Source organism: Malania oleifera, chromosome 4 (genome assembly GCF_029873635.1).
Source record: "Malania oleifera isolate guangnan ecotype guangnan chromosome 4, ASM2987363v1, whole genome shotgun sequence".
NCBI classification, from domain to species: domain Eukaryota; kingdom Viridiplantae; phylum Streptophyta; class Magnoliopsida; order Santalales; family Ximeniaceae; genus Malania; species Malania oleifera.
This window is the reverse complement of record NC_080420.1, coordinates 94912110-94984198: the sequence shown is the minus strand read 5'-3', so window position 1 is coordinate 94984198 and position 72089 is coordinate 94912110. Positions and strand designations below refer to the sequence as shown.

Here is a 72089-nt window from a genome sequence, read left to right as displayed (position 1 = left end):
TTCAATTTTAGCTTCAATACTTGAGAAGTATTTTTTTTTTATGAGGAATTTTATAATTTGCCAAATGAGTCAATTGAGGGAGCAATGTAATTAAATGAGAATGAAATTATCTATACCATGGTTGAGAGTTTGAATTTTGAATTTTGAATTTGAATTTGAGAAGATTTTGTCAAGATCTTTTTCAAACATAGAGTTAAAAGTTCATTCTAATGAAATATGTAGAAATATTTTCAGAATGAATAAAATATTAATTTTAATACCTCTATATTATGTTATTCTCCGCTCATCCTACCCATGCAAGTGCTATATATGGTTGAAAATCACAAATTACTTAGGCATTTTGATAAATCTCACTTTTTTTATCCAACTGTAGATTATTTATTTCATGCGAAGGATACTTACATGTAGCAATTTCAATGCAATTTTTGATTTTTTTAAGGTAGAGAACTAAAAACTCGTAACTAGCCTTGATTTAGGCTAGTTCAAGTCGATATTTACCAAGTCAGTCAAGTAAATGTCGATTCATGTCATTTTCTAGTTTTAAGGATTTGATCAAATTGGCCAATGAAGTCTAAGTTTTGGTTTAGCCTTCCATCCTTAGATCCTGAGAACCATTGGTGCGTGGAGCATGTCGAGACGGTGGAAACTGAGAACCACATGTTAAAACAACAAATGGTTGATATGCAAGTCTAAAGAGCAGAGATGGAGCAACTGATGTGTAGTAACTCGGATAACTATGGGAATTAAATAATAAAGAAATGAGAGGAAAAGAGAATTTTTAAAGGGGATGCAGCAAGGCCTCGTCGACGAACATACTTCTTGGACTCGTTGACTTGGACGCGTGTCTCGTCGATGAGAGTTTACCAAGGGCTGTTTTCGGGGCCTGAAACTCATCGATGAGGTGACGTGGCTCGTTGACGAGGCCACGTGGCAAGAGGTCTATAAATAGCAGGAAATGATGGTTCAGTGAGGAATTTATTTTTCCCTTAGTATTTTCTCTCTCCTCCTCGGTTTCTTTCTCCCTCTCTCTAGATTTTCAGCTCCGATTCTCCCCGATTCAATGATCAGAAGCTACCACGGTGATTCTGGGGAGATTCTCTACAACATAGCTAGAGCGAAAATTAGATTTGGGAAGTTTGGGAACCATCCAAAAATTAGGGTAAGTGGATTTTTAGGTATTTTTAGTGTTACCAGTTTTATCTAAGCTCGGATTTTGTGTTGTGAGGGTATATACTGGTATTTTGTGGAATAAAATTTGAGTGTTATATTTTCAGGGTTAGGGTGTTTTTAAGACCCTGCAGGCATGAATTGAGGAACCCAACAGATATTTTTTTTCCAGGAGCCAGGTATATTAAAGTTTAAGAATTTGTGAATAGGCAAGTTCAAGAAATATGAGTGAGATGATCTTCTAGGGAATTAAGTGATTTACTGAGAAATTTGTATGGATGTGTTATTTCAGGATTTTTAGGATAGTGCGTCGTGAGTGTGAAAATAGGGTTGGAGGCAAGCCTCCCAACTAGTTAGGTAAGAGAAATATGCTATGCTAGGAAATTCAAGAATTTTATCAATAAAATATGGTATTTGTTTAACAAGGTATAAAATATTGATTATATAGATTCATGGATTTCAGAGCATATGTTTTATTAGTTGTGTGGCTTGAGTAGATATTTGTTCAGTATAGAGTTTATACAGTTTTTTAGAATACCATGACTTATCAGAATTTATGCATAGAAATAAGTATTATTAGATTTTACAGAATTATAAATTATAGTGTATATATAGACATATATTTTACAGATATTTTACAGACAGATATTTTATAGCATTTACAGAATTCCATGATTTCCAAAACCATAACACTCACACATTACAGATTATTCAGCTAGATATTACAGATTATTCAGTTAGATATTTCAATCAGATATTACAGTTATTTCAATCAGATATTTCAGTAATTCAGGTCAGATTTATAGTGTTATGTTTATTTTGAAATCATGATGAAACAATAAGATAATACATATATATAGTATTAGACCCCGATGAATTAGATTAGTTACCAGTAGAGTACGATACTATTGCTATTTTAGATCAATTTACCAGCTACCGTGCCACAAAGTTTGTGTCAGGTTCGGGCTTAGGATTGGTGGAGTGTAGTTTACCAGCTACTATGCCACGGAGTTTGTGTCAGGGCCGGCTTGAGATGTGGTAAAGGTTAAATCATGATGTACAGTTTTCCAGGGTAATATCACAATTACTTTTATGTATATAGATTTAAAAAATAGCAGCAGATATTCTGTAGTACTAGAATTATGAATAAATCGTACTCAGAGATGTGAGTTGTATTTTAAACTATATGAGATGTTTTGCTAGCTAAATATAGTTTCAGTTATTTGTAAGTATAATATGCTTGTAAGCTCAGTTGCCACACACTAGTAATAACATATTTCCTCTTACCGAGCGTTGTCTCATCCTAGTGATTTAATATTTTTCAGGTGATCTAGTTAGGTGAGCGGCTCAGGCTCGCAGATAGAGAGGGTGAGTACACTACCCTATTTGTAGGGTAAGTTTTAATAGATGGTTGTATTTTTGAATAGTAACCAGGAGTTTTGGGTGTATGATACTCGGATGATGTGTATTTATGTAATTATTTGTTGGGGAAAACTGGATTCTGGTATTGTAAATATGGATGTATGTTTTTATGTTTTCCACTACTTAGGTATGTAATATGAGTAAGGTTTCCTCAGTGCTCACTTGGAGTCTGGGAGGTTATAGCAGATAATTCAGGGGTATCAGAGTAAATAGGTAAGAAGGTAAAAAAAAAGTGGTATAATTTTTGGGTCGTTACATGATGTGTGGAGCACGTCGAGATGATGCAGGTGGCTCCTCCTCTCATTATAATGCATGTAAAAGGTAATGACACAGTACAAAAGTTTGACATGGTCCAAAAGTTTGGACTTTGACAACTACTAGTTTTGCAAACATTTGCACACTCCAATCTTCTACACAAACTCATCAAACATTAAACTATTTCTAAATACAATGGAGAAGATTAAACCATCATACATACTTTTGGTTCATATTCGAAACACCACATTGTTTTGAATATGAACCACAAGTATGTAGGGTGGTTTTAATCTTCTCCATTAAATTTAGGAAAGAATTTAATATTGGACGAGTTTGCGCAGAAGATTGGAGAGTGCAAATGTTTCCAACACTAGTAGTTGTCAGTCCCAACTTTTGGATCATGTCAAAGTCATCCTATTTTCCTAGGACCTAATCGTTGCTTTGTACTGCGTCATTAGCAATTTACATGCATTCTTCTTCTTCTTGTCGATCACCAGAGTAAATGCCAAACACTACAGTCGGATGCGGCTTTGGACTTTTCTTGTATTTTTTGTTATCTGAACAGAATTAATTTTTGTATTTTAATTTGAAACCGTACTTGAATTTTGAACAATTTAATTTATGAATGTTTTAGAAATTCTTGTTTAATTTTATGTATGCTAAAATGTAATTATAGGTTTTTACAGGAGTTAATGAATGAAATAAAAAAAATTATTTATTTTAAAGTATTAGTGACAGTTTGTAAACCGTCAGTAATAACACCACGACAAAGCATTAGTGGCGATTTAAAAATCATAATTGATTGCATAACTATTAGTGACGATTTGGTAATCGTCATTAATAGTCCATTATTAGTGACGGTTCTTAAACTGTCACTAAATATTTGGACTCGAGAGCATTAGTGACGATTTTGATAAGCATCACTAATAATGGACTATTAGTGATGATTTTAAAATCGTTACTAATAATCGGGCTTTAGTGATGATTTTGAGCCGTTAAAATGTAGAAATTATAGTGAAGGTCTTAGGATTTTAGTGACGGAATGAAACCGCCACTAATACTAATTATTAGTGATGGTTTACGAAATTCCTCACTAATAAGTATTAGTAACCACAAATTTGGAGACTAACATAGAACCGTCACTAATGCTCATGCAACCGTCACTAATCCTTATTAGTGACGGTTTTGTATTATTAGTGATGGTTTTAAACCGTCACTAATAACCTTATTTTTTTTGTGGTGAATGGAACATGAGAAACATAATTAGATGTGCAAAAAGGCAAAGCATGACTTTTTGGCTAATTGGCAATTGGGGCATATAGTGTGCCTTTTTATTTTATCAATTGGAAGCTTATTGAAGGACAGAACATGTTGAACAACTTGAGGAGCAGCATGGCCAAGTCAACAACGCCATTGATAAAAAGAAACACAAATACTTGAAAGGGCTTGAGGATGAAAGTTGGTGTTGGAAAAATGGTATAAACCATTACCAACTTGACCTCAATGAAGGACGTTCGTTGAGTAATACTTCACAAGAAAATATTTGTCATGAAATTCGAAATAAACATTATGATCAATACAGAATTTTTGAACAGAAAGTAAATTTTTTTGAATTTGAGGGACCAAGAGGACTTGATTTAACACAAAAGAATGAGATTGCGTGTTAAGAGTAGAATTGTTAGTTTTAGCGATACGCAAACCTTGACCATTGCAAACCTGAAGTTGGTCTGTACTATAATAGTCGTCACTTTTTAGGTTCAAAAGGGCCATATCATGTGTGATATAGTGAGTAGCACCTGTGTCCGCATGCCAGTCATTCTCCCAGCCGCTATTATTACCTGCAACCAAGGCTTTTTTCTTTTGAGAACGAGGGGGATCCTAATAAGGGAGATCGAAGGGGTGGTAGTGTAACGACCCAAAAATTATACCATTTTTTTTTTACCTATTTACTTTGATACCCTGAATTATCTGCTATAACCTCTCAGACCCCAAGTCAGAACTGAGGAAACCGTGATCATATTACAAACCTAAGCAGTGGAAAACATAAAAACCTACATCCATATTTACAATACTAGAATCCAGTTTTTCCCAAAACATAATAACATAATTACACATCATCCCAGTATCATATACCCAAAACTCCTGGTTACTACTCAAAAATACAATCTCCTATAAAAAATTAGCCTACAGATAAGGTAGTGTACCCGCCCTCTTTATCTGCGAGCCTGATCTGCTTGTATGACTGGATCACCTAAAAAATATTAAATCACTGAGATGAGACGACGCTCAGTAAGAGGAAATATGCAATTATTAGTGTGTGGCAACTAAGCTTACAAACATATTATACTGACAAATTAATGAAACTAAATTTAGCTGGTAAAACATCTTATAGTACATCATACACTCATATAGTTTAAAATACAACTGACATCTCTGAGTACTATTTATTCATAATTATAGTATTGTAGAATATCTGCTGTTGTTTTGTAAATCTGTATACATAAAAGTAACTGTGATAATACCTTGAAAAATTTTACATCATGATGTAACCTCTACCACTCCTTAGCCCAGCTCTGACACAAATTTCGTGGCACGATAGCTGGTAAACTACACTCCACCAATCCTTAGCTTGGCCCTAACACAAGCTCCGTGGCATGGTAGTTGGTAAACTGATCTGAAATAGCAACGGTACCGTGCTCTACTAATAACCGATCTAATTCATCAGGGTCTAATACTGTATATATGTATTTTTCATCATGATTTCAAAATAACCATAACACTGTAAACTGATATTAAAATACTGTAATAACTGAACTAAAATATTTAAAATAATTGGCCTGTAGTATCTAAACTGTATGAACTGTAATATCATAGTGTTATGAATTTAAAGTTCTACAAATCATGGTAAACTGCTAATATTGTAAATCATAATAGTCTGAAAACTGTATAATGATATTTCTGCTAATATATTGTAAAACATGATATCAGAGAGCTCATGCCAAACAACTAATTAAATAAATTCCCATGCTATAAAATCTATATTTTATGATATACTAATAATTTGTTTACTAAATAATAATATGATAAAACATATAATTACTAGCAACCATACTAAAATTCCTAGCATAACATACTTCCTTACCTAACTGGCTGGGAGGTTGGCCTCCAACTCTATTTCACGCTTACGACACACTATCCTCAAAATCCTGAAATAATACATTTATATAAATTTCTGAGTAAATCACTGAATTCCTTAGAAGGTCATCTCACTCATATTTCCTGAACCTGCCTATTCACAATTTTCTTAAACTTTAATATACTTGACTCCTGGAAAAATATCTACTAGGGTCCTCAACCCATGTCTACAAGGTCCCAAAAACACCCTAACCATAAAATATAATACCCTAATTTTATTCCACAAAATACCAGTATATACCCTCACAACACAAAATACGAGCTTAGATAAAACTGGTAATACTAGAAATACCTAAAAATCCTCTTGCCCTGATTTTTGGGATGGTTCCCAAACTTCCCAAATCGAATTTCTACTGTGATTAGGTTGTAGAAAATCTCCCCAAGATCACCTTGGTGGCTACTGATCGTCGAACCGGGGAGAGACGGGGCCGGATTTGTAGAGAGAAGCGAGAGAAATCAAGTTAGAGAGAGAAAGAAAAACGATAAAATGAAAATTTTTCACTGAAAATCGGTTTTGGGGCTATATATAGAGTGTTGTACATGTGGCATTGTCGATGAGCCACATCACCTCGTCGACGAGTCCATGAAGGGAGTTCATCGATGAACATCCAACCCTCATCAACGAGTTTCAGGCCCCGAAATAGCACCTCGGTACACTCTCGTTAACGAGATACGGGTCCCCGTTGATGTTACCAAAAAGCCACTCATCGACAAGCTCTCTGCATTCGTCGATGAGACCCTGCTGAACATCCTTGAAAATTTTCTCTTCTCTCTCTTTTCATATTTATTTAATTCTTATAATTATCGGGTTACTACATTCTCCCCTCCTTATAAAATTTCCTTCTCGAAATTTGCTATCTATATTAAAAACCATACATTGAAGAAAATGAGCTACTTATTTTATTAATTACCATCACTTATGGCAGAGGAATACCGTGGTTACATAAGCAGTTCTGGGAGATTACAAATATACCCATAAAAGAAAACTTTCCCAAAACCAAAACACTATCTATCCTATGATCTAAAATACAACTATACATTCATCACTCTGCACTGAATAAATAAAAATTAACTTTATTTGAATAATATTGACTAATACTCTACTCCATTAAATAGGTGTGGGTATTTCTGTCTGATTTCTTCCTTATGCTCCCATGAAGCTTCCTTTATGTCATGATTCCTCCACAGGACTTTTACTAACTGAATTTTCTTGGTGCACAATTCATGTTCCTTCCTATCTAAGATCTGCATTGGTGCTTCCTCATATGCTAGTGAATTTCTAAGCTTTATTTGTGCATAACTGATTACGTGGGATGGATCTCGGCCGTATTTTCTCAGCATAGAAAAAAGAAATACGTCGTGTATTCTAGATAGGGTTGGTGGCAGAGCTAGCCTATAGGCAACTGACCCCACCCTCTCAAGTATTTTGAATGGGTCAATATACCTAGGGCTCAACTTACTCTTCTTCCCAAATCTCATAACTCCTCTCAATGAAGCTACCCTCAAGAATACCCGATCTCCCACATTAAACTCTAACTCTCGGTGGCGAGTATCAGCGTAACTTTTCTATTGACTTTGAGCTATATTGATTCTTTCTTTAATTAGTCGGACTTTATCGTACGCCTGCTGTACCAATTCTGGTCCCAAAACTCGTTTTTCACCCACTTCGTCCCAATACAATGGACAACGACACCTCCTACTATATAATGCCTCATATGGTGTCATATTGATGCTAGCCTGATAGCTATTATTATATGCAAACTCAACCAGTGGCAGATACTGGGTCTAGCTACCCCTAAAATCCAGCACACAAGCTCACAACATATCCTCAAGTATCTGGATTGTCCTCTCTGTCTGCCCATCAGTCTAAGGACGAAAAAATGTGCTGAATGCTAACTGTGACCCCATAACCTCCTGAAAACTCTTCCAGAATCATGACGTAAATTGGGGGTCACGGTCCGAGACTACAAATACCGGCACACCATGGGAGCGAACTATCTCCTGAATATACAATTCTGCTAGCCTGTCCATAGAATAGTTGACTTTGATAGGGATGAAGTGTGTGGTATTCGTTAGTCAATCTATGATCACCCAAATAGCATTTTTTCCCTATCGTGCTGGTGGTAGCCCTATTTCAAAATCCATAGAGACGTGATCTCATTTCCACTCAAGGATATAGAGTGGCTGCAACTACCTCGCGGGTCTTTGGTGCTCAACCTTTATCTGTTGGCATGTCAAGCACTGCTTTACGAATTTAGCAATCTCCTTCTTCATGCCGCTCCACCTGAAGGATTTCCATAGATCCCGATACATTTTAGTAATTCCTGGATGCACGGTGTATAGGAATTTTTGAGTCTCCTCCAAGATAACTCTCCTAATCTGAGCATCTATAGGAACGCATAATTTGGTATGAAACCGCAGGGTTCTGTCATTTGATATACTAAACTCTTCTTCCTACCCATCTTGCACTTTCTTTATCAATTCTGCTAGTTCTGGATCAATTCTTTGAGCAGCTTTAATCCTTTCTTACAATATAGGCTGTACTACTAGGTTGGTAATGAATGTTTGGTGATCACCCTCTACTATCTCTACTCCAAGTCTCTCCAGATCCATCTGGATAGGGCACTGAATCTCTAATGTTGACACCATTTCTCCTACTGTTTTCCTACTCAATGCATCAGCTACCACATTTGCTTTCCTTGGGTGGTAGTTGATAGTACAATCATAATCCTTGATAAGTTCCAACCATCTTCTCTGCCGCATATTCAAATATTTCTGGGTGAAGAAATACTTTAAGCTTTTATGATCAGTGAAAATTTTGCATTTCCTATCATAAAGATAGTGCCTCCAGATCTTCAGAGTATACACCACTGCAGCTAATTACAAATCATGCACAAGATAATTTTTCTTATATTCTTTAAGCTGCCTAGAAGCGTATGAAATAATTCTGCCATGCTGCATCAACACGCACCCAAGTCTCTTATGGGATGCATCACTGTGTATAACGAATTCATCCTCTCATGATGGAATAGCTAATACCAAGGCAGTTACGAACCGCTGCTTCAACTCCTGAAAGCTCTACTCGCAATCATCGATCCAATCAAATCTCACATTTTTCCTCGTGAGTCGTGTTAATGGACCCGACAATTTGAAAAAACCATCTACAAAGCGTCGGTAGTAGCCTGCCAAACCTAGAAAACTCCTGACCTCCTGGACATTTCCTGGCCTCACCTAACTCACCACTGCATCTATCTTATTCGGGTCAACTGATATGCCATCCCTAGAAATCACATGCCCGAGGAAAGTAACGCGCCTCAACCAAAATTCACATTTCTTGAATTTGGCATATAATTTCTTTTCCCTTAACACCTGTAACACCAACCTCAAATGATCCTCATTGCCCTCAAAACTCTTCGAGTAGACCAGTATATCATCGATGAATACCATAACAAACTGGTCGAGGTACCGATGAAACACCCGATTCATTAAATGCATAAATACTGCTGGTGCATTAGTCAATCCGAGTGGCATTACTAGAAAATCATAGTGCTCGTGTATGGTTCGGAAGGCTATTTTCGATATGTCCTCTGCCGTGACCTTCACTTGGTGATAACCTGACCGAAAGTCAATTTTGGAGTAGACTTGGGTCCCCTAGAGCTGGTTAAATAAATCATCGATTCTGGGTAGAGGATATTTATTCTTGATTGTCAGTTTTTTTTTTATTTCTCTATAATCTATGCACATTCTCACGGTCCCATCTTTCTTTTTCACGAATAGGACTGGTGCTCCCTAAGGCGACATACTAGGCCTGATAAATCCTTTATCCAGCAATTCCTGCAATTGATCCTTCAAATCCTTCAATTTGGCTGGAGCCATTCGGTATGGTGCTTTGGATATTGGCGCCAACCCTGATAGTAGATCCACGATAAATTCAATCTCTCGGTTTGGTGGTAAGCTAGGTAATTCTTCTAGAAAAATATCTAGAAATTCTCTAACCACTAGAATATCATCTTGTTTTAGTTCTTCCTTTGGCAACTCTTTTATGTAAGCAACATATCCTTGGCAACCACCCTGAAGTAGCCTCCTCACTTGAATAGCTGACACCAATTGTGGCAAGGCGAGCACACGCGAACCCTCAAATCTGTATTCTTGTTCACCCAAGGGTCTGAAAATTACTTCTTTCTAATGGCAATCTATGCTGGCGTGATTAGCTGCCAGCCAACCCATACCCTATATTACATCAAACCCCTACATATCTAATATCACAAGATCAGCTGGTAGCACTTTCCCCTGAATGGCCTTTGGAAAATCTCCAAGTACCTTCCTAAACCTCACAATAGATCTAGTCGGTGTGGCTACAGACAATTCAACATCTAACAACTGTGCTTCCACCCCAGCTACCTTAACATACCTCAACGATACAAAGGAATGGGTGGCATCTGTATCAAATAAACAACAACTCTATATAAAAAATAGTAAAGATACCTGTAACAACGTCTCCAGTAGCTTTAGCGTCTCCTGGTGTCAAAGCATACACCCTCGCCGGTGTTGTGTTCCTCTGTTGGCTCCCATGGGGTGCCTAATAACCACCCCGAAGTGGTCTATAAGCTGGCGTATGGATTGGTGGTTCTCGGCATGATCGTGCCATATGTCCAGGTTTCCCATAATGATAGAAAACATTTTCTCTCTTTTTACATTCACCCGGATGCCTCCGGCCACATTCAGGACAAATAGGAAAAGTCTGCCCACCCTGAAAACTATTGTGCCTTATCATCTATCACTAACCTCCTCCATACTGGTCTCCTCTCCATGGGCCTTGGTTGGAACTCACTTGGAAAACCTGAGGCGTGGACCTCTTCCTCTAACTCTGAACTATGGTGCCTCTCTGCATGCCACTCTCGATTACTACAGCTTTGTCCACTACCTCCGTGAATATTTGGGCCCAAAAACTGATAACCTGCTCAAACAAATTCTACCTCAGACCTTCTTCAAACTTCCTTGCCTTCTTCTCCTGGTCTGGTGCCAAATATGTTGCAAACTGAGACAACTCTATGAAACGGGCTGCATATTGCTTTACTATTAACTGTTTTTGAGTCGATTGTAGAAATTCTACTATCTTCGCTCTTCTAACGATGGCGGGGAAGTACCGGTCAAAAAATAACTATTGGAAATGACTCCACGTGACCGCTACCAGATCAGGATTCTATTCCTCAATCAACCTCGCTGATCTCCACCAGCGTTTTTCCTCCTCAGTCAACTTAAATGTCACAAACAATACCTTTTGCTCGTCAGTACACGGGGGGACAGTCATTATGTCCTTTATATCCTGAATCTAGTTCTCAGTTGCTAGAGGTTCTGCTCCTCTAGAAAATGACGGAGGTCTCATCTACGTAAATTGCTCGATCATGCAGCTACACTCCCCTGAGCTTCTAGCCATCTCAGCCATCACCTGCTGGGTGATGGTGCACATTACCGCATCAGAATTTCTACCCCCATATTGGAGGGTCCTGTTCCATCACCCCCAGCATTCGTACCACTGCTCCCTGAGTCTATCCTAAAAAGACAATGAATATAATTTAAGGTCTCTATCTCCCATACCAATCTAATTTATTTCATCTAACTGAAATCTCATCTTTACAATTAACTATCCTCCTTGATCTTAATTCAAAATTCAATCCTACAACCTAGACACACGACCCAACAATAGTTTACCATGACTTTCCTGAAATTGTCACCCCAGGAAAGACATAGAAACCACCACGAAAATCTTGTACCCAGACCATAGAACAAAACCTCAAATCCTTTTCCTATATTATGGTATTGTTTCCACTGCACTCTGTAGTCTATAGAACCTAACAACCTAGACTCTGATACCAAAATGTAATGACCCAAAAATTTTACCATTTTTTTGCCTATTTACTCTGATACCCCTTAATTATCTATTATAACCTCCTAGGCCCCAAGTGAGCACTGAGGAAACCCTGCTCATATTACATACCTAAGTAGTGGAAAACATAAAAACAAATATACATCCATATTTACAATACCATAATCCAGTTTTTCCCAAAACATAATTACATACTTACATAATTACACATCATCCTAATATCATATACCCAAAACTCCTAGTTACTACTCAAAAATCAATCTCCTATCAAAACTTACCCTATAGATAGGGTAGTGTACTCGCCCTCTCTATCTGCGAACCTGATCTGCTCGCCTGACTAGATCACCTGAAAAATATTAAATCACTTGGATGAGACAACACTCAGTAAGAGAAAATATGTTATTACTAGTATGTGACAACTAAACTTACAAACATATTATACTGACAAATTACTAAAACTAAACTTAGATTGTAAAACATCTCACAGTACATCGTACGCCCATATAGTTTGAAATACAACTAACCTCTCTGAGTACTATTTATTCATAATTCTAGTACTATAGAATATCTATTGTTGTTTTGTAAATCTATGTACATAAAAGTAACTGTGATAATACCTTGAAAAAATTTACATCATGATTTAACCTTTACCACTCCTCAGCCCAGCCCTGACACAAATTCCGTGGCACGATAGCTGGTAAACTACACTCCACCAATCCTTAGCCCGACCCTAACATAAACTCCGTGGCACGGTAGCTGGTAAACTGATCTGAAATAGCAACGGTATCGTACTCAGCTGATAACTGATCTAATTCATTAGGGTCTAATACTGTATATATGTATTATCTTGCTATTTCATCATAATTTCAAAATAACCATAACATCGTAAACTGATATGAAAATACTGTAATAACTGAACTGAAAATTTATAATAATTGGCCTGTAATATCTGAACTGAATGAACTATAATATCATAGTGTTATGGCTTTAAAGTTCTAAAAATCATGGTAATCTATTAATATTGTAAATCATGATAGTATGAAAATTGTATAATGATATTTCTGCTAATATACTGTAAAACATGATATCTAAAAGCTGTATAAATTCTATACAGATCTGTTACGAGCTCATGCCACACAACTAATTAAATAAATTCCCATGCTATAAAATCTATATTTTCAAATATACTAATAATTTGTGTGCTGAATAATAATATGATAAAACATATAATTTATTGACAACTATACTAAAATTCCTAACATAGCATATTTCCCTTACCTAACTGGCTGGGAGGCTCGCCTCCAACTCTATTTCGCCCTTACGGCGCACTATCCTCAAAATCCTGAAATAATACATTTATACAAATTTCTCAGTAAATCACTGAATCCCCTAGAAGATCATCTCACTCATATTTTCTGAACCTACCTATTCACAATTTTCTTAAACTTTAATATACCTGGCTCTTGGAAAAATATCAACTGGGGTCCTCAACCCATGCCTACAAGGTCCCAAAAACACCCTAACCCTGAAAATATAACACCCTAATTTTATTCCACAAAATACCAATATATACCCTCACCACACAAAATCCGAGTTCAGATAAAACTGATAATACTGGAAATACCTAAAAGTCCTCTTACACTGATTTTTGGGATGGTTCCCAAACTTTCCAAATCTAATTTTTGCTTCTGCTACATTGTAGAGAATCTCCCTAGGATCACCGTGGTGGCTTCTGATTGTCGAATTGGGGAGAGACGGAGCTTGATTTGCAAAGAGAAGTGAGAGAAACCGAGTTAGAGAGAAAGAAAAATGATAAAATGAAAATTTTTCGCTAAAAATCGGTTTTTGGGGCTATATATAGAGTGTTGTCCACGTGGCCTCGTCGACAAGTCACGTCACCTCATCGATGAGTTTTAGGCCTTGAAATATCCCCTCTATAAACTCTGGTCAATGAGATACAGGTCCTTGTCCACATTAACAAAAAGCCACTCGTCGACGAGCTATTTGCATTCATTGACAAGACCCTGCTGAATCCCCTTGAAAGTTTTCTCTTCTCTCTCTTTTCTTAATTATTTAATTCCTATAATTATCCAGGTTACTACAGGTAGCACTTACAAGCGGAGTGGCCAAGTTTCCCGCAAACTTAACACATAACTGTAGAAGAGGAATATGTGTCACTGTGATTATAGGAGGAAGCACCCCCCCTCCCTGAGAATTGTTAAGTTGACCTCTACCATGGGAACCACCTTGCCCCCTAGTGTTGGTTTGTTGTTACCATCTCTAGACGACATTCGACTCATCAAGTGGTGCAGAAGCAGAAAGATGATGGTGGTTTAGACGAGATTCAGTAACAATGAGTAGAGAGTAGACCTCCTCAAGTATAATATGGTTAGTGCGAGCATAGATGGAGGACACGAAGCTATCATATTCATGCCCTAATCCAACAAGAACATTAGAAATGATGTCGTCACACTTAAGAGGTTGTCCGACCATAGGAAGGTGATCAGCTAATTTTTTGATTGACAAAAAATAATCATTGGCAGATTGACTGCCTTTCTTTTCATTTGCAAGTTGAGTTCGAACCTGGATGGTTTGAGCTCAAGACTGCGAAGAGAAATTTGTCTTAAGTGCTCGCCAAACCTCATGTGAGGTTACATGAGAGACTACCTAGGCTAGGACAGCCTCAGTCATGGAAGACATAAGAATGCTTAAGATGAGATTGTCCTGTCGCACCCACTAAGTATGCGCAGGATTTGGAATTTGAGTGGTTGCACCCGCTTTAGGATGCGAAGCAGCAATAGTTTGGGGAGGGATTTTGGATGTACCATCAAGGTATCCATATAGATCTTGGCCATGGAAATAGGGCACTAATTGTGCCTTCCAGATTGATAATTATCAACAGTTAATTTGATTGAAACAATATTGGAAAATGGAGTGATTGTAGTGGTAGAAGAGGAGGGAGTAGTAGTGCTAGTGGACGAGGAAGGAGAGGAAGACACGATGAGACGCTAGTCTCTTTGTGGCTTAAAATGATACCATATAAAATAATTGAATTGATAGGAGTAAAGGAGATTAAGAAACAGATGATAGTTGAATTGATATTCTATCGTATGTAAAACATGATACAAGATAACTCTTTATATAGAGTTTTAGTACACTAGAGTAGCTATCTTCAAAATTTAAATAACAACAAAATATCTTTTTAAAATTTAAATAATAGTAGAAGATTGGATCTGTTGTCCTCCTAATTCTCCTCTATCTTCTAGATACAACAGAATATCTTTTCAAAATTTAAATAACAGTAGAAGATCAGATCGATTGTCCTCCTAATTCTCCTCCTTATTTTCCTCCAGTTGACAGCCATGGCTTTGTTGGCTTGGTCTGTTATTTAGTTCCACACTTTCCTCAACAACCCCTTTGATAATTTCTCCACTTTAACTAATTTTATGATACTAATATTCAAGTTAAGTTGATGTTAGAAAAAAAGGATAAAATTTAATGTTATTGAAAGTAGCTTTTTGGTTAGTTACTTAATAGATATTATTTTTTAAATGGTAGTCTTAGGGACCCTTTGAACACTCGACTAATCTATTAGAACAATGAGTCCACTTCTCTATTCTTTTTCATTTGAATATGAAGATATTATCTCAAATGAACGGTCAAAACTCTTAATACTCAAATCTTGACATTAATTTAATAAGAAGAGTTCTAAGTTTAATTAATAGATATTATTAAAATTATTTATTTTAACAGTGATATCATCAACATTCAAAGTCATCACATTTTATGTTCAATATCGCTATTTTGATCTCATCATAAAATATCTTTCTTAGTAATGGTTAGAATAATGCCAACTTTTGCACATCCTTTATCTTAATTAATAATCACATTCTTTTTGTTTGCAAGTGCAACGATATATATATATATATATAAACACATGCATTCAGCATATATTTTAAATTTTGGTTTATGAACAAGGCGTATCTAATTTTATTTATATGAACAAAAATAAACAATTATGACGCTTTTTCTTGTGAAAATAATTTTATTTCCATTTCTAATTTTTTCTAATAATACAAAATATAATTTTTTTTTCAATTTTTTAAATTTATATAAAAATTTTAAAACATCGTTTTAATTATTTTCTAAATTTTTAACTCTTGTTTTGAATATGAGTGCATAAAATTCAAATCTTGAATGCCTGAGAGGATTTCATCTTCATGCTTGTCGGTCTTTTAATAAATTTACCCTTTATTTTTTTTAAAAATTCAAGTCTTGGGTTTTAATTTGTATGAATTATGCTTTGAGTTTATTTTAAATCTAAATAAATCCAAATTCAAGCTTCAAAATTTATAATTTCAAATACTTTTTTTTTGAAAAATTGAAATACATGTTAAAACTTAATATGCATTGTTAGCCCACAACCTAATAGAGCTAGTTACTAGGAGATTCTAGGTTTTAGTCTCGTCGCCCGTATTTATTTTGTGGTATGTAAAAATTTATTATATGTTTATCTTTCTATGTGCAGTACGAGAAGTATTAAAACTTGATATGCATTGTTGGCCCACAAGCTAATAATTTGTTTTGTCATTATTTTGAATCTAAAAATAATAAATAATAATTATTTTATACATTTAAACAAGCTTTTCATTATTTTCCATAAGGTTCTAAAAAGTAAGTTCATTTTTTTTTATAATGTTTTGAAATATTTAAAGATAAAAAAATAAAAAGCATTTTTCGTCCCTTAGTATCCACAATTTGTAAAGCTTCCAGAAACGCCCACCTCTTTCTTTGTGGGCTTTTTTTTTTTTAAATGGTAAAAGAAAGGCGACGTGTCAACCCTTCCAATTAGAAAAATCATAAGGAATGGTCCAACCATCTGTTTGACAGTTGCATAGGAATATGAGGATTGGCTATATCTTCAATTTATCATTGCTTTTTCTTCTCTTTAAGAAAAGTCGACCCAGCATGGAAAAAAAAATTCCCCGCCGGTTGGATTCTGCCGTCTCAGAAAAACAAAAACTTTTTCTTTAGTTAGCTTGATCTGCTCATCTGCACATCAATCACATCTCCTTTTTCTCTACTCCTTTCTATTCGTTTTTATTTTTCTTTTAACATTTGATTCGGCATCTTTTGCTAAGAATGTATGGCATGGTTGAGTGCTTACACATGATTCGTGTTAGGGTGTGCCTCGTATTGGAGTCGGTAGTCGCACCACCCAACCGCAATAGTTGACGCTGAAAATTGATGGCCACCAAACAGCTGTCTACCATGTTGAATTTGCAGCCACCGTGTTTGACTATCCCCCTCTCATATGTGTATATATATGTGAGTAATTGTGTGTGGCAAAATGGTGGTGAGTTGTGTGGCTGTGTGTGTGTGTAGAGAGAGGGAGTTGCAGAGTGCGGTGTGGTGGTGTGTAGAGTGTTGTGTGAGGCAGAATGAATCTTTGTTGAGAGAGAGAGAGAGAGAGAGTGTGTGTGTGTGGAGTTGAGGGCAATAGCCTCCTCCTCCTTGTAATATTCTCCCGGTTATAGTAGATTGTGAGTGCTTCTGTGGATGTAGGTCATAGTGGACCGAACCACATAAATCTGGTCTTAGATTGTGTTTGTGTAATTTTACTTATGTGATTGTTGCTCGCAGTTCATTTCCCAACAAATTGGTATCAGAGCGAGGTTGGAGCAAAATCGCTAGATCGGAGTAAAATTCCTAGATTGGAGCCTCTGTCCAGTAGCTTAAAATTCAGTTTTGAGACAACCACAACGTTCCTCCTGCCGAGACGAAGCCAATGGGGGTAATCGGAGCGTGAACAGAGCTCGGACGAGGTCACACGTGCTCAAATGCGTCAACGACGGAAAGACCGCGTCGCCATGCATCCACACGCGCCACCACGTGCCGGTTGGTGATCGGCAGGTGGGCTCACGCACCTTCACATGCCGGAAAATGATCAGAAGGTGAGTCACGCACTGGCAAACATCTGGTGAGCGTCTGGAGGTTGAAAGCACTAACGTCAACGCTAAGTCAACAGACACGTCAGTAGGTCCACAACCACGTTAGCGTTGAGTCAGTTGCATAGTCAGCAGCCACATCAGCGGGGGGAGCTATGCCACCTCAGCAGTCAGGACGGTGCCACGTCAGCAGCTGGGACCCACGATGGGCCCAATGCCACGTCAACAAGTAGGCCCCATTGGAGGTGGGCCTGAGCCATGTCAGCAGAAGACGTCACTAACCCCGTTAGGAAAATTCCATTAGTGAGAGGAATATTCCGTTAAGTTTGACCAAGTTTGACCGAAAGTTTGATTGGGCTTTTCGGAGCCATTTTAGGTCGGTTTTTTGAATGGTTTAAACCATTTCTAAGGTTTTCTACCGTTCTGAAGCCATTGAAATTGTACGTTTTGTGAGATTTGGAGCAAAATGGTAGGTGTTGGCACTTCAAAATTTGAGGTGGAGAAGTTTGATGGGCGAAACAACTTCAATTTGTGTTAGAGCACAGTGAAGGACATCTTGGTTCAACAAGGCTTGATCAAGTCGTTGGTCGGGAAGAAGCCAAATTATATCAAAGATGATGATTGGACCGAATTAGAGATGAAGACGGTCAGCACAATTCGATCGTGTCTGGAAAATGAAGTCAAATATTCAGTGTTAGATGAAACTTCACCAATGGAATTATGGAAAAAATTGGAGCAAAGGTATATCTCAAAGTACCTTACCAATAAGTTATTTCTGAAGAAGAAACTTTATCAACTCCGAATGAATGAGGGAAGCGGTCTTTTTTATTGCATAAATGATTACAACAAGATTTTGACCCAGTTGTTGAGCCTCGGCGTAAAAAATGATGAAGAGGATAAGGCGCTTCAACTTTTGTCATCTTTACCAGCTTCATTGGATGGTTTGGTATCTGCATTGCTCATGTGGAAGGATACCTTGAAGTTGGATGATGTGATGGCATCACTTCAAGATTCTAAGATGTTAAGAAAGCCGATTGCAACTTATCATGAGCAAGCTTTGGTGGTTAATAGTGAGAGACAAGGAAGAAACAAAGATTGAAAGCTTAGAGGTAAATAATGGAGTTCAAAATCAAGAGGATGAGATACGAGCGAGGTCATATGTTATTGGTGTGTAGAAAGGGACACTTCAAGAGGGACTATGAAGATCGAAAATGATACGACAAAGAAAAGAAGACACAAAATGGTGTCAATGTATCAGAGCATGCCACATGGCATGGTAATGATGAGGTCCTTGTAACAGCGAGCAACTTACTTCAACAAAATCGAAATAATGTGCAGTGTCGATACTGCAAGAAGTACAACCATATGAAGAGGGAGTGCCGAAAATTGATGAGAAAGAACATGAATGCTCATGGAAGTCCAAACGATGATGGATGGGTTTTGGACTCTGGGAGTTCAGTTCATGTTTTTTTTAAGAAAGAATTTTTTGATTATTTTAAAGAAGTTCGCAGTACGGTATCACTTGGTGATGGGTCTTCATGCAATGTCAGCGGGAATGGATCTGTGAAGCTGAGGACGCTTGTTGGAGTGGTTCGTATTTTAGATGACGTAAAATTTGTTCTAAGGATGCGAAGAAATTTGATCTCCCTTAGTCGGTTGGATTCTAAGGGTTGTCAAATCTCTGTCACAGGTAGAGCTATGAAGGTGACCTGACGTGACTCAATGATATTTACTAGGAAGAAGTCTCGTGCGATGTATCAGTTGATGAGAACCACAGTGGTTGGTGGTTTGGCCTTGGATGATGATAGCGACACATCTTTAGAAACGAATAGAAGAGTTCAGTTTGCCGATGAAGAAGGCGGTACTCTTTGCATGGTTCAGATGTTTGAACTAAGCTATGAAGATTTGCTTTGATCGAGTTTGTATCAAGGTGGAGCTATGGACTTGGGAGTTGATACTTGCCAAGGTGGATATTGTTAGGGTGTGGCTTGTATTGGAGTCGGTAGGCGCACCACCTAGCCGCAACAGTTGACGCTGGAAACCGACGACCACCAAACAATTGCCTTCCATGTTAAATTTGCAGCCACCGTGTTTGACTATCCCCCTCCTATATGTGTATATATATGTGTGTAATTATGTGTGGCAAAACGGTGAGTTGCGTGGCTATGTGTGTGTGTAGAGAGAGGGAGTTGTAGAGTGCAGTGTGGTGGTGTGTAGAGTATTGTGTGAGGTAGAGTGAATCTTTGTTGAGAGAGAGAGAGAGAGAGAGAGAGAGAGAGTGGAGTTAAGGGTAGTAGCCTCTTCCTCCTCCTTGTATTATTCTCCCGGTTATAGTAGATTGTGAGTGCTTCTATGGATGTAGGTCATAGTGGACCGAAGCACGTAAATCTTGTCTTGGATTGTGTTTGCGTAATTTTTCTTATGCGATTGTTGCTCGTAGTTCACTTCCCAACAATTCGGCCCAAAATCTAGTAGGCTTAAGCTTTGACCTATCCTCACTTAATACATGACTAACTTGACCTTCTTTATGTTTAGGATGACTCTCCTAGTCATGTGATCATTGTTAGATCAGGGAGTCTTCATGTGTGGACTTGATATATATGGGTGCGAACATGATTGACTCAACCTTCTTTACATTTGGGATGGCTCTCCTGGTTATGTGATTATTGTTAGGATCAAGGGAGTCTTCACGTGTGGCAATGATATATATTTTTAAGTGCCAACATGACCTAAAATTTTAAGTCATTAGATCTTGGATCCAACCATAGATATAAGAGATTATTTGGAACTACTTATGTAGAAGTATTTTTTAAGAAACATTGTTGAATTTAATAACTGTTGATATAGAGTGTTGAGTTGGAAAAGTGTTAAAATTTATTAGTCATGTTCAGTTATATTTAAAATAAGTTGTATTTGGAAACCTCCTTTTATTATAGGGTACTATATGCTTATTTTTAAATATATTTTAAATTTATAATATTAACATTTTTAATTATCAATTTAATTAATAATTTTAATTATTTATAATTAAAATTTAAATATTTACTATTAAAAAAGTGACACAAGAGTATTAGTTGATAATAATCTTGTTATTAATATAATTTATAATATAAACTATCATATTATTGAAGGGACTTGCGAAATAGCCCTAAGATTCGGCTGTAGTGCATACGAATAACCAAAAAAAAAAAAAAACTTTTGATCATACAAACCCTAATTATGCGATTATGATTATACCTGCGAAATATGTCTGGTTTGATCCCGAATTTGCAAGTACGGAAACAAACTCTTGAAGACGACTAGGAATCTTCTATTGTATTCCTTGAACACACCTTGCTCCTGAGAGAGTGGGCTCATAGGCAGCTGCTAGGGTTTTCTTCTCTCATGAAAACGTCCACCTCTGTAAGAGTTCGCTCATCTAACCCTAGTTGCTGAGTGGAGCGCATGTATATAGGCTACAGCAAGGACCTCTAGGCAAATATGACTAGGGCTTCCCACGTAATTAAGAATTCCTAATCCGACTAGGATTCATCCTTAATTATGTTAATTATAATTTATACTACTAAAGAGTTATAACTACACTCCCTATCGTATTCGAAATTAAATTTCAAGCTCCTATTATTAAATGCTTATTTATCTCCCCACGTAAAGATTACAGATACCCATCTATTAAATTAAATTACTGACAATTTAATTAATTGACATATTAATTCTGTGAGACCTTCCACTTAACTTATTTGATGTGCTAGATTCAAAATTCGCCAGCAGGATTTGACAAAATCAAAACTTATAAGCTTCCTCAAGAGGTATCATCAATCCTGATTCAGGATGTGGATTACATCAATAATTAATGTTCATCATACATATAATGTCATCACCCAACTCACTAAATTTATTAACCCATAAAAAATCTCACTCTTCTATGAATCAAAGTAATAAACACTATATGCACGTGTCTAATAATCATATCAGGATTAAGAGCATAAACACTTATTGTACCACCAGGTATTAGTTGTTTTATATAGTCAGTATAAAAACACTTACCTCAAGATGGTCCTGTTCAATACACACAAAGCGTACTAGCACAAGGAGTTGGAATTATACCATTCCCAATAGTTAAGACAGACCTATTAAAACCTTGTGCGACAATCCCGCCAATGGTGTATCCAATTTCATGTAAGACTGTGAACAATAAACTTATATTCTATAAGAACTGATGATCTAATCTTCTGTGTGTAAGTCATACTCTACACACTAGATCACCTACTATATAGAATAAAAGACACATATGCATAATCATCAAATAAATAATGTCAGGCAAACATTACTCACAAAAATTCTCATTAAAATGGAATAATTGAAGTTATTAATAAATACTAAAACCAATTACATAAAGCATGCCTTTTAGTATAAATCCCTAATAATCTCCCACTTAGACTCAAAGTCATGTTGCCATACATCTCACTCCCGTCCCCTCTACATGACTATCAAAAGTACTAACTGGTAAGCTTTTTGTAAACGGGTCTACCAGATTGCTTGTCAATGCAATCTTGATCACCATTACATCACCTCCCTACATGATATCTCGAATCAGGTGATACTAACACTCGATGTGTTTTGCCTTCTTATGGGTCCTGGGTTCCTTTGAGTTAGCAACCGCCCTGCTATTATCACAGTAAAGTGTAATGGGCGATTTTACCAAAGGCACCACTCCTAGATCCAATAGAAAGTTCCTGAGTCAACCGCCCTCCACCTCCTAGGGTAAACACATTTTCTGATGTTGATTTTCTGGAATCTTTATTTGATTGAAAATTTGAGTCTGTGTACCCAATGGGTACTAGACTATCTCTCTGATAAACCAACATATAATCCTTAGTCCATTTCATGCACTTGATTATATGCTTTACTGCAGTCCAGTGTTCCCGTCCTGGGTTATACTGATATCTACTAACCATGCCTACGGCAAAACAGATGTCAAGTCTAGTGCAAAGAATAGCATACATGAGGCGTCTTACTACTGATGCATAAGGAATTGCCTTCATGTTCTCTACCTCAATCGGTGTTTTAGAACACTGATCCTTGGATAGAGAGATTCCATGTCTGAAAGGGAGTAACCCTTTCTTAGAATGCTACATGTTAAAACGGGTGAGAATCATATTGACATAAGTAGCTTGTGATAAGCCCAACATCCTTTGCTTGCGATCTCGTATAAGCTTGATCCCAAGGATGTAACGCCTCGACCCCCTCTACGTGGGCCCAGAGTGCTACTAATCCATTCATTAACCTGATAATCCACATTCTAATATCATTTATGCCACAGAAAATATAACTATAATCTTCCAACAAATATAATACCAGAATTTTCTACATCCATCTACATTCTAATATACATCATACATCATCTTGTCTTCAACATATATAAATATCCCTAGAAACATCCAGTGTTCACAATCATTCCTATCTCAGAAAACTCAAAACATAGAACAAAAAAACATAAATTTATACATCTAAAAATTAACATAAAAATATATACCATTCTCTTTTTCTATTTTCCAAAAATGCTACAAAACTTCGAGCTCTCTAAGCTCGATCTCAAGGAAATCCTGAAAAAGATACATTTATATTCGAGTGAGACACATCTCAGTAAAGGAAGAAACAATATATTAAAACAATGTGTGGCTAACATGAGTTTATAAAACAACATAATATTTAATATTTGAAAATCTTTAACACAATTTATGAAATCATTCTCTGATCCTAACCAAACACATGCAAAAGACTTAACCCATGAGATTACCCGAGGATAGGGGTGATTACCTGCCTATACAAGTAGCACCCCTTTGCTCTAATACTTAGGCAACCCGAAGGTCACAATTGAAGCATACCAGGGCACTCACCCTACTCAGTAAGCTCTCAAGTATTAGATTGATCTTGTATTCACATAATTCAACAATAGCTTACCAGCAAAGGCCCTAAGGATAGGAAAATCTAATTGCCCATACAAGTAGGTTCCCTCTGCCCTAATACGTTATGCAGTTACTGCCACATTTGAAGTTACTAGTGCACTCGCCTTTCTCAGTAAGCACTCGGGTGAAGAGTATGCCTCGTCCAATCATAACGTGTTCTACGTACATAGGTACTTCTGATATCATAATACATTATCCTCTTTGTCATTAATCAATCATACTTTTATGTTCTTGTTCATAAATTAAACATTGCATTACGTGATCTTCTACATTACATCGTTCACATTTGTCATTTTCATTCCATTGTCATTACATAACATTTTCATTTCATTTCCTGCGTACTACAGCTAGTCTTTAGCCATCATCAGTTAGTTTGTAGCTCCTTTCAGCTGTTATCAGTTAGTCTACACAAAAGTGTGCTAGAATATGCTAATATGGCTGTCTTTCAGTTGTCTTACATTTACATGGTTGCATTTAGTATACACAAGAAACATAGTCTATAACTTATTTTATTCTTAATACTTTACTTACTTAGCCTGCATCTCATACATTTAACATATATTTACACAGAATCTCATGCCACACAATTTAACAATAAAATTCATACATATTCCTGTAAAATAGGCCAACTCACATTTAACATTTAATTACTGAAAATATAATTTCCATTTCTTACATAATTATCTAGAAAATTCCTTTCACTTTCTTCAGTTCATTTCCACAAATACATAACTAAATAAGTGGTCCTAAGCTCAGAAATCATAGTTTTACATGGTTGGCATTTTAATAATTCACACCAAAACATACATATAATATAACATAAATTATTACCTTTAATTTCGTAAAATCTGATTTAATATATAATTTCTCCTTACCTGATTTCTTGAACTACGCCAACAGGGACCCTAAAAAGATGCCTCCGGCGCTCACCCAGACCTTGAATTAAAAATCCTAATTTCATTAAATTTATCCTAAATAAAATTCTATTTTAATATTTCCTAGACCCTTAAATACCAAATAAACAGTTGTACTCTCAAATATAATAAATTTTCAAAATTTCTCAAATCCCACTCTCGTTTTGGAGTGAGGCCTAGAAAACCCCAATTAGAAATTTACTCATGTCAAAATGACGACGATCACGACTAAGAGCCTATGGTGGTGCTTGATCGTCGATTTAACAGGAAATTTAACGAAAATTGAGAAATTAGGGGAAAGTTTCCTTACCCCAGGAATGTGCCTACACCGCTCTCATGACAAATCCGTTCTTGTAGAAATGTCGGTGGCGGAACTAGAAATCCAACAGCACCTTCCGTTTCCTGATCAGTCGAATATCCGTCAAGAAATGAGGGGAGAGAGAGAGGCAAAGACAGAGTGGCGCGGGGACGTGAGAGAAGCTGAGAGGCGATTCTGTTCTGTCTGCTCCCAGGAAAGCTTTAGCTTTCTTCTGTTTTTTTTTTTTTCACTTACTTTAACTTAACTTTTATATATATAATCATCATTTTACTTAATTAATTCAAGTTGATAATGTTTAACTAATTAATTACTAATAAATAATTTTAATTTAATTTAAATCTTTTTTTTACTATTCCCTTTATTTTTTTATTTAATACATTAATTTATTAATGTTTAACTAATTAATTGATTAATAATGTTTTTTTTATTTAATAACTTTTTTTTTTTTTCAGGTTATTACAAAGGATGTGACCAACTTCTCCCAAGTCTTTCATGTTGAACTGTACGGATAACCATACCTTAACTAAAGATAATACCCCCACATCATTTCCAATGAGTAAGATATCATCCACATATAGCACCAAGAATACCACCACATGTCCATCATGCTTTTTGTATACACATCACTCATCAGGGCATTGATCAAAACCATAAGATTTAATGGCTTGATCAAAACGGATGTTCGAAGACCTAGATGCCTGCTTAAGTCCATAAATGGACTTCTTAATCTTGCACAACATATGCTGTTGGCCTACTGCTGCAAAACCATCTTGTTGCACCATATAGATGCACTCATCAAGACTTCCATTAAGGAAAGCTGTCTTGACATCCATTTGCCAAATTTCATAATCGAAATGAGCTACATTGGATAAGAGAATCCAGATAGACTTTAGCATGGCTATCGACAAGAAAGTTTCCTTATAGTCAATTCTTTCTTTCTGAGTAAACCCCTTCGCAACAAGCCTAGCCTTGAAGGTTTCCACCCGCCCATGTGCTCCTCTCTTCTTCTTATAAATCTACTTGCATCCGATGGGTTTTATCCCTTCGGGTGGCTCTATAAGATCCCAAACTTGATTAGAATACATGGACTCCATCTCCGATTTAATAGCCTTCTGTTAGAGTTATGCTTCTTTGTCTTGAAGTGCTTCACTGTAGTTGCTGGGTTCGGTATCAGTTCATCTAGGATCCTGTCATAAGACTCTCCTAAGAACATATACCAATCAGGCTAGTGTACAACCCTCCCACTATGACGAGGCACGTTTTGTTGTGTTGATCGTGATCCTTGTGCACCATCATTTTGCCTTAGTTGTGCAACCGGTGTATTGATGGTAGCTGCAAGTGACGGGCCAGACTCAGCTCGACTTACAACATTCCTCCCACTATGATGAGGTAATGGGATGTTAATAACTCTATCTTGTGGTGATTCTTCTTGAACTATTGGTATAACTCGTATATCTCCTCTCAACTCTTCTAGAACAATCCTACTTCTGGGTTTGTAGTTCATTACATAGTCTTCTTCTAAGAATCGAGCATTGGTGCTAACAATGACCTTCTGATCCTTAGGACAATAAAATAAACCACCTTTCGTTCCTCTAGGGTAGCCAACAAATAAACAAACATCTGTCCTTGATTCCAACTTATCTATTTTCCCTTTTAGCACATGTGCTGGATTTACCCATATCCGAACATGTTGCATACTAGGTTTGTGCCCAGTCCACAATTCTCTGGGTGTAGTAGGTACTGACTTATATGGGACCAAGTTTAGAATATAGGCTGCTGTTTCAAGTGTGTGCCCCCAAAATGAATTAGGCAAATCTGAATAACTTATCATAGATCTGACCATGTTCATAAGAGTCTTATTCCTTCTTTTTGCTACACCATTCTGTTTTGGCATACCAGGTACAGACAACTGGGATTCAATTCCCTCCACTGATATGTAATCCTCAAATTTTCCTAAGAGGTACTTGCCACCATGATTAGATCGTAGTGTCTTGATACATTTATCCTGACGCTTCTTCGTTTTTGCCTTAAATACCTTGAATTTCTCAAAGCATTTTGACTTATGGCGCATCAAATAAATATACCCATACCTTGTGTAATCATCAATGAAAGTAATGAAATACTCAAAGCCACCTCTAGCCTAGATATTCATGGGGCCACACAAATCAGAGTGAACCAGTTCTAATGCCTCTTTTGCTCTATAGCTTTTGGCCGAAAAGAGCCGCACCTTCTAAGCAGGATCCACAGACGGTAGTGCCTCCACTTCTAATGAACCTAATGGTCCATTGTGAACTAGCCTTGAAATCCATCTCAAATTAATATGACCTAGGTGTAAGTGCCAAAGACAAGTTTGGTTCAATTCAGAAGGTTTCTTTCTCTTACATGGTAGTTTATCAGTGTTATTCAATTTATTTAGTTGCACTATAGGAGAAACATGATTAATAATATAAAGACCATCCACCAATGTACCAGAACAGATAAAACGTTTATTTAACTAATAATAACTGAGTTATTAAAATAAACAGAATATCCGTGATCAATCAACTTCGAAACTGAAATCAAATTCCTTCTAATGGAAGGTACAAAAAGAGAGTCTTTCAATATTAAAATTGTATCTCTACCAAAAGAAATGTGAATATCTTCTATTGCAACTACTAACACTTTCATGCCATCTCCTAGAAATACGTAAATCTCCCCATCACATAGTTTGCAGGTTTGCTAGAACCCTTGCAAAGAATTGCAAATATGACTAGTGGCTCCCATATCTACACATTAGGTATTGGTAGATGTCACTGCTAAATATGTTTCAACTACTAGTGATTGAGATATACCTTTGTTGTTCTGTTTGGTGAGATAAACTGGACATTGTGATTTCCAATGCCCTGGTTGCTTGCAGTGAAAACACCTTGCCCTTAGGCTTTTTCACTCCATCCCGCGGCCCACGTACTACTGGAGGAGCTCCCTGTGGTTTCTGATTCTTTTTCTACTTCTTTCGGCCTTTTGGCCTAGAAGAAGAACCTTTCTCAGTCACAAGAGTAGTAGTTGGTTTTCTGATGAGGCCTTCAGCTGCTTGAAGCTCTTTAAATAGTTATACCAATGAGTAAGAGAGCTTATTCATGTTGTAGTTCAGGTTAAATTGCTTGAAAGAGTCAGGCAATGACTGGAGAATGATATCGACCTAGGTTTCCCAATTTATTTCAGCTCCAAGGATCTCTAGCTTATTGAGAGGACCAATCATCTTCAGAACATGATCCCTTGTTGGGGTCTCTTTTGCCATAGTAGTATTAATAAGTTCCTTCACAACAATTTGCCTAGTAGCACGATTTTGATCCCCAAACATTTCTTTGAGGTTGTACATTACATCATAGGCAAAAGGCATAGATAGATGATGATGTTGCAGAACATTTGACATAGATGCCAAAATGTAACATTGCGCCATCTCATCAGCCTTAATCCACTTCCGGTAAGCCTAAACCCTCATCGGTTGCCCCTTCACTGAGTTTCTATGGACATACCTCTACGAGCACATACTTGTACTCCTCTGCAGTCAGTAAAATATCCAAGTTCCTTTTCCAGTCTATATAATTAGGTCCAACCAGTTTGTTTTCTTTGAGAATAATAGCTAGGGGATTGAAAACCATTTTAATCCTGGGAATCACATATTATCACAAAATATGATGAGCAATAATAAACTTTTAATTCAGTGAATTACGGTATTATCCCTAGAGGGGGTGAATTGAGTATTTTAAAAAATTAAGTCCTTTAAGTTCTAATTTTGAAAACTATCAATTACAAACTTGCTATCTACTTAATACTTAGCTTAATGTTTCACAATTAATCAATTTAATGTGTGTCTTTATCAAGCATACAATTTTACCCAATTACACACCAAATTATCAAATGCTCAACTCATACATAATAAACATATAATTTAAATGCAATTGGAAATTAAAAAGAGTTAAGGGAAGAGAGAAGACAAACACGACTTTTACAAGGTTCGGCCTACCCCAGCCTACGCCCTCGCCTTGAGCAACCTACTCAAGGATTCCACTAAAAATATGCTCCTTTAACTGGGATGGAGCTTCCCTTACAATCTGCTATTTACAAGAGGCGTAACTTCCTCCTCAACCTCGGTTCACGACCCGAACCGTGAATACAATAGAAAAATTACAACTTTTGCAAAACTCAATTGCTTCTACACAAAGCTAGTGAGTACAATATAAACCTAATACATACTCATATGATAAAAGTTGAAGCTCAATGTGTGAGTATGATATTCAATGATATTTCTTGAAATAAGTGATGAATGATCGTTATATAAAATATGTAGGACAAAGATGCTCCAACGATCTAATCAACTATACGATTTTTATAGAATTATTTGAATAAGAGGTTTAGTTCAAAAATCTAAATCAGATTTATGATCTTCACAAAAATTACTCGGACAATTGATTTTCAGTAAAGATAAAAAATAGTCTTTATCAAAATACTTAGGTACAACACTCGTTCGTCGACGAGACCACGAGTTCTTTGACGAGAGCACTGTCTAACTTTTTGGGCTCTCGGTATTTTTTTGTCGACGAGACAACACTGTTCATTGCCGAGTGGCCTTCATACGTTTATTGATGAGGCCATGGGGTTCGTCGACGAGGCCTCTAAAATTTGCCTCGAAAAATTTTTTCAACCTAGAACTAATGTAAATAAATCTTTCATGAAATGCATGAGTCTTAAGGTCTGTCTAGGATATATTTGAGCTTCGAATTAAATCATATTAAATATGTAAATACATTCAATTCTAAATACCCATTCCCATTGAATATCTTGAACTTGAAGCTTGCTTCTTCATCCTTTTATTCTTCTAGTTCTATGGATTGAGCCAAGTGATATGTACTTAGGTTCCTCGTGGCTCCCATATCAAGCTTACTATTCGTGCATTCTAAATCATGATCCTGTTCACAAACTCAATTGCACAAGTCAAATACCAGGTGATTCGTCATTATCAAAACAGGATTGGACTCATAGAGTCAACAATCTCCACCTTTTTTATGATGACAAACACATGAGCAAAAATAGGTTACGCCTAACAAGGCTCCCCCTAAGATAATGCATAATTTAAAATTCAACAATATAGTAATATGGTTTACACACAATGAAGTTCATACACATTGTAGAATATGCAATATTTTTACTAGTATATACTTCTCTCCCTTTATTTCAAAGGAAAAAAAAAAAATTTGCAAAAAAAAAAAAAAAATCATTTTAGCTTACTAACTTCTCCCCCTTTTGATATCAACAAAAAGGTATAAAAAAATTGTGCTAACATAATTATATCTCATCTTTGCAATCAAAATACATTTCAACTTCTATGTTTCAAGATTGTACTATCGAATATATCTCCCTTTATGACTCAATTTACTTCTCCCCCTTTCTAAGGTATATTTGTGTTGTTGAATCAACTTTCAATGTGGACATACACAATATTTCAATTTACATAGACATGGATAAGTAAATCAGTCCATTAAAGTCCAAAAGTTTATGTGAGCATCAACATGTGTCATGTATCCATTAAAATTTAACATGCAGTAACCATTTGTTAAGTTTCATACCAAATGAAAAACAAATTAGTCAAATGTGAAAAATTTTAAGCAAATGTGAATTTTAATTTAAATTTGCTCCCCCTTAATTATGTAGTCTAATGTAACTCTAGGCAACATCTCGACTATGCATCAAGCCTAATTCACATCTAATTTGGATAAACCTATCATTCGGAAGTGGTTTCATGAATATGTATGCCCATTGTTCATTTGTGCATACAAACTCAAGTGTCACATCTCTTTTTTGCACATGGTCACAAAGAAAATGATGTCTAATTTCTATGTGTTTAGTTTGTGAATGTGATATAGGATTCTTTGAAATGTTTATTGCACTCATATTTTCGCATCTTATAGGAACTATGTCATAGTGTAATCCAAAATCCATAAGTTGTTGTTTCATGTAAAGCATTTGAGCACAACAACTTCTAGCCGCTACATATTTTGCCTCGGCTGTGGAAAGAGTAACTAAATTTTGTTTCTTGAAAACGAAGATACTAAAGAATGTCCTAAGAAATGACATGTGCCGCTCATACTTTTCTATCTACTTTGCTACCGGCAAAATCAGCATCCGAATAGCTGATAATCTTAAAGGAGGTATACTTAGGATACCATAATCCAAGTTCAGTGGTTCCAATCAGGTATCTAAGTATTCTTTTGACATCTAATAAATGGGATTCTTTAGGTGCAACCTGAAATCTTGCGCACAAACATACGCTAAACATTATGTCAGACTTGCTGGCAGTCAGATATAGTAAGCTGCCAATTATCCCACGATAGAGCTTAACATTTACTGGTATGCCTTGTTCGTCTTTGTCTAATTTTATAGAAGAGCTCATTGATGTTCCTAGAGTTTTACCATCTTCCATATTAAACCTTTTGAGCAAATCTCTAATATACTTCGATTGATTTATAAAGATTCCATGTTTTTCCTCTTTGATTTGAAGTCCTAGGAAGATGTTAAGTTCTTCCATCATGCTCATCTCAAATTCATTTTGCATACAACTTGCAAACTCATTGAACAACTCTTCTTTTGTAGCTCCAAAAATGATATCATCTACGTATACTTGTACTAGAAGCATGTTGTCATTCTTAGATTTGATGAAGAGTGTTGTATCTATCTTGCCTCTAATAAATCCATTATCCAGTAGAAAACCACTTAGCCTTTCATACCAAGCTCTAGGAGCTTGCTTTAAACCATACAAGGCTTTAATTAGTCTATAAACATGATTTAGATGCTTATGGTTTTCAAAACTTGGGGGTTGTTCTACATATACTTCTTCATTTATGTAGCCATTTAAAGTGTGCTTTTGACATCTATTTGATACAACTTTGAAAAGTAAGGTGTAGCCTTAAAAGGGGGGGGGGGGGGTGAATTGGATTATAAAACTTTCTTTTAATTCCTATGAGAACTTCTTCTTGATTAATTAATTTTAGACTTGTTTGTTTAATTCACCAATCACACAAGGACTTAGTTCCTTTATTTAATCCACAACCACACAACTATTCAATCATTCAAGTAATCAATCAATCACAATTTGAAAAGAAAACAACTAATTGATTTGCCAAGTATAGTTTAACTACAACACTATTAGACTAATGGAAGCATGCAAGATTCAAAACTCTTTGGAATATAAACACATTCAAACTTTAAACCATTCAACCACAATATATCAATATATTAAATTCAACTTTCAGCTTTTGTTGTCAGCCCTAGTTAAAAATTTGAATTAAGCCCTGTAATGAATGATAATTTGTGTTTGCTGATGTGAAGCCTTGTATTAATTGATTTGTTTAATATGATATGTAATATAAATCCAACACAATATTCACACTCTTCCCAATATTCAAAATTATAATAAACTCTCAGTTAATTTATCTTTGGGATGTTAACCAAGTAACGTACTCCCGTATGGTTTCCGCAAGATATGGTTTAACCAACGTACTCCCTTTCGGTTTCCGCAACCCAAACCAAAATCAGACTTTAAGTTTACTTGATTTCCAAATATATGTAGTATATATGATTTTCAATTTAAACCATCCACGCAATTTAAATATGTACTGAAAATAAAGAGTAGGGAAAGAAAGAGTGAGACGAAGATTTTTACGAGGTTCAGCTTATACCCATTCTACGTCCTCTCCTTTGGCAAACCACGAAAGGATTCACTAAACTTGTTCCTTTGATGGGCGGAACAATAACTTTACAACACTCCTTTGTTAAGGCTAAAGCCCGCCTTCTCCAAACGATATCCTCTCGTCCGGTCACTCCTTAACTAGGCTAGAGCCCGCCTCTCTATGCAATATCTCCTTGCTTAGCCAATGATCCAAACAATCCTTGGAACTGTCAATCCACAATAAATAAATCAAATAGATGCGTACAAATAATTTTCTTCTCAAAGAGCTTATTAGTACAACAATTCAGAGCTATATACTTCAAAGTAAATAACAATATGGAATTTTAACTTGGAGCTCAATGAAGTATATCACCGATTTATTCTTTCAATGATTGAAAGATTTAGAATTTGTAGTACAATTCTGGTGGAAGAAGATCAACAAGAACGCAGTTGAATTCGTGCAAGTTGAGAGCAAGAGAGAGCCTTGAGAATTTGAGAGCAATTGAGAGAGATTTTGAATTTTTGCTGAATTGAATTCTTGGTTCCATGATTCAATGATATTTGAGGCTTATTTATAGACTTTAAAAAGTATGTAACTTGATCCCCAAGTGACTTGGAGTATTTCCCAAGTTTCCACAAATTTTGAGCCCCAAGCAACCTCATTTAAAAATTTGACCGTTATGAAAAAATTCAAGACAGCCGTGTGACAGATGACTATCCATTTTTGGTAGTCATATGTCCAGTTAAATTAAAGGGACAGTAAGGTGGTAGTCGGCTGTCCAAACACGAATAGACACCTCAAAGTGCACTGGCAGTCGGCTGTCCAGTTCTTGACAGTCATCTGTCAGCCCTTTAGTAGTTTGATAATAACTTTTTGTGTGTGACTCCAAATTTGACGTTATTGGTGTCAAATGAAATCTAAGAGAAAATAATAAAACTTTCATGTTGAACACATTTTGAAATAAAGATTTTTTGATGGAGAAAAAGGTACATCAATGCCGATGTAGAAAAATTGACCGCATTTGAGAAATCCTCTTTTGGTGCTTTTCAAAAATGATTCTAACCTTTTTAAAACAATTTTTGACCTTATAAAAATATTTTTCAAGTATTTTAAAAGGTATCCAGGTCCAATAAATTAACCTAAGAGCTTCTTGCATCCATATTGAAATTATTTGAAGTACTTACAAAGATTGTCCTAAAGACTCATTTGACTATTCTTTGCTTTGAGTTCTCTTTATTGCTGAGCTCCAATGATCCTGAATTTGATGTGAGCTTTCAAGATATATCTCTCTTGATCTTTCAATATTACTTTAGATTTTGAGCTTCACTGAACTTTGAGCTTTCCATCTTGATCACTTGGGCTTTCATTCTTGAAGCTTTTTGTTTTTAAATCAATGCTCTCACGATCTTCAAGTTTTAATCCATGCCTCAAGCTTGATATAATCAGCCTTCTTTGAAGTACAAGCTTTCATGAATTCTTTAACTTTGCATTAATCATTAAGTCCTGAAAATACACCACTTAAACAAAACATGTTAAGTTCTACTTGTTTGTTAGCATCAAAACAAGATGTTAAGCCTTGTAAGACCAACAATCTCCCCCTTTTTAATGATGACAAACAAGAAGCAAAAATTGGAATGAGTCTTAAAAAGACTCCCTCTTTCAATAAGCATCATCTTAACAATATTTGTAAGATCAATATCAATTTCAAAACCACTTTTACAATCATGCTCCTCACTATCAAATACTTCCCCTTTTGATATATATTGTGTTCATGTTCAGTTTTTGCAATTTGCAATAATATGTTCAATTTTTGCTTTAAAAATTCTCCCCCTTTTGACATCCATCAAAAAGGAAAAATGATTAAGTTCAAGTAAAATCACATGTTGAGCATATCATCAAACATGCATATCAACTTATGTACACACTCAATTTATTATTTTTGATTTTATGATTCCAATTTAAAATTGAATTCATGATATCTATTTAAAATTTATGATACCAATTGAGAATTGATACCAATTGAAAATTTAATTCATGATACCAATTGAAAAATATGTGATACCAATTTAAAATCCTCTGAATTGATTAAAAGGGAAACAATCATAATATAAGCAATATGACATAACACTCCCCTTGAATTCAATACATTCAGTTTTGTTACCAATTATGCTTATCATCCCATGTTTCAAAACATTTATTCACATCATATATCAAATATCAATATCATGCCAATATTATCAATGTTATACTATGCTCATAGATATAATCATACTTGTCATGCTCAAAAACAAATTTAACTTTTAGATTGTGATACCAATTAAAATTTTTTAAATGTGATACCAAAAATATTCATGGATATCAAAGACTTTATAGATACCAAAGTCATTATCACATTATACACAACTCATGGATACCAATATAACCATTGTATCGCTCATAGGTCATGGATATCGATATAAAAAGTAGTAAGTCTATCCATGTAATTCATCAATAGCATGCATGATCAAGAATTAATCTTATATCAAAATTCATACTTATACTCAATAATCTCATGCTCAAATTTTCAACATAGTGAGCCATAAATTTTCAATATAAGTCAAGCATATCATGTAGCATATCATATAGGCATGAAAGCATATAGCATCTCAAATAGGCATGTAAGCATGTAGCATATAGCATTTCATTCTCAAATATCTTTTAAAAAAAATTTATGCAGTCACTTGTCAACAGAGGGCAGTCATCTGTCACTAAACAACCAGGTTTTTACAAATGAACAGAAGGGTGACAGACGACTGACAAAACCTACGCAGTCATCTCAATTGTCACTAACAGTTGTCTGTCAACAACTTGATAGTCATCTGTCATGCTTCTGTCTACTTAATTAAGGTCCTTTAATTTGTCAGTTGACTATCCATGACAGGCAGTTGTCTGTCAACCGGTTGTTCCTCATTTCAAGACATTTTTTATTTCTCTCTTCTTTGTTTATTTAGACTTAAAATCTCAATTTGTTCTTCTTTGAAAAATAAGTTCCAAGACTTAAAACTAAGGTCTCTATGTCTCTTTACCTAGTGAGCTTCAAAATGAAAAATCATACTTGAATTAACTTGAAGTACTTATGTAATAAGCTCAATTTGATATTTTCTTAATATTTTCTTAAGTTAAACTTTGTAAAAATAATACTATGATTTTGCCAACAATGTCATTTTTGCATTTGTTATAATAGGCTCTTAAACTTATTTGTTGATCATGAATTAAGTTACTTTCTCAATTTTTAAAGGGGAATAACTTAATCCATGGAGTTTTTCATTTATGAACTAGTCTTTCATCTTGGTATCCATACTTTCTTGGGTCTGGTTGGTTTGATAAAGGACGTTTCTTTTACTTTCTATACTTGTTTAGTTTTTACATCCTTTCTCTTGAATGAACATTCAAATTTCATATGCACCTTTTTCTTACATTGATAGCATATTGTATTAGTGCATGCATTACTAGATGTGGTGGCATAGTCTTTGGAGGCTTTAAAAAAATTTTTTCCTTATATTTTCAATTCCATTAAAACCAATGCCTTCTCTATTTAGAGACATTCTTTGGGAGCCTACCATTTTGTCAAAGTTTGTTTTTCCTTTTGTAAAGTTATAAATGATCCTTTCTTTTTTATCTTCCATTTGATTCTTGAGATCATTTATCTCTTTATCTTTCTTGTCATCAACCTTCTTTTGTGACTTCTCTAATTCTAGAGATAAATTTTTGATTTTATCCTCTAATTCAAATATATATATATATATATATATATATATATATCTTTCTCATATACCGTAGAAGATAGGGATCGAAGGTCTTCTATCATTTTTTCATTCTTGCTTTCTAATTCTTTAATTTTTAAATCTTTTTCTTTTTCAGCAAGATTTTTGGATTCTAACTCCTTTGTCATAGCTTCAATCTTACTTTCTATTTTTCTTGATTCTTGAATCCTTTTCCCTTTTAGCAGTTCTAAAAGCTTCTAACTCTTTCAGCATTCCTTCATTCTTGTTTTTCAATGAAGTATTTTGTTTAGTTACGAATAATATGGTAAGATGAATAAGTCATTTTGAAGTTCTTCATAAGATGACATGCTTTCATCATTAGATTCATTAGATGAATCACTATCATATTCATTATCTCATTTGGATGAGGAACATTCCTCATTGTCCCAAGCCATAAAGCAAGCAACCTTTTGGTTACTTGTAAGCTCAATCCTATTATCCCTAACATCTATAGTGCCTTCGTAGGTGACTTCTAACTTGTCTCATATTTCCTTAACTGATTTGCAAGCCATCACTCTATTAAATTCATTGGCATCTAAAGCACAATATAGAGCATTCATAGCACTAGAGTTTATATGCACCATTTTATAGTCTCTTTCAGTCATGACCTTCTTTTCCTTAGGTATTTTTTTCCATCTATTAAAGTTGTAGGAATTAGATCACCATCCGTCACAACCTCCCAAACTTTCCAATCCATGGTTTGAAGGTATATTTGCATTCTCTTTTTCCAAAATGTATAGTTGTGTCCACAAAAGATTGGTGGCCTAGTTGAAGATTGTCCCTCTCCAAAGGGAGCTACACCTAATTGAGCTATTTAGGTCTTTTTATAGCTACTAATTAAGATTTTCTATAACCCCATTCTGATACCAATTGAAAAGTAAGGTGCAGTCTCAAGAGGGGGGGGGGGTGGTGAATTGGATTATAAAACTTTCTTTTAATTCCTATGAGAACTTCTTCTTGATTAATTAATTTTAGACTTGTTTGTTTAATTCACTAATAACACAAGAACTTAGTTCCTTTATTTAATCCACAACCACACAACTATTTAATCATTCAAGTAATCAATCAATCACAATTTGAAAAGCAAACAACTAATTGATTTGCCAAGTATACGTTAACTACAACACTATTAGATTAATGGAAGTATGCAAGATTCAACACTCTTTGGAATATAAACACATTCAAACTTTAAACCATTCAACGACAATATATCAATATATTAAATTCAACTTTCAGCTTTTGTTGTTAGCCCTGGTTATAAATTTGAATCAAGCCCTGTAGTGAATGATAATTTGTGTTTGCTGATGTGAAGCCTTGTATTAATTGATTTGCTTAATATGATATGTAGTATAAAATCCAACACAATATTCACACTCTTCCCAATATTCAAAATTCAAATAAACTCTTAGTTAATTTATCTTTGGGATGTTAACCAAGTAACGTACTCCCATATGGTTTTCGCAAGATATGGTTTAACCAACGTACTCCCTTTCGGTTTCCGCAACCCAAACCAAAATCAGACTTCAAGTTTACTTGATTTCCAAATATACATAGTATATATGATTTTCAATTTAAACCATCCACACAATTTAAATATGTACTGAAAATAAAGAGTAAGGAAAGAAAGAGTGAGACGGAGATTTTTAGGAGGTTCGGCTCATATCCAGCCTACGTCCTCGCCTTTAGAAAACCACCAAATGATTCACTAAATCTGTTCCTTTGATGGGCGGAACAATACCTTTACAACACTCCTTGGTTAAGGCTAGAGCCTGCTTTCTCCAAATGAAATCCCCTCGTCAGGTCACTCCTTAACTAGGCTAGAGCCCGCCTCTCTAAGTAATATCTCCTTGCTTAGCCAATGATTCAAACAATCCTTGGAATCGTCAATCTACAAGAAATAAATCAAATAGATGCATACAAATAATTTTCTCCTTAAAGAGCTAATTAGTACAACAATTCAGAACTATATACTTCAAAGTAAATAACAATATTAAATTTTAACTTGAAGCTTAATGAAGTATATCACCGATTAAATCTTTCAATGATTGAATGATTTAGAATTTATAGCACAATTTCGGTGAAGAAGATCAGCAAAAACTCAGTTGAATTCGTACAAGTTGAGAGCAAGAGAGAGCCTTGAGAATTTTAGAGCAATTGAGAGAGATTTTGAATTTTTGCTTAATTGAATTCTTGGTTCTATGATTCAATGATCTTTGAGGCTTATTTATAGACTTTAAAAAATACGTAACTTGATCCCTAAGTGACTTGGCATATTTTTAGCACAATTTTGGTGGAAAAAGATCAGCAAAAACTCAGTTGAATTCGTGTAAGTTGAGAGCAAGAGAGAGCCTTAAGAATTTGAGAGCAATTGAGAGAGATTTTGAATTTTTGCTGCATTGAATTCTTGGTTCCATGATTCAATGATATTTGAGGCTTATTTATAGACTTTAAAAAGTACATAACTTGATCCCCAAGTGACTTGGCGTATTCCCAAAGTTTCCATAAAGTTTGAGCCCCAAGCAACCTTATTTAAAAATTTGACCGTTATGAAAAAATTCAAAACAGCAGCTTGACAAATGACTGTCCATTTTTGGCAGTCATATGTCCAGTTAAATTAAAGGGAAAGTAAGGTGGCAGTCAGCTATCCAAACATGAACAGACGCCTCAAAGTGCACTGGCAGTCGGCTGTCCAGTTCTTGACATTTGTTTGTCAGGATGTCAGTTTCGAGTACCCTTCAATCGTTTGATCATAACTTTTTTTACGTGACTTAAAATTTGACATTCTTGGTGTCAAATGAAAGATAAAAGAAAATCATAAAACTTTCATGTTGAGCACATTTTAAAATAAATATTTTTTGATAGAGAAAAATGTACATCAATGCGGATGTAGAAAAATTGATAGCATTTGAGAAATCCTCTTTTTGGTGCTTTTCATTCCAAAAATGATTCTAACCTTTTTGAAACAATTTTTGACCTTATAAAAATATTTTTCAAGTATTTTAAAAGGTATCTAGGTCCAATAAATTAACCTAAGAGTTTCATGCATCCATATTGAAACTATTTGAAGTACTTACAAAGATTGTCCTAAAAACTCATTTGACTCTTCTTTACTTTGAGTTCTCTTTATTGCTGAGCTCCAATGATCCTGAATTTGATGTGAGCTTTCAAGATCTATCTCTCTTGATCTTTCAATATTACATTAGATTTTGAGCTTCATTGATCTTTGAGCTTTCCATCTTGATCACTTGGGCTTTCATTCTTGAAGCTTTTTCTTTTAGATCAATGCTCTCATGATCTTCAAGTTTTAATCCATGCCTCAAGCTTGATATAATCATCCTTATTTGAAGTACAAGATTTATAAATTCTTTAACCTTGCATTAATCATTGAGTCCTGAAAATACATCACTTGAACAAAGCCTTGTAAGGCCAACAAACTTGAAATCCTTAAAAGCTGCATAAGCTAACAAAATTCGAATGGCTTCTATTCTAACTGTAGGCGTGAAGGTTTCCTTAAAATCTATTCCTTCTTCCTAGTTATATCCCTGAGCTACTAGTCTTGCCTTATTTCGAACAACTATTCCATGTTCATCTTTCTTGTTCGTATATATCCTTTTTGTTCTAATAACTGTCTTATCCTCAGGTCTAGGAACTAATGTCCAGAATTTATTTCTCTCAAACTTATATAATTATTCTTGCATAGATATTACCCATGATTCATCCTCAATTTGCTTCACTCACATTCTTAGGTTCTTCTTGTGATAAGAAAGCAAAATGACTAATCATATTTCTAAGTGAGGATTGTGTAGTTACTCCATGAGATGGTTCTCCTATAATTTGATCTATAGGATGATTCTTTATGTACTTCCATTCTCTAGGTGGTTCATTAATCTATTTTTCCACTTGATTATCTTCAGAAGATGTTTCCTTAACATCAGAGTTCTTATCTGAATTATTTTCAATAGACAAATTTTCAAATTCTTTATTTATCTCAATTTCTTCTTCATTAGTCTTTTGAGTAAATGGATTGGATTCATCGAATACAACATGAATGGATTCTATAATGGTTAATGTTCATTTATTATATATCCTGTAGGCTTTACTATATAAGGCATATCCTAGAAAAATACCTTCAGCAAATTTCACATCAAACTTTCCTAAATGTTCATTGTCTCTATGTACAAAGCACTTGCATTCAAAGACATGAAAATATGAGATGTTTGGTCTATGGTCATTCTATAATTCATATGGAGTCTTATTTAGAGATGGTCTAATCAGGACTCTATTTAGAATATAACAAGCGGTATTTACTGTCTCAGCCCAAAAGTACTTAGGTAGTTTATGTTCGTTGAGCGTAGTTCTGGCTATTTCTTGTATAGACCTATTCTTTCTCTCAACTGCACCATTTTATTGTGGTGTTCTAGGAGTTGAAAAATTATGAGATATTCCTATTGAATCACTGTATTCTTCCATACCTTGATTTTAAATTCTCTACCTTTATCACTTTGGATTTTAGTGATAGTATATCCCTTTTCATTTTGAATTTTCTTGCACAATTTAATAAATTGTTCACACACTTCATCTTTGTGACCAAAGAATAGTACCGGTGTAAATCTAGAATAATCATCAATAATAACAAATGCGTATTATTTTCCTCCTAAACTCTGAATTGGGTTTGGACCAAATAAATCTAAGTGTAGTATTTGAAGTGGCCTAGTAGTAGAGACTACTTTCTTCTTCTTAAAACTAGATCTTACTTGTTTTCCTAGTTGACATGCATCACAAATTTTGTCTTTCACAAATTTTGTCTTAGGCAATCCCTTAACTAAGTCTCCCTTAACTAGTTTAGTTATTAAGTCCATGTTTGCGTGTCCTAGTCTCCAATGCCAAATCCAACTAATTTCATTCATAGCATTGAAACATGTCACCTGCATTTATTAAGGTTGTGAATAGAATTTTGTTATCAGTTTTATGCCAACGATGCACTTGTTGTAACATCCCAAACCCCCTAAGTGGGCCCGAAATGCTACTAATCCACTCAGTTACCTGATAATCCACATTCTAATATCATTTATGTAGCAGAAAACATAACTACAATCTTTTAACAAATAAAATACCAAAGTTTTCTAAATCTATCTATAATCCATAGTAATCATCCATCACCTGCATTTCCATAAATCTACATAACTCCGAAAATATTTCAGTATTTTCACAATCATTTATTACTCAATGGCCTTAAAATATAAAACATAAAACATAAAATATTTACATCCCAAAATATTATCAAAATTATACCCTTTTCCCTCAAGAGTGTTATAACCGTTCGAGCTCTCTAAGCTCAATCTCGTGGAGGTCCTAAAAAATATTAGTTTATATTCGGGTGGGACACATCTCAGTAAGGGAAGAAAAAATATATTAAAACAATGTGTGGCCAACATGAGTTTATAACAACATAATATTTAACATTTGAAAATCGTTAACATAATTTTTAAAATCATTTTCTAAACCTAATCAATCACATGCAAAAGATTTAACCCACGAGATTACCCGAGGATAGGGGTGATTACCCGCCCATACAAGTAGCACCCCTCTACTCGAATATTTAGGTAACCCTAAGGTCACTAATAAAGCATACCAGGGCACTCACCTTACTCAGTAAGCCCTCAAGTATTAGATTGATCTCTTACTCACACCGTTCAACAATAGCTTACTGACAAAGGCCCTAAGGATAGGGAAATCTACCCACCCATATAAGTAGGTTCCCTCTGCCCTAGTACGTTATGCAGCTACTGCCATATCTGATGCTACTAGTGCACTCGCCTTACTCAGAAAGCCCTCAGGCGAAGAGTGCGCCCCGCCCAAACGTAACATATTCTACATACATAAATACTTCTAATATCATAATACATTATTCTTTTCTATCATTATTCAATCATACACATCCATTCATGTTCATAGCTTAAATATTGCATTTCATTTCACTTTAAGTGACTCTTTCCCATTTTACATTGTTCACATTTCACATTTCATTTCCATTTCATTCATTTATCTTTTCTTTTCATTTTATTTCATTTCATACCCAATATCTTTCAACTATTTTACCTAACATCTTTTAGCTGTTTTACCCAGCATTTTTCAGCTATCATACATTTATCCAACATCTTTCAGCTGTTTTACCTAACATTTTTTAGCTGTTACACATTTACCCAGCATCTTTCAGCTGTTTTACCCAGCATCTTTCAGCTGTTTTACCCAATATCTTTCAGCTGTTTTACCTAGCATTTTTCAGCTGTTTACCCATCATTTTTTGGCTATTTAAATGGTTGCATTAACACACACAAGCAATATAGTCCATATCATGTTTTATTCACAATGCCTTACTTACTTAACCTGCATCTCGTACATTATATTTGCACAAAATTTACATTTACTCATGTCACACAATTTAGCATTAAAATTCATATAATGCCTGTAAAATAAGCCAACCAACATTTAATGTTTATATACTGAAAATACCTTTCATTTCTTACATAATTATCCTGAAAATATTTCTCACTTTCATCAGTTCATTTTCACATATACATATCTAATAAATAACCCTAAACTCGAAAAAAATATAATTTAAATGGCTGGCATTTTACCCATACCGAAACATATACATGTATATATAACACAATTTATTTTTCCATTAAATTCATAAAAATTCTGATTTAATATATATTTTTTTCCTTACCTGGTTTCTTGAACTACGCCAACAAGGACTCCGAAAAATACCTGCGGCGCTCACTCGGACCCTGGTTCAAAAGCCCTAGTTCCATTAAATTATTCCTAAATAAAATACTATTTAAATATTTCTTAGGACCATAATTTCTAAATTAATAGTTGTACCCGCAAATATAACCAAATTGCCAAATTTCCCAAATCCCACTCTCGCTTTGGAGTGGGACCTAGAAAACCCAATTGGAAGTTTACCTACGTCAAAATGACGACATTCGCGACTAGGACCACGTGGTGGTGCCCGATCGTCAATTTAACAACATATTTAAAGAAAAATTAGAAAAATGGGAAAAAGTTACATTTCCCAAGGAGCAGTGTCTAAGCCGTTCCCACGACAAATCTACTCTAGTAGAAATGTCGGCAGTGGAACCAATAATCCAACGGCACCTTCCATTTCCCGATCTACTGTAAACTTGCCAAGAAATTGAGAGAGAAAGAAAGACGGAGACGGACGCGCCGCGGCACTGGAGGGATTCCCAAGTGGGGGTGGGGGGGGTGAACCTTCCTTTTTGCAAATCTTCTTCCTAAAGCAAAAGCTTCAAGAAGTTTACCTTTATATATATATATATATATATATATATATTTCAATCATTTTATTTTTTCGAATCTTTACATTCTCCCATCCTTAAAAAATTTTGTCCTCGAAATTTGTTACTCGATCTTTCATTCCCATAATTCTACGATTTACCACATCCCACATCATAATCCCAACCACAATTATATACTTTAAATCCAATACACATCCAAACTTTCCATATAAGGACCAGTCCCACAACTAAGAAACATCACTATTGATGGATTTGCCATGGTTTTCCGAGATCGTTGATTGAATCAGAAAATCATAGAAGTCTGCCAAGGGATTTCTGCCTCCAAGTTATAAGACAAAATCCTATACTTCCCTACACCAAACCTACTCCTTAACACCTAACCTGACCTATCCATCTAGCATCCTTATCCTGATTGTTTCCTATACTCTGGTATAAATCCTCTCTAACCTAATACTCTAACATTTCCATATCCAGGCAATGTGAAATTAATCACACTTCTAGTTGGACATTGCTTTGATACCATCTATAATGCCCCAAACCCCCTAAGTGGGTCTGGAGTGCTACTAATCCACTCAGTTACTTGATAATTCATATTTTAATATCATTTATGCAGCGGAAAACATAACTACAATCTTTCAAAAAATATAATACCAAAGTTTTCTAAATCTATCTATAATCCATAGTAATCATCCATCACCTATATTTCCATAAATCAACATAACTCTCAAAACATTTTTGTATTTTCACAATCATTCCTTACTCAACGGCCTTAAAACATAAAACATAAAATATAAAATATTTACATCCCAAAATATTATCAAAATTATACCCTTTTCCCTCAAGAGTGTTATAACCGCTCGAGCTCTCTAAGCTCGATCTCGTGGAGCTCCTGAAAAAGATTAGTTCATATTCGGGTGAGACACATTTGAGTAAGGGAAGAAACAATATATTAAAACAGTGTGTGACCAACATGAGTTTATAACAACATAATATTTAACATTTGAAAATCGTTAACATAATTTCTGAAATCATTTTCTGAACCTAATCAATCACATGCAAAAGATTTAACCCACGAGATTACCCGATGATAGGGGTGATTACCCACCCATAAAAGTAGCACATTTCTGCTATGATATTTAGGTAACCCTAAGGTCACTAATAAAGCATACTAGATCACTCACCTTACTCAGTAAGCCCTCAAGTGTTAGATTGATATCGTACTCACACCGTTTAACAATAGCTTACCGGTAAAGGCCTTAAGGATAGGGAAATCTACCTGCCCATACAAGTAGGTTCCCTCTGCCCTAATACGTTATGCAGCTACTGCCATATCTAATGCTACTAGTGCACTCACCTTACTCAGAAAGCCCTCAGGCGAAGAGTGCGCACCGCCCAAATGTAACATGTTCTACATACACTTCTAATATCATAATACATTATTCTTTTCTATCATTATTCAGTCATACACATCCGTTCATGTTCATAGCTTAAACATTGTATTTCATTTCACTTTAAGTGACTCTTTCCCATTTTACATTGTTCACATTTCACATTTCATTTCCATTTCATTCATTTATCTTTTCATTTCATTTCATTTCATATCCAGCATCTTTCAACTGTTTTACCTAACATTTTTCAGTTGTTACTGTTTTACCTAACATTTTTCAGTTGTTACACATTTACCCAGCATCTTTCAGCTATTTTACCCAGCATCTTTCAGCTGTTTTACCCAGCATCTTTCAGCTGTTCTACCCTACATCTTTCAGTTGTTTTACCCAACATCTTTTAACTGTTTTACTCAACATTTTTTCGCTATTACCCAGAATTTTTTAGCTGTTTACATGGTTGCATTAACAAACACAAACAACTTAGCCCATATCATGTTTTATTCACAATGCATTACTTAACCTGCATCTCGTACATTATATTTGTACAAAACTTACATTTACTCATGCCAAACAATTTAGCATTAAAATTCATACAATGCCTGTAAAATAAGCCAACCAACATTTAATGTTTATATACTGAAAATACCTTTCATTTCTTACATAATTATCCTGAAAATATTTCCCACTTTCATCAGTTCATTTTCACATATACATATTTAATAAATAACCCTAAACTTGAAAAAAATATAATTTAAATGGCTGGCATTTTACCCATACCAAAACATATACATGTACATGTAACACAATTTATTTTTCCATTAAATTCATAAAAATTCTGATTTAATATATATTTTTTTCCTTACCTGGTTTCTTGAACTAGGCCAACAAGGACCCCGAAAAATACTTGCGGCGCTCACCTAGACCCTGGTTCAAAACCCCTAGTTCCATTAAATTATTCCTAAATAAAATACTATTTAAATATTTCTTAGGGCCATAATTTCTAAATTAATACTTATACTCGCAAATATAACCAAATTGCCAAATTTCCCAAATCCCACTCTCGCTTTGGAGTGGGGCCTAGAAAACCCAATTGAAAGTTTACCCACATCAAAATGACGACATTCGCGACTAGGACGACATGGTGGTGCCCGATCGTCAATTTAACAACATATTTAAAGAAAAATTAGAAAAATGGGGAAAAGTTACCTTTCCCAAGGAGCAATGCCTAAGCCGTTCCCACGACAAATCTACTCTAGTAGAAATATCGGCAGCGGAGCCAATAATCCAACGGCACCTTCCGTTTCCCGATTTGCCGCAAACTCGCCAAGAAATTAAGAGAGAAAGAGAGATAGAGACGGACGCGCCGCGGCGCAGGAGGTATTCCAGTGGGGGGGGGGGGCGTGAACCTTCCTTTTTGCAAATCTTCTTCCTGAAGCAAAAGCTTCAGGAAGTTTACTTTATATATATTAAACATTAACTTATACTTATATATATATATATATATATATATATATCTTATTTTAATTAGTTTTTTTTTTAAAATCCAATGCAATAATGTTTAATTTAACAACTAATTATTTAATTATTTAATTTATCTTAATTTAATTTATTTTATTTTAATTTTTTTCTTTTTTTCCTTTTTCCCATGCCCTTCCTTTTATTTATTTATTTGTTATTTTATCTATTTTATATTTTTTTTAGTTCAATCATTTTAATTTTTCAGGTCTTTACACTTGTCATGTTCAAAAGATACTTTATAACCTTTATCACACAGTTGGCTTATGGTTAATAAGTTTTATTTTAAACCATCAACGAGTAAAACATCATCAATAAAGAGTAATGAATCGTTACCAACTTTACCAACACCTATGGTCCTTCCTTTTGCATTATCCTCAAGAGTGACAAATCCTCCATCATTTGGTGTGATGGATGTGAATTTAGCTTTTTCCCTAGTCATATGACGTGAACATCCGCTGACCATATTACAACTATCTTTTGAGGAGGGTGATCTCAAGCACACCAGCAATAGACATTTAAGTAATTGTTTTTGGTACCCATTTTTTCTTGGGTCCACGGGGGTTAGTGCTTAACTCTCCTTTAACTCTCCATACCTTTTTTCATTTTAACATCTTTGTTCTTAAAAAGACAATCAAATTTTATATGACTAATCCTTTTACATTTAGAGCATATAGTATATTTATAAGAATCTTTTGATGGAGCATGTGCTTTTGATTCTTTTACAAAATAACCCATGTAAGTATGTTTTCGTTTCAAATTTTACTTTCCATTAAAATAAAGTCCTTCTTTATCTAGGGAATTTCTTTGTGCCCCAAGAAGTATTTCAATGTTACTTTGACCTTGTAACGACCTGATTTTACATGCCATTTTTTTTACACATATAACAAATCTCTCTGTATTACCTGCTGAAAATATCTCAGGCCCCAAGGGAGCACTGAGAAAACTCTGTTCACATTACATTCCTAAGCAGCAATAAACATAAAACTATAAACAATATTTACAATACCAGAAATCTAAAAGTCCCAAAATATACATCACAAAATACCTAATGACAACCATAAAAAACCCTAGGATCTACCCAAACAACCAACACCCAGGACACACTCACCCTTCAAAAAGAGCAGCACAAGAACTTCTCTACCCCCGAGCCTGATTTGCTTGCCTAATTGGATCACCTGAAAAATGTTAAGTCACTAGGATGAGACAACGCTCAGCAAAAGGAAATATGCTATCACTAGTATATCGTACAGATTACATTTATTATAGTTTAAAATACAACTGTATATATGAGTTTTCTAGTTACACATAATTGTAATATTATAATAAATCTATTGTTATACTATAAATCTGTATTTATAGAAATAACTGTGATAATACCCTAGGAGCTGAATGTCATGATTTAACTCCTCTTGACAGGGTTGTGCAACCCGTAGGCGGGACTTAACTCTGGTTGGCCTACCAGGTAAGTTAATCTGAAACTCTAACAATCATCAATCTGGCCCACTGCAGTCCCTCCGGGCACGCTACTAATCTCTACCTTGTCAAATCGGCCACCTCAACCCAGCTTTCTGGGGAGACTACAATCTCTCTTAGCACGGTAGACGGAATCTACACACTATTTGAGATATGTAGTTGCACTCTGATATGAAATAGCAACGGTACCATGCTCTACTGTCTGAATGTTACTGAATATTTTCATAAGGTCTAATAATATTTAGTACTTATATATATAATTATCTTACTGTTTTTACCATGATTTTGAAATAACCATAACATCTTTAAACTGATCTACATAATCTGAATTTTTGACTGAATAACTAAATAATTGAATAACTGAATAACTGAGTGTTATGGTTCTAAAGTCATGGCATTCTGAATTATACTATAAATTATATTTCCTTGAAAACTGCAGATCAATATTTTCTACCAATAAACTATAAAACATGATATCTGTAAAACTGTATAAATACTATACTAAGTTGTAATAAACTCATGCCACATAATTGAGTAATTAAATCCCATGCTCTAAAATTTGCATCTCCTGATATATAATAATAATATTATGGAAAACTGAATAATAATACTGATATATACATAATTTTCTGGTAAACTTTCTAAAATTTCAAGCATAGCATATTTCCTTTACCTATCTGATTAGGAGGCTGGCCTCCACTCAACTCTTGCACCCTCGGTGTACCAATCCCAAAAATCTGCATTTACATATACAAATTCTCTAGTAAATCAATACACCCATATTTCCTGAGATTGCCTATTCATAATTTCTTAAACTATAATTTACCTGGGCTCCTGAACAGATACTTGTTGGGGTTCTTAGCCTATGACTATAGGGGCCCAAAACACCTTATTCCTGAAAATATGACACCCCAAATTTATTCCACAAACACCAGTATATACTTATAGTATACGAAATCTGACCCCAAATAATACTGGTAATATTGAAAATGCCCAAAAATTCACTTACCTAAATTTTAGGATGGTTTCCAAACTGCTCAAATTGAATTTCCGCTCCAGCTATGTAGTAAAGAATCTCCCCAGGATCACTGTGGTAGCTTCTGATCTTCGAACTGGGGAGAATCGGAGCTAGAATCTTAGAGATAAGTGAGTGAATACGTTTTAGAGAGAGAAAGAAACTAATGAAATGAATTTTTTTATGTAGGAAATCTGATTTAGGGCTATATATAAAATGTTGTCCATGTGGCCTCGTCGACGAGTCACGTCGCCTCGTCGACGAGTCCATGAAGACGGCTTGTTGAAGAAGACGGTGCCCTCGTCGAAAAAATTCTGGCACTGAAAACAACTTCTCGATAAAGTCTCGTCGATGAGACACACATCCACGTCAATGAGCCTAAGAAGACAATTCGTAGACGAACACTTTGCGTTATTCGACGAGGCCTTGTTGCAACCCCCTTTAAAATTCTTTTCCCCCCTCTTTTCTTTATTATTTAATTCCAATAATTATTTGGGTTATTACATTCTCCCCTCCTTATAAAATTTCGTCCTTGAAATTTACTATCTATATACCAAATACCTGTATTGAACTCTATCCATTAAGGAAAATATGCTACTTTTTTTATTACTTACCCTCACTTATGGCGAAGGAATACTGTGGTTACATTCAAGGTCCTGGGAGATTACAAATATACTCATAAAATAAAATTCTCCTAAAACCAAACACTACATATCCTACTTTCTAATTTACAATTACACATTTATTACTCTGTACTAAACAAAATAAAACTATTATCACTTGAACTTTACAAATCACTACTATCCCCACTAAACAAGTGTTGGTACTTCTATCTAATTTCTTCCTCAAGCTCGCAAGAAGCTTCTTCTATAGCGTGGTTCTCCACTAAACTTTCACTAGCTAAATTTCCTTGGTGCGCAATTCCTGTGTCTTCCTATCTAAAATTTGTACTAGTGCTTCCTCACAAGCTAATGTCTCTAAGCTCTATTTCTGCATAACTAATTATGTGGGATGGGTCTGGAACTTATTTCCTTAGCATGGCAACATGGAATACGTCATATATTCTAGACAAAACTTGTGGCAGAACTAGCCTGTAGGCAACTGACCCCACTTTTTCAAGTATCTTAAAAGGGCCAATATACCTAGGGCTTAACTCGCCCTTCTTCCCAAACCTCATAACCCTCTCAGAGGGGCTACCTTCAAGAATACGCAATCCCCCACATCAAATTGTAACTCCCAGCGATGAGTGTCTGCATAGCTCTTCTTCTGACTTTGAGCTGTATTGATTCTTTCTTTAATCAGTTGGACTTTATCATACGTCTGCCGCACCATCTCCAGACCCAAAACTTGCCTCTCACCTACTTCATCCTAAAAAAGAGGAGAACGACACCTCCTACCATACAATGCCTCGTAAGGTGCCACGTTGATGCTGGCCTGATGGCTGTTATTGTAAGCAAACTCAACCAATGACATAAATTGGGTCCAGCTACCCCCAAAATCTAGCGTGCATGCACAAAGCATATCCTCTAATATATGGATTGTCCTCTCAGTGTGACCATCCGTATGAGGGTGAAAAGCAGTGCTGAATGCTAATTGTGTTCCCATAACCTCCTGAAAGCTTTTCCAAAATCGTTAGGTAAACCCGGGATCTTGGTTTGAGACTATAGATACCGGTACACCATGGACACGAACTATTTGTTGAACATATATTTCTGTCAATCTATCCATGGAATAGCCGACTTTAATAGGGAGGAAGTAAGCGGTCTTCGTCAAACGATCAACGATCACCCAAATAGCATTCAAACCCTATCGCACTGGTGGTAGCCCAGTAACAAAATCCATAGAGACGTGATCCCATTTCCACTCTGGGATGAATAGTGGTTGCAACTGCCCATCAGATCTCTGGTGCTCAACCTTTATCTGCTGGCATGTCAAACAATGCTTAACAAATTTTGTAATATCCTTCTTCATGCCGCTCCACCAAGAGGATTCCTATAGATCTCGATACATTTAAGTACTACATGTATGTACAATGTATAAGGATCTATGAGCCTCCTCTAATATAGTTCTTCTAATCTCAGCATTTGCAGGAACACATAATCTAGTACGGAATCGTAGGGCTCCGTCATCTGATATACTTAAATCTTCCTCCTATTCATCTTGCACCTTCTTTATCAACTCCGCTAACTCTGGATCAAAATTTTGGTTAGCTTTAATATTTTCTTGCAACTTCGGATAAATCACTAGGTTAGCAATGAATTACCGGTGATACTCCTCTATCAACTCCATGCCTAGTCTCTCCAAATCCATCAGAATAGGGTGCTGAATCTCCATTGTTGATAATACTGCTCCCATTGACTTTCGACTCAATGCATCAGCCACCACATTTGCTTTCCTTGGATGATAGCCAATAGTGCAGTCGTAATCTTTAATAAGTTCCAGTCATCTTCTTTGCATCATATATAGCTCTTTATGAGTGAAGAAACACTTCAAACTTTTGTGATATGTAAAGATTTCACATTTCCCTCCATACAAATAATACCTCCAAATCTTGAGAGCATACACCACTGCAGCTAGTTCTAAATCATGCATAAGATAGTTTTTCTCATATTCTTTAAGCTATCTAGAAGCATATGCGATAATTGTAGTGACCCGAATAATTATAATATTTAAATAATAATAGAGAGGGAGGAAATAGAAATTGGAAAGGAAAAGACGCGTTCGTCGACGAAGTTACAATTGGGCTCGTCGGCGAGGGTACGTTTCGTCGACGAGAAGAGAGTTCATCGACGAGTTGTATTCATGACCTCGTTGACGAGGTGACGTGGCTCGTTGACGAGGGCCAGTGTATAAATAGTTCTAAATGCCAATTTTTGGTGGATTTTTGCAGCAAAATTTCCCTCTCTCCCTCCCTTCGATTTCCCTCTCTTCTCTCTTAATTTCTGGGCCGGATTTTCCGCTAGTTCGACGATCTGAAACCACCACGACACTCTTGGGAGAGTTCTCTTCAAATCTGCTAGAGTGGCTCATCAGTGGGGTTGAGTTGGAAACCATTCCAAATTCAGGGTAAAGCTTTCTACTCAGTATTTGGTTTCTTGACAGTTGTAGGAAGTGTAGTACATGTAGAAATATTGAACTTTAATTCTGGGAGACGTAGTTTTCAGGGTGTTGAGCGGGGAACCTTGCAGGTGCGGGATTGATTATCTTAGGGACTTTTCAAGAATCAGGTAAGGGGATAAACTAAGCTAGTTATTTTAAGAAAACATATGTATATTATTACAACATCTGATTTTAGGAAAATAAATATATTTATATATGTTTTATGTTTGGGAAAATCTTGTTGTAAAAGATGATATGTTTAAATAAGTATGAAACCTATTTCGTGTGGCATGAGTATGAATTTATAATGAAATACTGTTTTCTAGGAATATTATAAAGATATGGATTTTTATAATGAAAAATCGGCGTACAGGCCAAGAATTTTATATGATTTGTCGGCGTATGGGCCGAGCTATGGATATGTTTTGCCGGTGTACAGGCCGTGCTATGGATATGTTTTGCCGGAGTACAGGTCGTGCTATGGATATGTTTTTTTGGTGTACGAGCCGTGCTATGGATATGATTTGTTGGCGTACGGGCCAAGCTATGTTAAAATATGAAATACCAGTGTACCGGCCGATGATTTTCATGATATACACATAAATGCAGAATTATGTGATGATATTGATTTGGCAATTAATAGTATGAAATATCCATATATCACAGTTTGAATATATGTTATATCTTATCAGAACCAGGTTGATTTGGTTTAGGCTAGCACTTGCACGGTACTGATGTTATGTATTCATGATCATCACGATATTGTGTTAACGCTGTTGTACGGAGTAGCGTGAGGACGGATAGTTTATGTAGTTTTAAGAAGTGTGGGTGCCCCTGGTGTACGGACCAGGTCTGGCAAACCCATCAAACTTACGAACTGTACTTTTGACTTGGAAGTAGTTGGCCAACCATTGTCAAGTCCCGCCTTCGGGCCACAAAACCCAGTCATGTGGGGGTAATACATAACAACAACTAGCTAACCTACCAGGGTTGTTTTCGTATTATTGTTATGATATGAGATAAATTGTGCTTGTAGAAATCCATTATGTTTTTCTTTGAAATGAGTATACATGTTTTTCCCAGATATAATACATACAGTTTTACTGGATATGTTTATGTATATAATTATGTGTATAACACATAAATACTCATGTTGCCATACCCTAGTATTAGTTCATTTCCCTTACTGAGAGGTGTCTCACCCCAAAATTTCATAAACATTTCAGGTCCCAAATAGAAGAGCGAATAAAGCTCTGCAACGCTAGTGTTAGCTGACCTGCCTTATTTGAAGGGTAAGTCATTTGCTAGGGTCTGATGGATTGTTGGGAGTTGACCCTAGGGCTAGTTTTTGGTTGTTTTAGGATGTGTATTATGGATATAGTAAACTCTGGTATTGTATTAAATGATATTAAGATATGTGCATGGTTTTTTGATTTCCAGCTACCTAGGCTTTCATTTGTGTTTCTGTTATATCCCTGGTACCCATGGGTTCAGGTTGATCATGATCTAATGGGTTTATTATATTGGTTTTATTATCATGAAAATATATATATATATATATATATATAGATACGTGGAAATTAAGAAGTTCATTACAATAACCCTACTATGCTGCATCAATACGCACCCAAGTCCTTTCAGGGACGCATCATTGTATATCACAAACCCGTCATCTCTTGATGGAATAGCTAACACTGGGGTGGTGACCAACCATTGCATCAATTTTTGAAAGCTCTGTTCACAGTCATCGATCTATTCAAACCTTGTATTTTTTCTCGTGAGTCGCGTTAGCGAACCCAATAATTTGGAGAAACCGTCAACAAAGCGTCGGTAGTAGCCTGCCAAACCCAGAAAACTTCTAACCTCTTGGACATTCTTTGGTCTCACCTGCTTGCCACTACCTCTATCTTATGCGGGTCAATTGATATGCCATCCTCGAAGATCACATGACCGAGAAACGAAACCTGCCTCAGCCAAAATTCACACTTCTTGAATTTTGCGTACAACTTCTTTTCTCTTAATATCTGCAACACCAGCCTCAAATGATATTCGTGCTCCTCAAAACTCCTTGAGTAGACTTGTATATCGTCAATGAATACTACCACAAATTGTTCCAAGAACTAATGAAACACCCGATTCATTAAATCCATAAATACTGCTGGTGCGTTAGTCAATCGAAATGACATCACTAGAAACTCGTAATGCCCATATCTAGTTCGGAACTCCGCCTTCGAAATGTCTTCTGCCCTAACTTTCACCTGATGGTAACCCGATCGAAGGTAAATTTTATAATAGATCTAGGTCCCCTGGAGCTGATCAAACAAATCGTCGATCCTGGGAACAGGATATTTATTCTTGACTGTCAGTTTATTTATTTTCCTATAATCTATGCACATGCTCATGGTCTCATCTTTCTTCTTCACAAATAGAACTAGTGTTCCCCAAGGTGACACACTAGGTTTGATAAATCCTTTATCCAACAATTCTTGCAATTGATCTTTCAGTTCCTTTAACTCGACTGGAGCTATTCGGTAAGGTGCTTTAGATACTGGTGCTAACCCCAGTAGAAGATCCATGGTGAATTCAACTTCATGGTCAGGTGGTAAACCAGGTAATTCTTTTGGAAAAATGGCTAAAAATTCTATGACTATAGAAATATCAGCTTGTTTCAGTTCCTTTTTTGGCAATTCTTTTATGTAGGCAACAAACCCTTGACAACCATCTTAAATTAGTTTCCTCACCTAAATAGCAGACGCAAGCTGTGGTAAAGCACACACACGTGAACCAATAAATCTGTATTCTTACTCACCAGGAGGTCTGAAAATCATTTCTTTCAAATGACAATCAATACTGGTATGATTAGCTACCAACCAATCCATATCCAATATTAGATCAAATTCTTGCATGTCTAATATCACAAGATCAATTGACAGTACTTTTCCCTGAATGGCCATTGGAAAATCCCTAAGTACCTTCCTACACCTCACCGCTGATCTAGTCGGCGTAGCTACAACTAATTCAACATCTAACTAACATGCCTCATACCAAGTCAATTTAGCATACCCTGATGAAATAAAAGAATGGGTGGCACCTGTGTCAAACAAAACAACAGCTTTATATGAAAAAGCAGTAAAGGTACCTGCAACTACATCTCCAGTTGCCTCGGCATCACCTGGCGTCAATGCATATACCCTCACTGGTGCAGTGTTCCTCTGCTGGCCTCCACGGGGCACCTGATAACCACCCCGAAATGGTCTAGGAGTTGGTGCCTGGGTCGGCAATCCCTAACATGATCAAGACCTGTGCTTGGGTCTCCCACAATGATAGCAGACACCCTCTCCCATCCTACATTCATCTAGATGCCTCCAACCACATCTGGGACAAATAGGAATAGTCTGTCCACCTGACCACTGCGCCCCATCACCCATCCTTGACTACCTCCATATTGGTCTCCCGTCCATGGTTCCTGGGTAGAATCTGCCCGAAAATCCTGGGGTGCAGGCCCCTTCCTTTAACTTTGAGCTGCAGCACCCCTTTGTATACCACTCTCGATAACAACGACTCCATCCACCACCTCTGCGAATATCTGAGCTTGAAAACCAATGACTTGCTCAAAAAAATTCTGCCTCAGACCTTCCTTAAATTTCCTTGCTTTCTTCTCCTCGTCTAGTGTCAAGTATAAGGCAAATCAAGACAACTCAATAAATTGTGCTGCATACTATGATACTGTCATTTGCCTCTGAGCTAAATGCAGGAATTCAACTACCTTTGCACTATGAATGATAGCAGGGAAATATCACTTGAAGAACAACTCCTTGAACGGACTCCATGTCATTGACACAGGATCAGGCCTCTGCTCCTTAATCAGTTTTTCTGATTTCCACCATTGTTTTGCCTCCCCTATCAATTTAAACGGCGCAAATGACACCTTCTGTTCGTCTGTACATGAAAGCACCGCCAATATCTCCTCAATATCCTGAACCCAATTTTTAGCCACAACTGGATCAGCTCCTCTAGCAAAAGATGAGGCTTTCATCCTTGTAAACTACTCGATTGGGCAGCCACGCTCCCCTGAGCTCCTGGCCATCTCATCCATCACCTGCTAGGTGATGCTGCGCAACACTGCATTTGTATATCTACCCCCCATGCTAGAAGGTCCTGCTCCATCACCCCCAGCATTTGTACCATTACTCCCTGGGTCCATCTTGAAAAGAAAAGTACACACTATAAGGACCCTATCTCCCACATAGACCTAATTTATTTAATCTAATTAAAATCTCATATCCACAATTTACTATCCTCCCTAATCTTAATTTAAAATCCAGCCCCGTAACCTAGACACACGACTCATCAATAATTTACAATGGCTTTCCTGAAATCGTCACCTCAGAAAAGACATAGAAACCACAACGAAAATCCTATACCCAAACCATAGAACATAACCTCAAATCCTTTTCTTATATTCTAATATTGTTTCTGCTGCACTTTAGGGTCTACAGAACCTAGCAACCTAGGCTCTGATACCAAACTATAACGACCTGATTTTACAATCAATTTTTTTTTTACACATATAGAAAATCTCTCTGTATTACCTACTGAAAACATCTCAGGCCCCAAGGGAGCACTAAGGAAACTTTGTTCACATTACATTCTTAAGCAGCGGTAAATATAAAACTGTAAACAATATTTACAATATCAGAAATCTAAAAGTCCCAAAATATACATCACAAAATACCCAGTGAAAACCATCAAAAACCCTAGGATCTACCCAAACAACCAACACCCAGGAAACACTCACCATTCAAAAAGGGTAGCGCAAGAACTTCTCTACCTGCGAGCCTGATCTGCTCGCCTAGCTGGATCACCTGAAAAATGTTAATTCACTGAGATGAGACAATGCTCAGTAAAAGGAAATATGCTATCACTAGTGTGTGGCAACTGAGTTACACATTTAATATACCTATATAATACTGAAACTATAAAACTAGTAGTCTAGTATATCGTACAGATCACATTTATTATAGTTTAAAATACAATTGTATATCTAAGTTTTCTAGTTACACATAATTCTAATATTATAATAAATCTGCTGTTGTACTGTAAATCTGTATTTATAGAAATAACTATGATAATACCCTAGGAACTGAATGTTATGATTTAACCCCTCATGATAGGGTTGTGCGGCCCATAGGCAGGACTTAACTCTGGTTAGCCTACCAAGAAAGTCAATTTGAAACTCTAACGATCAACAATCTGGCCCACTGCAGTCTCTATAGGCACGTTACTAATTCTACCTCATCAAATCGGCCACCTCAACCCAGCTTTCTAGGGAGACTGCAATCTCTCATGGCACAGTAGACGAAATCCACACACTATCTGAGATATGTGGTTGCACTCTGAACTGATATAGCAACGGTATCATGCTCTGCTGTCTAAATTTGACTGAATATTTTCACAGGGTTTGATACTATTTAGTACTGATATATATATATATATATATATATATATAATTATCTTACTGTTTTTTACCATGATTTTAAAATAACCATAACATCTTTAAACTGATCTACAAAATTTGAATTTCTGACTGAATAACTGAATAACTGAGTGCTATGGTTCTGAAGTCATGACATTCTGAATTATACTATAAATCATATTTTTTTGAAAATTGTATATCAATATTTTCTACTAATAAACTGTAAAACATGATATTTGTAAAACTGTATAAATACTATACTAAATTGTAATAAACTCATGCCACAAAATTAAGTAATTAAATCCCATGCTCTAAAATTTGCATCTCCTGATATATAATAATAATATTATGAAAAACTAAATAATAATACTGATATATACATAATTCTCTGGTAAATTTTCTAAAATTCCTAGCATAGAATATTTCCCTTACCTATTTGATTGAGAGGCTGGCCTCCACTCAACTCTCGCACCCTCGGTGTTCCAATCCCAAAAACTTGCATTTACATATATAAATTCTCCAGTAAATAAATACACCCATATTTCCTGAGATTGTCTATTCAGAATTTCTTGAACTATAATTTACCTGGACTCCTGAATAGATACTTTCTGGGGTCCCAAAACACCCTATTCCTGAAAATATGACACCCCAAATTTATTCCACAAAATACCAGTATGTACTTATAGTATACAAAATCTAACCCCAAATAATATTGGTAATACTGAAAATACCCAAAAACTCACTTAACCAAATTTTAGGATGGTTTCCAAACTGCTCAAATTGAATTTTTGCTCTAGTTATGTTGCAGAGAATCTCCCTAGGATCACCGTGGTAGTTTCTGATTGTCGAACCAGGGAGAATCGGAGCCAAAATCTTAGAGAGAAATGAGAGAATACGTTTTAGAGAGAGAAAGAAACTAGGGAAATGAAGTTTTTTCCTAGGAAATCTAATTTAGGGCTATATATAAAATGTTGTCCACGTGGCCTCGTCGACGAGCCACGTCGCCTCGTTGACGAGTCCATGAAGGCGGTTTGTCGACGAAGACGATGCCCTCGTCAACAAAGACGGTGCCCTCATCGACGAAATTCTGGCCCTGAAAATAGCCTCCCGGTAAATTCTCGTCAACGAGCCCAAGAAAACAATTCGTTAATGAACGCAAGGCATTTATCAATGAGGCCCTACTGCAACTCCCATTAAAATTATTTTCCCCCTCTTTTCTTTATTATTTTATTCTAATAATTATCTGGTGTTGACCCTATTGGTCATGTCTTGGTTTTGATAATGACAAATACTTTGGTATTTAATGTCTGTCAAGTTTGTATGCAGGTTCATAATAACAAGATCATTTGATGGCACTTGAAGACTGAAGACCCTGAATACTATTTTCATGTTGTAATTCATTTCACTATTATCGGTTCTATACTAGTAACATAGGGCAAAATTCTTTAATAATTTGCATTGCATGCATGTAGGAACTTATAAGCTCAGACATGCTGTAGATTAACCATAGGGACTGAATGACCTTAGGGCAACCTTTGGTCGACTGAAGGTCAACTAAACCCAGGTTTTCTTGATGTACTTTAAAAGGCCTTAGAAAAGACCTTAGGTCCCTAAACAAATGCACAAACAGTCCCCTATATCACTTACATAATCAGGGGAATTAATTGAAGCAAAAATTGGACTTAATTGAAAATTTTAAGAGAGGTTGGGTAACCGAGGCTCCCTAACGGTGGAACAAGTCAACATGTTGACTTGGATTCGGGTGGCCAAACATTTTTTACCACAACGTCCGCGGGAAATCGAATCCCTGATTTGATACCTTTTCACCAACCCCGGGTGCCCAAACCTTCGCATTCAAAATACCCTCGGGCAATCGAATTGGCAAGTTTGGGCTACCAAACATATGACTGGGCACCCGAACCACGAATAGAAAGTTTCTGTCTTTGGTTTAGCCAATTGACCCTGACTTCAAGCACCCAAACCTTTAAAATTTGATTTTATGATTGAGTCTATTCGGGCACCTGAACCTCAAACCAGACACCCGAATCACGCGGGTTAAATTAATTTTCACCGGGGTTAAAATTAAGTAAATAAGGTTAATTTTCTTAATGAATTTTAAAACAAGTTTAATAATACCCTTGGTGTCCCCAACGGTCATAATTTTGCTTATGCCTATATATATTTCTTCATTTGCAAAATTAAGGTGAGATTAGCAAATAGGATTAAGCCAAAAGTCTCTAAAAATTTCAAATCTTATTTTCTCCTACTAAGTCCATAACACTCAAATACCTTCATTCCCTTGAGAAATCTTACTTTGTGAGTGTTTTATTAATCGTTTTTAAATTGCTAAGAAACCCTCACTTGCTTTGCTTGTGATTTTCATATTGAGGGTTTAGCTTGATTTTTCCTCGATTTTATTTGATAAATCTTTGTGTGGGAAAAATCTTATAGCTAAGTGGGTCTTTGCATTGTCATTGCAATACTCATTAGGGCTTATAATTTGTGGTGTGCAAAAATATTTGACAAGTTCAGATTTGAATATCTCATTGTGCACTGTTATTGAGAAAATTATTTTGGAGATATTCTAGATTTCTATTATTTTGAATCTTTAAAACCCTAAACTAAGATTGAGAGTTTATCATTGCTTAGTTTCAAAGATTAGCTTGTATAAACACTTACGTTCTTGACTTGAGATAAATCACTATACTAAGTGTTGATTGCAAACGTAGAGCACCAAGCTTATAGTTCATATATTCTTGAAGTGCATTGATTATACTGTGTGTATTGCAGTACATAACTTCTTAGTGTGAGAAGCATATTTCTGTGTACACAAAATTTTATATACATTTGTTGTATTCTAAGCGCGAGCCTAAAGAGGGAGACTAGCCCTGTGGAATAGTCCCGGACTGGCTTAGACCCGGTTACGAAAGTTAGGTGCGTCATCCTGGTAAGGCGTGTTGATTGAGATCAGCCCTTTGAATTGACTTGGTTGTAACCGGTGCAACTCCACCCGTTAAGTGAGCATTAGTGGAATCCTTGTGCTGGTGAGCCAAGGCGGGGACGTAGGCTGTATTGGCTGAACCTCCATAACATATTGTGTGTGCACTGTTTATATTTTTGAAATTTATATTTCTGCACATATATGTTATAGTGTGAATGATACACATGATTTAATTTCCATATCATATTTTTCCGCACATTTGGAAATTGCATAGATTGACCCTAGGTTGTGTATATACTGTTGTTGAATAGTTTAACTTAGGAGATAAATTTTTAAATTTCCAATTCACCGCCCTCTTGGGAATACACCAAAGCCAACATCCGAGTTATTACAAATCTTTTGTGAATTTATGAATAATTTTAAAATTGTCTTTCAAATTTCTTTCAATTTCCTTAATTTCTAAATCCTTTTATTTTATCATAGATGCATAAGACTCATTCTATTTTTCAATAAGCTTTGAGAGTTCTTTTACTTTACATTTCAAATCAAAAATATTTTTAGTTTTCTTCTCAAGCATTTTAAGAGTGTACAAATATTCTTGTTGCAATTCATTATAAGAAAGCATGCTATCTTCATTTTCTGAATCACTGGAATAATACGATGAAGGAGAGTAGAAAGATTGTATGTCGTGGTCTTCATGAGCCATGAGACATAGATTCGCAATCTGGTCATCACTAGATTCAGATTCTGAACTACTGGTACTGTGAATATCCCAACTAACCTTTAGTGCCTTCTTCTTCTTTTTGGACACTTTCTTCAGTTGGGGACAATCTGTCTTGATATGCCCAACTTCTCTATAGTTATAGCATGTAGGAAGATCATCCTTTTACTTACTTCTGCTTTACTTTCCCTTTTCTATTTTTGAGTCCTTGAATTTTCTAGTAAGTTTCTTGTTCTTTCTCAGGAACTTTCCAAATTTCTTAGTTAGAAGAGCCATGTCATCCCCTAATTCTGGGTCACTTCCTTCACTAATGCTGCTAGATGATGCCTTAAGTGTTGTAACTCTCTTTGCTTTATTTTGCTCAGTTTTCCTCTCATTTATTGCTAGCTCATAAGTGTTGAGCGATCCGATCAGTTCATCAACTCTATTAGCTTTACCGTGATCCCAAGAGGGGGGGTGAATTCGTATTTTTAAAATTTATCTCCTAGGTATTCCTATTAACAGCAGTATGTTCACAAGCCTATGGTCAATCTAGTGCAAATAATGTAAACATACCAGAAATTAAATGAAGCAGTTTAAATAATCACACAAGCACCAGAAAGCAGTAAAGAAAGGATGACACGCAGATATGTTATCAAGGTTGGGCCAATTACCTACGTGCCTGCCTTGGCTAACCAGCACAAGGATTATCACAATAACTTGCTCACTTAAACAGGTGGAGCGGCACCTATACAAATTAGGTCAAATTACCACAGGGCTGACCTCAACCTTTACACCAATCCTTACCGGGCTGGATTACCGCCCCCTCAGGCCACGCCTGGAATCTCTCAGATATACAATCAAATAGTACAATATATGGGTGCTTTCACGTAAAGCAGATTTGTACCACACATGCACACAAACACAAACACCACAGATGATTTAAAATGTAAGCTCTGTGTGGTCCAAATATTTCAACTCTCAACTATGTTTTCTATTAGTGTAGTAAGTACGTGAGAGTGTCAAACAAGCAATTTGTGTATCTCAAGGTATTTCAATCAAATGTGTTCACACAGAATATCAGATAAGTCTCAAGAATATCAATCAATAGAATATCTCAATCATGGAAGTATGTATATGCTTGGATTGCAAAATATATAGGATCTTTGTTTTCAGCAAAAATATTTGAGTGAATAAATATTGCAACAAAGATGTTTCACCTCAAACACAAATATCTCCTCAAATGGTTTTCAAAATTAAGAGCAATAGATATTTGTAAATGATTTTGAAAATATTTCGCAACCAAAAGCAAAAATGGGCTTCTTAAGATATTGCAACAAATATGCAATCTCAAAAGACCTAGTAAAGTCTTCTTAGGATGAACTTATTGGCTAAGTACCCTAAGAATCCTTTTGGTTCAGCTCTTAATAAAATTATATCAATCTCACAACCAAGAGAGAGTAAACCTTCCTATCTAAGCACACAAGAATACTTACAAATGATTTTACAAGTTTTGAATGTAAGCTAGAGTGTATTTGGAAGAGTATGAGCAAATGGGAATCAAAAGAAAGTATTTTTCCTTGAGAGAGATTTTCTTAATCTTTTTGCTAATCAAATGTTTAATCCACCAAATGAAAGAGTATATATAGATATACTGAAAATTTTGACCGTTGGGGACCTATTAGGGATTATTAGAAAAGATTAATGACATTTAAATTAATTTAACCCTGTTTAAAATTATTAACCGCTGTAAAAAAATAGGAGCAACCCGAGAGGTCTGGTCGACTAGAAGTGTTTCGGTCGACCAAGACTCAAATGGTTCGGTCGACCAGGGGACTTTTGAGCTAAAAGGCTTGGTCGAAAGGAGAGGGAGATTTCCCAAACTTCCGAGGTTCGGTCGACCAGGGCATTTTGAACTACCTGGTTCTGTCGACCAGACCGCTGGAAATTCTACCGAGGACCCTTCGGTCGACCAGGTAGTTGGAGAACAAATGTTCTCGGTCCACCAGATGGTCAACAGTTGACCTAGGAGGGTTTCGATCAACCAGGGCCTTTTGAACTACCTTTGCTGGTCAACCGAGTGGTCAAACTTTGACCCAAGGGAGTTTCGGTCGACTAGGGCCTTTTGAACTACCTTTGCTGGTCGACCAGATGGTCAAACCTTAACCCAGTGTGTCCCGGTCGACCAGGCCAAAATGAACTGGCTTGGCTGGTCGACCGAAAGTGTATCATGTGTGCATTTCGGTCCCGTACTGAGGCAAACAAGCCCTATTCAAGTGCCTAACAAATATATGTGAAAGTGTGAGTGTCCTAGGAGCACTTGGGGTCCAATTTGAAGACACCGAAAAAGTTCGGTGTTGGTCGACCGAAGGGAATATCCTAAGGTCTTTCTACGGTTATTTTTTTTATTTTTATCTGGTTTGAGCTTACAAAATAAACCATGCATGTGATGTGTGTGCTTATTACAAATCAAATACCCTAATTACTATTACAGACAAATTTCACTAAAAATTATTACAATTAAGAGCATGAGATTGTCTTCAAGCTTTGAGCTTTTGCGTGCCATTTGATGATATGCTAATATGAACCTGCACATGAACTAGATATTTATTAAATACAGGAGTATTTGTCATTATCAAAACCGGGCATGACCTATAAGGTCAACAAACTCACATCTCTTTTAGATTCCTTCCTTCGGCTATAGCAATAGCTTTAGCTTCCCAAACTAGCGGTAGTCCCCTAAGGATTTTCTTGATCAACTCATAAGTAGGGTAAGATTTACTAAGAGCATTTAATGAATTCGTGATGTGTGTGAATCTAGTGTACATGGATTGAATAGACTCATCAGTAGTCATTTTAAATGTCTCATATTCACTAGTAAGCATAACTATCCTACAATCTTTTACTTCCTTAGTGCCTTTATATGTTACTTCTAATTTTTCCCATATTTCTTTAGCAATTTTACATGCCATTACCCTATTAAAATCATTAACATCTACTACACAGTATAAGAGGTTTATAGCAGTAGCATTTATTTGAACAGATTTCCAATCATCATCACACTCATCTTCAGTGTTAGGTACATTTACTTTATCAACTACTTTCATAGGCACATGGTGTCCTTTGGAAACTATTTTCCACACTTTCCAATCAACATTTAAAAGATATATACTCATCCTTCATTTTCAGTAGGTGTAATTTACACTGCAAAAAATTGGTAGTCTAGTGGATGAGTGTCCCTCACCGAATGGGGTTACACCGGTGTGTGCCATTGTGATCTTTTACAAAAATAATGGTTAAGTCTACGTAAACTCGCTCTGATACCAAATGTGAATTACGGTTTTATCCCAAGAGGGGGGGGGTGAATTGGGTATTTTCAAAAGTTAAGTCCTTTAAGTTCTAATTTTGAAAAGTATCAATTACAAACTTGCTATCTACTTAATACCTAGCTTAATTTTTCACAATTAATCAATTTAATGTGCGTCTTTATCAAGCATACAATTTTACCCAATTACACACAAACTTATCAAATGCTTAACTCATACACAATAAACAAAAAATTTAAAAGCAAGCGGAAATTAAAAAGAGTTAAGGGAAGAGAGAAGACAAACACAATTTTTACGAGGTTTGTCCTATCCTAGCCTACATCCTCGCCTTAAGCAACCTACTCAAGGATTCCACTAGAAATCTTCTCCTTTAATTGGGATGGAACTTCCCTTACAATCTGTTGCTTACAATAGGCGTAGCTTCCTCCTCAACCTCGGTTCACAACCCGAACCGTGAATACAGTAGAAAAATTACAACTTTTGCAAAAACTCAAATGCTTCTACACAAAGCTAGTGAGTACAATAGAAACTTAATACATACTCATATGATAAAAGTTGAAGCTCAATGTGTGAGTATGATAGTGAATGATATTTCTTGAACTTAGTGATGAATGATCGTTATATAAAATATGTAGGACAAAAATGCTCCAACGATCTAATCAACTATACGATTTTTTAAAATTATTTAAATAGCGGGTATAGTTCAGAAATCTAAATCAGATTTATGATCTTCACAAAAATTACTCGAACAATTGATTTTCAATAAAGATAAAAAATATAGTCTTTATCAAAATACTTAGTTAACAAGGTTTCTCTAGAATATTAAATCAGATATATTTTTTTAAAAATAATTATGCTGAGATGAAATCTTTGAATAAATAATAAACTTGATAGTTTTTTAAAGATTTGAAACTTTAATAAAAACTTTTCTCAAATAATGATCTTTCACAATATATATATATATATATATATATATATATATATATAATCAATAACTCAAGATCAATCTCTCAAAAAAATATTCAAGAATAAGTTTGAGATAAAAAAATTCTTTGAGAATAAGCAAACAATTAGTTTGATCACCAAACTTCAATACCCAAGTTGTTTGCACAATATTCGCTGGAATGCCTTTTGAAAATCAACATAACCCAAGCTCAGATTTGATGTGAATGCTTTGAAATCACAGGCAAGAGCTTAGCAGTGTGTTCAATGCTCTCAAGAGGTGTGCAAAAGTTCAAGGCTTCCAATAGATGTGCAAAAAGTGGTGCTCTAGGATTTAGAGATTAGGTTTATAAGCAATCTCACCATCTAAACAATTTATGGCTGTTGGATCATTTAAAATATCATATTTATGTCTGTGTCTGTGTCAAAGTGTCATTCTGCACTGCGACCTTCATCAACGAATGGGTACGTTTGTCGACAAGACCATGAGTTCATTGATGAGAGCACTGCCTTAACTTTTTGGGCTCTCGGTACTTTTTCATTGATGAGACAACACTGTTCATCACCGAGTGGCCTTCATTTGTTCATCGACGAGGCCATGGGGTTCGTCGACAAGGCCTCTAAAATTTTCCTTGAAAATTTTTTCAACCTAGAACTAATGTAAATTAATCTTTCATGAAATGCATGAGTCTTAAGGTTTGTCTAGGATATATTGGAGCTTCAAATTAAATCATATGAAATATGTAAATACATTCAATTCTAAATACTTACTCCCATTGAAGATCTTAAACTTAAAGCTTGCTTCTTCATCCTTTTATTCTTCTTGTTTCATGGATTGAGCCAAGTGATATGTACTTGAGGTTCCTCGTGGCTCCAATATCAAGCTTACCATTCGTGTATTCTAAATAATGATCCCGTTCACAAACTCATTTGCACAGGTCAAATACCAAGTGATTTGTCATTATGAAAACAGGATATGACTCATAGAGTCAACAAATTCAATTAAAAGAATATGGTTCCCTCTACCAATATTTTCTTTTAAAGAATCTATTAGCAACTTGGCACACTGTGAGTAGTATACCTCGATGGGAGGTCATCTACTATTCAACATTTAGTTGACAGGTGAAGACCTATTAACTTTACTATCTAGGCAAGTAATTATGCCAAGCAAAATTAAACTGCTGACTTAACTTTGGTCCTACAAATAATAACAGTGACTCAGATGGCGAGGATACTATTATTCATAGCTAAGTGTATACCATCACATAATACTAGACCTATTGTCTCGTAGTGAATCCCCAGATGGAGAGGTGACCCAATACTAACATTTACTAGAGTTTATACTTGGTGAGTTTGTAATTAATTCCATCTGATGGCGAGGAAGATACTAATATCATCACATAAAATTAATTACTTCACCTATAAACTACTGATGGAGACCATGAGAATTATATGTAATAAATTCCCTCACCCACTTAGTTATTTAATTCATGAGGGATACAAACACGTGTTTAATATTCCAATATTGGTAGCTAAAATACACACAACAAATAAAATTCCAAATTCCCTTAATTATAATACAATATTTTTTTTTTTTATAAAAAAATTGTATTATAACTTAGGAATTAATTTTATTCTCTAGTTGCACATGCATAAACCAACATTGAAATTTTAAATTTTACATGCTAATGACATAACACAAGAACAACAAATACGCCAAGCAAGCATATATAAATAAGAAATATGATATAATAAACATTCTAGCTATTATGGTCAAGCAGCTTGCATCATAACATCGTGAATCCTTGTTTGCCATTACGCAGTACTGGGTTTGGCGGGGGCTCAAGGGCAGCACCCTCGGTGTGTAGACAAAAAATCGCATCACTGTTCTATGGTTTTTCCTATTTTTCGCCACTACTATGCACTGCTACGGACCATCTGATCATCATTTCGTAACTAGGGTTTCACCTAGTTTTCAACCACTATTCACACACCATGTAATGACCCCAAAAATAGTTATACTTGATTAGGGTTATGATCCTAAAAATAAAAAATAAAAATAAAAATAAATAAATATAAAAATAAATAAATATAAAAATAAAAAACTAAAATAAATAAATAAATAAATTAATAATTATTATTAATTAAATAATATAATATAATATAATATTATAATATTATAATATTATATAATATATTTATATATATGTTAACCTGAAGGATCAAAAGATCCTTTAGGAATTGAGTTCCAGATCTCTCTCTCTCTCTCTCTCTCTCTCTCTCTCTCTCTCTCTCCTCATTTTCTTGGTGAATTCTCGACCGATTGAAGAACAGAAAATACCACTAGGTTCCATTCTCGGCCACCAACATTTTATATGGAGTGGATTCGTGATTAGGGTGTCGTAGGCACCACTTCTCGGATAAGGTAAACTCTCTCTCTCTCTCTCTCTCTCTCTCTCTCTCTCTCTCTCTCTTTATCTCTCTTCAATTTCTCTCAAATCTTTAGACTAATTGACGATCAGACACCACCATAGGATCCTAGCTTCGATCCTCGTCATTTTAATTGGAGCAGATTTTTGATTTGGAGATCCTAGGCACCACTCCAAGGTTAAGGTAAGGAGTACAAATTATGTTCATTGTTTTAAAAAACTAACCAATTAAATTGAAGAATATGGGTATTTGGATATCACGTTGGTTGTTATTTCAGAATTTAACCGGTTAATTGGAGTATGTGGGCCTAGGAAATGTTAAAATAATTATTATTCCGGGGTTAAGCTAATTAAACTAGGGTTTATGAATACAGGGTTTTGTGCGATCACCGCAGGCACTGTTATAGGATCCCTGCAGGCATTTCTTCAGGAAACAGGTAAGGGGAATAAATTAGGTCAGTTTATTTTCTGAAGCTTAACTGTTTAAAACTGAGATTTTAAGTATTGAAATGTTATACGTGATATTCTAAATGGTTAGGCATATGAGAATTTTGGATTGTTATGGTTATAAGTATATTTGTGGGCAACAGGTATTTTGGGATTGAGAAAAACTATGCATTTTATTATAACATTATTTTCAACAATATAGTTATCCCAAGCAACTTTTATATTATGAATTATTATTCAAATTGTGTGGCACAAGAATAAATATTTTTATTGTGTCAATAAATATATCGAATTATGTTATAATTGCATAGAACAAGCATGGTTTGATATTAATTTTATAAGATTATGAATATTACAAAAATTATGATATTGTTCAGCATAATATGATAGTATAGCCGGCCTAGTTCCATGATTAGTACACCCGGTCCAGTGCCGTGATAGTATAGCCAGCCCAGTGTCATGATTAGTATAGCTGGTCCAGTGCCGTGATTAGTTGTGATATGACAATATTTTATATAGAGATACAATATGATAAAATTTAACAGAGTTATAGAAAGTGTTTAATACAGAGCATTAGCATGACTGTGTTTTTATATACAAGAGTTGTGGTATTGGAATTGGTGTGGGTGAATTGGAAATTTAAAAAATTTTCTTCCTAGGTATGACTACCCAGATCAGCAGCAGTATTACACAAACTTAGGGTCTTTCTAGATAATTATAAACCTAATAATTCACAATAGTAAAACATAAACATGCAAGTGCTGGAATTTAAAATGCGAAAATTAAATGTAGGCACAAGAAATGTTTTCGGGGTTCGGCCAACTGTGCCTACGTTCCCGCCTTGGCTCACAAGCCCAAAGATTCCACTATGACTCACTTAATGTGTGGAGCAGCACCGATTACAAATGAGGTCAAATTAACAGGGTTGACCTCAACCTTTACAAACTCTCCTTATAGGGCGGAGAAGACCCACTTTAGGCCCACGCCTGGAATACAATCAATCAGCTCAAATTTTGCGTACAAATAAAGCTGCTTCTAATACAAACAGATTTGTACTGATATGCACAAGTAATAAAAAATGCACTTCAAATGGATGAGAACTATAAGCTCAGTGCAACTATGTGATATAACACTCAATGTAATGTCAATAAGAAATCAAGTGGAAGAGTGTATTATTGAACTATCTTTGAAACAATATATATATATATATATATATATATATATATCAATCACAAGTAGGTTTTCAAAGATTTCCAACAGTATGATCAAGTATCTCAAAAAATGATTTTAGAAAATATTAAGCACACGAGATATTTTGTAGCACTAGCTTGTCAAAAAGATTTTTTCTTCACAAATCACAAGACAAGCTTAGGAGTCATGTAATACAAATTCTAAGACTCATAAGCTAAAAAGTTTCCCCACACAATGGATTTATTAATTAAATCAAGGGGAAAACTTTTGGCTAAACTCTCAATCAAAAATCAATCAAGCAATCAAAGCAATGAGAGTTTAAGAAATGGTAGGGAGTGTAGGATAACTTAGAATATTCTCCCTCAAAAGGATTTTGCAATTGAATGATCAATGGAAGAGTATTTGGCTTAGTATGTGACTCACTCGAAAAATGAGTAGTTCGGAAGCTATCCCAAGTATAAGAGTTACGTCATGTAATATTCAGCACAAAAGCTAGATCGTCTCCTCTAGGAATGCGTTTTAATCTCAAATTTTACGTTCTTCCAATTGAAAATAAAAAGTTACTGAACTCAGTTTAGATTTGGGATTTTCAAGATTGTTTGAGATTTACTTTGACAAATTAAATAAACATGCAATTTAAACCCTAATCCTAGCATGCACTTAATTAAATAGTAAGAATGGAAATCCTACGTCTAATCAGGTAAGCATCAAAACACACATTAACTAAAGACGGTAACTTTAAACACATAATAAAAATACGCAATAATGAGACTCACACAAACACAAACGCAAACGATATAAACCAAATCTTTAACAAAATTAGGATGCAAACACAAACAAAAATTTAATGCTTAAACAACTCAAACTATAATTGAACACGATAAAAATGAAAACTTTAATAAGGCTAACCCTAAACTAAACTGGGCTTCAACAAAGATTAAATCTAAAAAAAAACAACTAATTTAATTTCAAAAACAAAACACATTTTTTTCTTTTTGTATTTCATTCTCTCTCTCTCTCTCTCTCTTTTTTTTTTTTTCGAGAAACCAAAAGAACCTAGTCAAACAAAAAAGAAATTAACTTGAGCAAGCAATACACAAAAAAAAAAATAACTTTAATATAAAAAAACACTAAATAAGAAAAAAAGGGAGAATTTAAAGTTTCTTAATAAATAGCTTAACCTAAAATTAAAAATTACACTTCACTTGAAATAATAAAAAGAAACCATTAATATTACTTAAAGTAAATTTGGAAGAGAAAGAGAAGGTGAGTCGTGGTTGTGAGCTTCTGGTGTGCGGTTGGAAATTTCAAGTTGCTGTTGTGCTGTGATGGTTGTTGTGGTGCTCAGTTGCAGAGGATGGAGACAGCCGACTATTGTGTTTAGGTGGCTGACGGTGGGAGTGGTTTGGCCTAGTGTTGCAGAGGAAGTTCTTCTCAGTTGGAGGCTGTGCAGCAGCAACGGTGGTGGCTGCAGTGGTCTTCTGGTGGCTCGGGTGTGTAGTAGCTGCAAGGAGTGGCTTCAGAGGCTGGCCTTCTCGGCTATGTGGTGGTTGTGCAGGAACAGGGGGCTGGTGGCCTGTGGTGCTCAGGACTGTGTAAGAGAGAAGGGAGAGCCGAGAAGAGTTAGGGGGAGAGAGAGAAAGGGAGAGACTGATGGAGTTAGAGATAGAGAACTGAGGGAAGAAAGAAAGGGAAGAGATGTAGGAGAGGGAGAGAGAAAGGGTAGGGAAGAGAGAGGGAGACAAGGGAAGAAGGAGAGAGGGAGAAAGGGAGGTGCATGGGGCACCCTGAGAAAAGAGGGAGAAATAGAGATATAAGGGGAGGGGAAAAGGCAACCCTACAACCCGAATAAGCGACCCAACCGGGCCTGCATGGCTGGGTCACATCAAAAGTATTACAATATATTTTTTTTCTCTTTTTTTTTCTCATTTTTATCTTCGCGAACGAGGCCAATTTTGATCATCTTGGAGCCCATTTCTCTCAAAGCTCAAAACACAAAAGTTGTAGATAATCTTCTCTTCCTTCTCCAGAATTTTGAATCGTCTCGATTGGAGCTCAGACAGAAAGGTTATGCTTGAATTACAAATTGTTGCTAGTTTTAGCTCCTGAGAATTTTCCTACGATAAAAAAAAATGCCAAAAATTCATAAATTGCTCAATAAAACCCAGAGATTATAAATAGGACACTTTGTTAAAATATTGAGAGTAATTAGGCATTTAATTTAAAATATAAGCCCTAAT

General features: G+C 35.6%; 1 pseudogene; it reads right to left on the bottom strand.

The window, feature by feature from the left end:
* Positions 1-27879: 27879 nt before the first annotated feature.
* Positions 27880-56433, bottom strand: LOC131153894 (uncharacterized; annotated as a pseudogene).
* Between the last annotated feature and the right edge of the window lie 15656 nt (positions 56434-72089).